This window comes from Eptesicus fuscus, chromosome 3 (assembly GCF_027574615.1).
Source record: "Eptesicus fuscus isolate TK198812 chromosome 3, DD_ASM_mEF_20220401, whole genome shotgun sequence".
NCBI lineage: Eukaryota > Metazoa > Chordata > Mammalia > Chiroptera > Vespertilionidae > Eptesicus > Eptesicus fuscus.
The window spans coordinates 42,139,513-42,210,326 of NC_072475.1; the positions used below are offsets into that span (position 1 = coordinate 42,139,513).

General features: G+C 45.7%; 3 protein-coding genes across 5 annotated transcripts in view; all 3 read right to left on the reverse strand.

The window, feature by feature from the left end:
• Nucleotides 1–858: 858 nt before the first annotated feature.
• Nucleotides 859–9,832, reverse strand: MAP6D1 (MAP6 domain containing 1). Its single transcript, XM_008142388.3, has 4 exons — nucleotides 9,437–9,832; nucleotides 4,038–4,155; nucleotides 3,389–3,505; nucleotides 859–1,501 (listed from the first exon to the last, which is right to left on the reverse strand). Exons 1-3 carry the CDS (start codon nucleotides 9,814–9,816, stop codon nucleotides 3,425–3,427), a joined length of 579 nt encoding a protein of 192 aa, XP_008140610.2. The 5' UTR covers nucleotides 9,817–9,832; the 3' UTR covers nucleotides 859–1,501; nucleotides 3,389–3,424.
• A 2,935-nt stretch (nucleotides 9,833–12,767) lies between these two features.
• On the reverse strand, nucleotides 12,768–40,247 carry PARL (presenilin associated rhomboid like). Of its 2 annotated transcripts, XM_008142353.3 has the most exons (10): nucleotides 40,123–40,247; nucleotides 32,229–32,424; nucleotides 31,623–31,763; nucleotides 29,268–29,316; nucleotides 22,124–22,219; nucleotides 20,619–20,768; nucleotides 18,857–18,927; nucleotides 16,865–16,966; nucleotides 16,628–16,725; nucleotides 12,768–13,092 (listed from the first exon to the last, which is right to left on the reverse strand). In XM_008142353.3, the coding sequence occupies exons 1-10, from the start codon at nucleotides 40,245–40,247 to the stop codon at nucleotides 12,981–12,983; spliced, it is 1,140 nt and encodes a 379-aa protein (XP_008140575.2). In that variant the 3' UTR covers nucleotides 12,768–12,980. The 2 variants fall into 2 exon arrangements, with proteins under 2 accessions (XP_008140575.2, XP_054569757.1); XM_054713782.1 differs by lacking the exon at nucleotides 12,768–13,092 and having other exon boundaries at nucleotides 16,722–16,787.
• A 26,030-nt stretch (nucleotides 40,248–66,277) lies between these two features.
• The window catches only part of LOC129148560 (ATP-binding cassette sub-family C member 5-like), a 157,716-nt gene continuing 153,179 nt past the window's right edge, over nucleotides 66,278–70,814 (reverse strand). For both annotated transcript variants that reach the window (XM_054713784.1, XM_054713787.1), the window contains 2 exons: nucleotides 69,339–69,503; nucleotides 66,278–67,422 (listed from right to left, as the gene is read on the reverse strand). In XM_054713784.1, coding sequence (XP_054569759.1) covers nucleotides 67,321–67,422; nucleotides 69,339–69,503 — 267 coding nt within the window. In that variant the 3' untranslated portion in view covers nucleotides 66,278–67,320. The remainder of the gene's footprint in view (nucleotides 67,423–69,338; nucleotides 69,504–70,814) is intronic.

Genomic DNA, 70,814 nt, shown 5'->3' on the forward strand with positions numbered 1-70,814 from the left:
CACCACAGAGCGGGACTTGCTCTGAATGACCAGCTGAAAGGACAACGGGGCTTCCCTCCGCGGGGCCCCTGGGCCGCCTCCCAGCTGCTGGAGGCGCTGGGGGCAGGGCTGACCTTGCTTATGGAATCAGGAATACTGAACTCTTCCTTCTGGCTGACGTTAGCTCACAGATTGAACTGTCTTTTATTTTTAAAAACCTTTCTCTTTACAGAATTAATACAAAAGTGCTTATTACATAGAAACTTTAGTAAATATAATGAGTAAAAAATTTAAAATTACCCGTAAATCTGCATCTTAAGGATAACAACCATTAATATTCCAATGCATTTTTCTTTGTCAGTGTATATATTACATATGTGATTTGGGACCACATGGTTGAGACTGTTGTCTCAATTGCCTTTTATTTACTTATTTTTTAACTTTTTAAAAAGTATATTTTTATTGATTTCTGAAAGGGAGGGGGGGAGAGAAACATCAGTGATGAGAGAGAATCGATGATCACCCGCCTCTTGCATGCCCCCTACTGGGGACTGAGCCTGCAACCTGGGCATGTGCCCTGACTGGGAGCTGAACCCTAACCTGGTTCATAGGTAGACACTCAACCACTGAACCACACCAGCCGGGCTCAGTGGCTTCTTAAGTCCACTCCAGTAACAAGGTTAGGCCTGACTAAGACCTAGAGCCAGTGGGAGGAAGTTCCTTCAGAAGCCAGATGTCCTTCTAATTAATGAAGTCTGGTTAGGAAGGTTGTCAGGTTGGGGTGTTTGAAAAGCCCTGTTCTAGTGCAATCCAAAAAGGTCTTTGGGCGTGCATGCATGCCAGCTCGAGGCAGGCTCGGGGAGGGAAGGGCACGGAAGGACAGGTCTCAGTGGGAGGGACTGTCGGCATCGGGGGAGGTGGAGCAAAGCTGCAGGAGAATAGAGCTGCTCCCTGAGAAACGGGGAGGGTGCTGGGGTAGGAAAGAATTGTTACAACGCTGCACTCTGCTTACTGTCCTAAGTCCCCTGCACATAAGCCCAGACTCTTAGCCAGGTCGGGGGGATTAGCCTCATTTTGCAGATGAGGAAACGGGAGCTTAGACTGCTCACAGCTAGTGAAGGGAGAAGTCAAGATCTGAGTCCAAGACTAGCTTCAAAGACAGTTGTTTACCTAGGCTCCTGGGAGTGGGGGCACGTCGGGGAACTAAATGTGGCGGCAGGTTGGTGGGTTTTGTGAGAGGCTGCATGTATCACGGCGTGGACTGCAGCCAAAGCGAGGGTTCTCGGGCTCGGGGTATCAGCTGCAGCCGGGAGACATTCAGGGGCTTACCATCAAGAGGAGGATGAAGGAAACTAGGAGAAGGTGCTCATTTATAATTTAAAAAATAAACAAAAAATTGAAATACCTTATTTTTGCGTTTTAGTAAAATCTGAAACTGTTCCATTAATCTGGTCATTTCCCACCGAATGCCCAGCAGGCAGTCTCTTCTTTTAGAAACATCTAATGTGCAAACCAATGAAGTCTGAAATAATAGAACCCTTTGTGTCAGCATATGGCTTGGTTTTCCCTTTAGAATGATTCTCGGAGCATTTCCGTTGCTGGGATGAGGGGAAGGGCTATCCTACCAGAGCTGCACCTCTGAGGGGTCACTCCCTTTGCAGCCTGAGCTAAAACAGCCCCACCTCCACCCTGAGGGGCTTCTAAGACCGGAACATCACCTCTTGTGGCTTAAATAGGTGCTCCAGACTAGAGTCCCCCTCGGGCCGGAGAGAGAAATCCAAAGGGAATCCTTGTGCCTCCTTACCAAGCTGACCTGGGCTGTGCCTCCAACCAGAGATGGGACAGGAGCTTCTTCAAGGGCTTGAAAGGGCTGCTGTGCAAAGGGGACCAGGCTTGTTCTCCACAGCCGCACGGGCTGGGATTTTAAAGGAAAGCGAGTTCCAAAGACAAAATGAGCTGCCGCCTCAACAGGCAGTGAGCTCCCTGTCCCTGTAGCAGGGCAGGCTTGAGAATAAAGGCGGGTGTAGATGACACTTGAAGGACTTTCAGGGAATGAAGCTAATACTGCTGTCTTTAAAAAAAAAAAAAAAAAAGGCTAAAGGCTCCCTGCCCGTGTGGTTCAGTGATTGAGCATCTACCTAGGAACAAGGAGGTCACAGTTCGATTCCCAGTCAGGGCACATGCCCGGGTTTCGGGCTCGATCCCCAGTAGGGGGCATGCAGGAGGCAGCCAATCAATGTGCTCATCAATGTTACTCTCTCCCTCTCTCTCTGAAATCAGTACAAATACATATCTTAAAAATAATAACATTAAATTTAAAAAATTTTTTAAAAGCTCCCAACCATGGCTGGGTAGCTCACTTGGTTAGAGCATCATCCCAATACGCCGAAGTTGTAGGTTCGATCCCTTGTCAGGGCACATACAAGAAACAGCCAGTGAGTGCATGAATGGGGTAGAACAGCAAGTTGATGTTTCTCCCTTCCTCTCTCTAAAATCAATAAATTTAAAAATTTAAAAAGAAAGCTCTTAATTCTTAGCCAGTGTGATGGTAGTTCCCTTCTGGTTATCAATATGTTAAGGGGTAAACTGGAAGTAGTAGTAAAATGTGGGGCTCAGCAACCTTCCACAAGGTAAATGGCATTCGTTCATTCAATACTTCAAGCACTCATCCCAAGAAATTCTTTGTTAAAAACGTAAGGGTCGCCCTAGCCGGTTTGGCTCAATGGATAGAGCCTTGGCCTGCGGACTAAAGGGTCCCAGGTTCAATTCTGTCAAGGGCACATGCCTGGGTTTCGGGCTCAATCCTCAGTAGGGGGCGTGCAGGAGGAAGCCAATCAATGTTCTCTCATCTTTGGTGTTTCTATCTCTCCCTCTCCCTTCCTCTCTGAAATCAATTTAAAAAAAAACAAAACGTAAGGGTAATCTTGGCCATAAAGAAACTATGTCTTTAAAATTGAAACCCTGTGATTGATACTGTTTCTTTTGGCAGCTTCTTCCTGGTAATTCTGAATGACATGCAGGTGATAACCTAAGGTTTCTTGTACAGCTTGATCATGTGGGACCGTTTGTAGGAACATCCAAGAACGTTACCTTGGGTTACCGCAGGTTGTAAGTTACCATGCAGCCGGGAAAACAGCGGGCATGACTGGCTCTTTCAGGGACCTGCTGTCCATATGCCTCAGCGCCCCTGGGCCAGTTCAGTTCACAACAGAATTGATCCTCGAGTTCTCCGGTTTAAAAATAAGGGTGGCAATTAAAAGATCAGAAGCCTTCCGCACCCTTCCCGAGGACGGCCGAGGTCCAGAGCTGGGCTGAGTGGTGCCATGTCCCTCTGCGCCAGGCCTGCAGCCCGGTGGCAGCTGGGGGAGTGCGCCCCAGGGTGAGAAGGCGGGAGCCGTCCCAGACTCACCCCGTTTACAGCCGCTGGCACTCTGCTCGGTGGGAGTCACACATTGAGGATCCGGGGAGCCGGAGCCTGGAAGATGGCTGAGGGGTTAGGAGAGACCGTCTTCCTCACCTCAGGGACCTGAAACACGAGACGTGGCACCGATCAGTGGGCCTCTCCCTCCACCTCCCCTCCCCCAGCTCCGGAAAAGTTCCCTCCTCTCGGCCGCCCTTTGTCCTCTGCGAGTTGAAGCTATTAACCTGAAGGGTCCGAGGAGAACCTCCACAGTGGGCGGGGTCCCTGCTAGGTCAGATGTGACATACGACCTTCCCTTCTGCTCCCTGAAGCCCCTGGGTGGAAGCGTCCCCCACCTCCCTCCCATTTCCACACGAATGCCTGTCACTACTGCCGAGCGGTCAAAGGTAAGACGGACTCAGGCGGGAGAGACACCTGCTCACCAGAGAAGCCAACACTGGGGGGGACCACCTGGCCAGTGCAAAGGACCTTGGGTTTCTGTTTATTGAGAGACCACTAGGTGCTCAGGCACTGCTGCCCCAGCCGTAACACCATTTACACCCTGCGACCTGACCCCTAGTCCCTAATCTGGGGTTGAGGGGGTGGGTGGGGAGAAAGGCCTGTTCCCACAGGCCCTGCAGCGCTGGCTCAGGCTGACCTGGAAGGCGGCCCCAGGGCAGCCGTCCCATCCCGAGCTGTGGGTTGTGATCACCGTGGTCGGTTTCGCCTTTGTGGATCGTGACGGCTTGACTCCAGTCCAGGGCTGGAATTCCTGTCTGGAACAGAGACGGGGTCACAACCTCACAGGGTCAGCCACCACTTCCCACGCTCCTGCAGGGGCGCTGCCCGTGCCCGTGCTCGGTGGAGAATTCCCGGCCATGCCCCCTGCTGAAATGCTGCTCCGGCTCCGGGGCTCCTCCCTCACAAAAGCTAGTTGCAGAGGAAATGCGCTGCTCAGGCACCGCCACTTCCTGGAGGAAGCGCGTCTGGCTGACCCGCCCTTCACTTCTGAGTGCTCCACCTCCACCTCGAAGTGGCTCACCTGACCCCCAAGGAAGTAGCAGCAGAAACTTAAACTCTCAGGTTGCAGGTGAGCAACTGGCTGCGGCTGCGCGGAGTTAGGAAAGAACTTAGCGCTTGCATCTTATTCGTCCCAGACCGCCCACAGCTGGTGTGCTGGGCCCAGGAGACATACCAGCCCCAGCCCTCCCCACCGGTGCTCCCGGTGTTGTCTCCGGGACGCCTCCGAGGGCCCTAGGGGCCCAGCGCCAGGGAAGGATGCTCCCTCCCCGCACAGCACTGAGGCCCTGAGTCAGGAGGTGCCGGCCTGGAGAGCCCAGCACAGCAAGTCTCCGCACCTGGTGGCCAGTGAGAAGGAAAATAAGGCTCAATGTCACTTTTAGTTAACAGTTTGTCTTAACTCCTGCAAAAGAGAATAATCATAGTGACCATCGCAAAACCTACAAGATGGTCTGGCTCTTTTGCAAGGCTCTGCACTCAAGCGTGGGTGTGGGGGGCGGGGGGGGGGGGCATGCAACAGGGAAAGCCAGCTCCCTGGAGGGAGGTGAGGAGTGACCACCACCCCTCCATGTCCTTGGGGTAGCATTTTCTAGATGAAGACTTTATTCCTCTGAACAGAAAAAGCCTCTTAATTACATCAGCACTACCAGACGGTGAGCTCCGGAAGCAGAGACCTGCCGTGTCCACAGGAGCACCTGGCCTGGTGGAGGCCATGTTCGGTGGAAAGTGTCCAGCTGGCTGGGCAGCACGTGTGGGCTGGATCCACTCCTGTCTCATCCCACCCACAGCCCTGGCCCGGTTTCAGGCCCTGCAGTCAACAAAGCTGCCTTTTCTTGGCAGCGGCACAGCTGGGCCGCGGGTGCAGGGAGCAGCCTTGCCTGTCCGGGGTCAGCACTCGGATGCCAGGAGGCGAGCGGGACCAGGGCCCTGTCAGATCCGTTTTGCCTCTGGAGCTGCAGGGTCCCCGAGGCCGGCTGCCTGAGCCATCTGCTGCTCCGTTTCTCCTGGGGCAGCAGGTCCTCTCCTGGGCAAGCCCTTCTGTCCCCAAACTGAGCTGGGCCCTGGGCTTGGTTCCCAAGCTGCTGCCCCAGGTGGCTGCAGGGGTCCCAGAGCAGGAAGCAGCCAGCGGCAGGGGCTAGAGCAGTGCCTGGGGCTGCTCCTCAGGCGGGGCTGGTGCTGGAGCCCAGGTTGGGGCGGGGGAGGGAGGAGAAGGGGGGAGGGAATCAGGGAATAGAAGGGACCAAAGATGGGATCCCCAGGACCTGGTGACTGCTCCGGAGAGGAAGGCAGACTACGGGATCTGACCAAGAAGATGATAAAAACGTAGGACTAGCCAAGGCCACCGTGCTTCTCCTAACCAAGCAGGCTCTACTGCCACCTCATGCTGGACCCTGGGGGCTGCTCACCCTCCCACTGAGGGGCAGGGCTCTGCCCAGGGCCACTCGGAGAGCCCAGGACCGAGGGTCCGGAGGCCTGGTTCTCAGCCCAGTGCGGCTTCAAACAAATCCCTTCACTGCTCAGGGCCTTCATTTCCTCTGCTGAAAAGTGCAGCTTCTGCTCCATGTGCACACAATTATGAGCCTTCATGTCCAGCAGCTGGAAAAGTGGGAGTCAGTCTCGCACTTTAATTGCCGGCCCTTCAGCTGTCGGGCCCAGGAAGGAAAGAGGGAGGAGCCAGGAAGGAGCCCTTCTGGAAGTGGATGGAGCTGGAACCTAGGCCACCGGTGCTGACCCGCAGGCACAGAATTCTGGAGGGGAGGCTCTGGGAGGAGCTGCTCAGGAGGAGGGAGCCTGGCGGCAATGAGGCCGGTCAGTGGTCAGTTCACACGTGGAGACCAGGGCCAGGCCGGGCAGGACCTGCTGGGTGAAGCGGTCCATCTGAGGAGGAAGCTGGTCTTGCAAGGCGTGTCAGGCCATAAAAACTGAACAATGCACTGCCTTGGGGGTTGGGGGGGTCATCGCTGGCCCCAGGACAGGTCATCTGATATGTCCTGGGGACCCCCAACACCTGGGGGCCTTCCTGTAAGCCCACGAAAGGGGGCGGAACCATATCTGCAAGACAAAGACCTCAGAAGGTTATAAAAAGTGAAGCCCTCGGCGTGTTTCTTCACTCTGATTTGGAAATGATTCCCGGAGTCCACTAGTGTTAATAAACGGGGTCCCTCCCTTTCTCTAGGAAGCGTGCTTGGTATTTCCTTGGTCTTCTGTAACACATCTTTGGGGAACAATTCACTTAGGTGCATCTTTCAAGAAGGCAGGCAGGAAGGCTTGTTCATGCCCGGCTCTAGAGCTGGGCGGGGAGGGTCCCGGGGCCTGCTGGCCAGGTTCCGGGGTTTGCAGTGGTCCTGTCTCCGGGGTTCGGGGACCAGGCAGCCACACTCCCGCTCTTTCTGTTCCAGATGAGGGAGGGGCAGAGAGGCCAAGTGACCCACAGGCTGCACAGCAGGAAGTGGGCCACCGCTCCAGGACTCAGGAGGCGGCGTCCTAGGGAACAGCCTGTGAGGACACATTTGGTCTCTGAGGAGAGACACACGGGGTCCCACTGCCTGCGCCCTGGGCCTGGTGCCAGCCGCTCAGGCTCCTCTGTAGAATGGGGACGACAAGACCGGAACTGATTCCAGAGGGTTCCTGTGAGGTCCTGGGGAGACAACCCGAGGAAGTCCTGAGCCTGGTGCCCAGTGCGTGCTACGCGGAGTGAGAGCTAGTGCCTCCCGGGTCACTGGAGCGGGGAGGACCCAGCAGGGCGTTCGGACCCGCCATCTGCTCACCATGGAGGAGGGACCGCTTCTAAAAGCCCAGGCTCCCAGCACCCAGCGAGGAGGAGCCAGCACCGCACGAGGCAGCTGCTCCCTGCCAGTCGGTTCTGACTCAGAAAGTGCGCCTTGCCCCAGCCGAAGCTGCTCCCGCCAGCACCCCCCTGTCCTGCTCCTGGCCCCCCGAACATCAGCCCCGCGAAGGCGCTGCACACGCAGGACCGCTGCCCTTCCAGACCTCCACCAGGCTCCGGGCCGAGTGCAGCAGTCAGAACCGACCACCCCCTTCCCTGCCCGACGTTCCCACACGCGAGAACAGTGTCGGTGAACACAGGCCACCCTCTAACAATCATCCCCATCAAGTTCTTAAAAACTACAGGCCGTGGAGGAGGGGGAGCGTTCTTCCTGTCTCGATAATACGGTGGTGCCCAGGCTTCTACCAAAGTTTTACTCTGTGGAAATTGTGCCTCAGTTGATTCGAACCCGAGCCAGTTTGGCTCAGTAGACAGAGCATCGGCCTGCGGACCGAAAGGTCCCCGGTTTGAGTCCAGTCAAGGGCACGTACCTCGGCTGCAGGCTCCTCCCCGGCCTGGGCCCTGGTCAGGGCTCCTGCAGGAGGCAACCAGTCAGTAGGTTTCTCTCACATCGATATTTCTCTCTGTCTTTCCCTCTCTCTTCCACTCTCTCTAAAAATAATCAATGAAAAAATATCCTCGGGTGAGGATTATAGAAAAAAAAAAATACAGTTGATTTGAAAATAAAACTGATGTGGAAAGTTTATACCCCTTTGCTCCTTTAATTCCACAAGTAGGAATTTATACTAAAAATAATTATCAAAGGAGCAAAGATTTAGCTATAAGGATGCTTATAAGTGTTTTTTTCCCTCTAAAATTTTATTTACTTAGTTATGGTTACTCCTCACCAGAGGGTATTTTTTCCATTTTTTTTTTTTTTTTTTTTTTTTTTAGAGAGAGGGGGAAGGAGAAGGGTAGGTGGGGAGCGTCTGAAACATCCATGTGAGAGAGACAGGTGGATTGGTTGCATCCCCCACCGCCCGGACTGAGGTCAAGGATCGAATCTGCATCGGGGGTATGTGCCCTAGACCTGGCATCAAACCCTCGGTCTTTCGGTGCGCGGCGGGCCGACCGGCCACGGCCAAATATTGTTTACTTTTAAAAGGTCACACCTGGCCCTAACCGGTTTGGCTCAGTGGATAGAGCCTCGGCCTGAGGACTCAAGGGTCCCAGGTTCGATCCTGATCAAAGGCATGTACCTTGGTTGCGGGCACATCCCCAGTAGGGGGCGTGCAAGAGGCAACTGATCGATGTTTCTAACTCTATCCCTCTCCCCTCCTCTCTGTAAAAAAAAAAAAAACCTCAATAAAATATATTCTAAAAAAATAAATAAATAAAAGGTCACACCTGGGCGTTTTTTTCTTTTTAAAGCAAGTGTGCGACGGAGTCTAGTGAAAAGTCGGCCTCCTTCCTCCCCAGCAGCATCCTCCCGCCTCCCCCACAGGTTACCACCCATCAGAGACATCCTGTGCTCATCTGGGTCCGTCAACACCCCTGTGGAACACAGAGCAGCGGGCGTGCTGTTTTGCCTCTTGCTGGTGTGACAGGGGCCTATCGAGGAGCTTCCGTCACCAGGACCTTCTCGGCTTCCCGGTGGCCCAGCCCTTGGTGGAGCGGCGACTAAGCAGCCGCTCGGCGGGACCGCGGGTGGCTTCCAGCTTCGGCCGCACCAGGTGCCGCGGGCCTCACGTTCCTTAGCTCCACCCCGCACGGGGCAATTCCTGGAAGCGAAGGAACTGGATCCCAGGGACCGTTCCCAACAGCCCAGCTGCCGAGGCCTCACCCCCAGCCCCCCGGAGGGCGGGGCCCGCGGCGGCTCCGGCCGTCCGCCCGCGCGCACGCCTCCGAAGGCCGGGCCCACCTGGTGCAAGTTCCAGGGAAGCAGAGGTACCGCCAAGGCGGGCTTCCTGACGGGGCAGCCCGGGGCGGGCGCGGGGCTGGAAGTGAGGAGGTGAGCTCCCCGTCAGCGGGGGTGTTCGCTCATTCACTCTGAGGCCGGTCAGGGGGCACAAGGGCACCGCCGCCGTGCCCGGGGGCCTTTCAAAGGGAATGCTCTCCGAGGCCGCCCGCCGCTCTCGAAGCCCTGTGGGGTGGGGGTTCCAGGCGCCCCCTCGCCCCCACCCACCGTGTCCTCCTGGCTCCCGGCCTCGGGGCGGGTTCCTCCGCCCCCCGGGTCTGGACGCGATGCGCTCCCTCCCCCCAGCCCCTACCTGTACGACGAGGTGGCTGCTGCAGCCGCGTCCGCATCCCCGAGGGGGAGCACGTAGACGCCCTGGCCAGCGGGTGCGGGAGAGGCGCCCCTCCGGCCGCCGGCCCCCGGCCTGCGCCCCGGCGTCGCATCTCTGGGCCTCGCGGGCGCGGGCCACGCGCAGAAGTCCCGCTGGTACTGAGTGAGGGGCACGTCCCGGCCGGGGTCCCGGGCGCCTGCGGGGGACGCGCCCGTGCGCGAGGCGGCGCCGCCGGGGCCCGGCTCCTCGCTCTCCAGGTCCGAGTAGTTGTGCAGGGTCAGCGGCACCGCCACGTCCGAGCGGTCCAGCTGGTTCCAGCGCCGCGCCAGGCAGCAGAGGCGGCTGATGCAGGGCCACGCCATGCCGCCCCGCGCCCGCCCGCCCGGCGACCGGCTCCCCGCGCTCCGGCAGGCCGCCCCCGCCCGGCGTCCCCGCCCCTGCGGCCCTCCCCACGCCGCCGCAGCGCCGCCGCTCGGCCGGGGGTGGCCTTGTGCGAGCGGGGAGGGCCGGGTGAGAGCCCGGGAGGTGGGGCTGGGACCCGGTGTGCACCGCCGGAGCGGAAGGACGCCGCAGCGGGGATCAGGGGGTGAGGTACGAACCTGCCTCGCGGCATTGACAAAGGTCCAACTTTTAGAATGTTTCCTAATTTATGTGCTCGCTTCGGCAGCACATATACTAAAACTAGGATGTTTCATAATTGAATCCAAAGCTCCCTAAACGCCATCTTATAAACCAGGCCTGGCTTTGGGGGTCGCCCTCCTCAGCGCGGGTGTTTGTCGTGGGGACCGCGTGTCCGTGGCGAGGCTGCCGCATTGAGCCAGGCTGCACCTCAGGGACTCGCAGTCATGAGAGGGACCCAGGGAAAACTTGGGGCCCTGCTTCCCAGAGAAAACGCGTGAATCAGCCTGTGAGTCACAGCTGTTTGCCTTCACAGTACTAAATTTGTGACAACCAATCCACTTTTCATCGAGAATTGGTTGGCATTCGCCCTCAGCTGGCCTTTCCCACGTTCTGATTTGAAAGCATGGTGGCAGGCTTTACCTAGTTTATAAAACTGCCACAAATCTTTGGCCACTATGCTACATAGTGGAAGAACATCTAGCACCGTGGTTGGCAAACTGCGGCTCGTGAGCCACATGCGGCTCTTTGGCCCCTTGAGTGTGGCTCTTCCACAAAATACCACAGCCTGGGCGAGTCTATTTTGAAGAAGTGGCGTTAGAAGAAGTTTAAAAAATTAGGCTCTCAAAAGAAATTTCAGTCGTTGTACTGTTGATATTTGGCTCTGTTGACTAATGCGTTGGCCGACCACTGATCTAGTAACATAGATAGGCATTTACAATGTGTACAGTAAGAAGCTAACCCTGTAAATAATTATGATTGTAAATTATGGTAATCTATACTAATAAAAGGGTAATATGCTAATTAGACCAGACATCCTTCCAAACGTCCTTCTGGACAAAGCTATGGTGGTGGAGGCCGAGGCAGAGGCGGTTAGGGGTGATCAGGCAGGCAGGGGTCCCAGATTGGAGAGGGTGCAGGCCGGGCTGAGGGACACCCCCCCCCCCCCAGTGCATGAATTTCGTGCACCAGGCCTCTAGTCATTATAATAATTATAAATTCCCTTCCCTCTTGGGCCTACATTCTTGTTTTATTGCAAAGCTAAATTTGGCTAATCCTCCAGGCTAAAAGTCATCTGCATTCAAGTATCAGAAACAACCCCCTGGCCACAATCAAAGATTCCCTGAATATGTTTTTAAATATATTTTTATTTATTTCAGAGAGGAAAGGAGAGGAAGAGATAGAAACATCAATGTTGAGAGGGAATCATTGATTGGCTGCCCCCTGCATGTTGGATGAAGCCCGCCCGCAACCCCGGAATCAAATCTAGGACTCTCTGGTCCACAGGCCAAACCAGCTAGAGCAAAGGTCTCCTGAATATCTGACACCTGGCCTCAGTGCACACCGCAGAGTAATTATACCAGCAACACTACAGCAGCAGCACTGGTTATCCCGAGCTGCATTCCAAGCACATTCTTGGATGGTATCCAAGGTGTCGCACCTCGGAGAGACGTGCAGTACAGCCCTCACAGTAGGGTTCCTCTTCCAAACCACTGCCTGTCTTAGCTTGGAGTCACAGCAAAGGGATGTAAGGGCTGCCCTGGCCGGGCCATGGCCCAGGAGGCTCCAGGAGAGGGGCACACTGTGACCACCAGTGGAGCAGCTGCCTTTGTGTGACCTCCATGGACCAGGAATTAGCCACCTGGATTTGGTGACTGAAATATTTAGTCCTGCCCGGCTGGTGTGGTCAGTAGTTGAGCATCGACCTATGAACCAGGAGGTCACAGTTTAATTCCCAGGCAAGGCACACGCCCAGGTTGCAGGCTCGAACCCCAATGTGCAGGAAGCAGCTGATCAACGATTCTCTCATCATTGATGTTTCTCTCTCTCTCTCCCTTTCCTCTCTGAAATCAATAAAAATATATTTTAAAAAAACAAACTCTTCTGTAAATCTACTCAAGAAAAACTTAAATTCTCAAATTGCATTTCCTAGAGATAACTCTCAATCATGAGGGCAAGTTAGTTCCACAAAAGTGAAGCTACTATGATGACCACTGCTGGTATTTCAGGAACATGCTTAAATTCAAATGTACCTTTTTAAATGTAAGATGCAATTAGGCCAGTGATGGGCAACCTTTTGAGCTTGGTGTGTCAAACTTCGCCAAAAAACTGAGCATAACTCGGGTGGTGTGTCACTTTGAGGAAAAAATTAACTCCAAAACTCTAGTCGCAAATGTTTCATCCTCAGGAGCAGCAAATGTTTCATCCTCAGCATGCAGCCACATGTCATCAGAAATGGCTACGCGTGTCATAGGTTCGCCATCACTGAATTAGGCTCAGGCTCTAGTCTGAATTTATCCAAGATACTTCCTTTAAGTCTCATTAAGTTTCAATGTTAACCAAGAAAGCAAAAGACTAAAAATAGCTTTTTGTGTATGCCACTAACTGCCAGGAAACATTAACTCTTGGGAAACTTTATAAAATAAGCAGCTGTTGTTTCAGACCATGTCAGAGAGAAGACACTCTTAACTTGTACCTATTCATCAACCCAGGAAAGGGGCAGGCAGGTAAGAGTAAATGCTTAGCAGAGATGTGCAAAGGCCAATGTGCAAAAATGGGAGCCATTCTAGGTTCCCCTCCAAGTTTCCATCGGGGCTTTCCCTGTGCACCCTGCGGGGTTCACAGCTCACCCTACATCCGATGGAACAGGATTCCAGGGCAACATTACTGCTCTTCCAAAGAGACACACACCCTCTGTTTACAAACTAGAGTATAAACCTTTATTTCATAACATTGTCATAGTTCACTTTCTAGTAAGACATGTACTGAGGACACAGCTTAAAATTCTGGGAAAGCAGAAGCCGGGTGTCTTCCAGGCAGGAGCAAAGACGTGGTCACTCCAGGGCCAATGCGTTCCTGGGGCTTCCAGGCAGCAAGGACCAGATGCACCAGTGTTGTCCAATCCGTTTTACTTAGAGCCACCTCCCTTTTTGGGGCCATTAGTCCTCATTTCATGCCAAATTTTCACTAGAGGCTCCCTGTTCTTCCAAATGAGTTCATGACCATAAGTAATATACCACCTGGGAAAAAAAAAAACAAAGCAGGCCCACACTCAAACAGTATGACACACACATGGTAAGTACCATGATGACATTTAAAAAATTAATGCTGCCGCAATTTACTATCTAGCTTAAGATAGCTAATTAATTTATCTGATATACATCCATAATTTACCTTTAACCCTTTGCACTCGCTTGCTTTTTTCTCGAGCTGCTACCGATGCTAACCGTGTCGAGTCACACTCGACATCCGAGTGCAAAAGGTTAATATCTGGAGTATGTAAAGGGGCGAAGTAGGGTGGGACCACATGAGACTGAACTGAAAAGTGTAAGTACTTCACAAACACTACTCTGGATTCACCACAGCCCTGCAAGTTAAGCATCTCTTCTGTTACAGACACGAGGAAGCCAAGTCTGCGATAAGGTAATCTGCTCAAGGTGCTAACAGCTTCTAAATGGCCCATCAAGGACTCACCAACAGGTCAGACCAATTCTAATCCTGGTAAGAAAATTCAGAAGTAGAGTTTACTTACTAATGATGGCTAGTTTAAATGCTTCTCGTCATTTTCCACCCAGCCAAGCCAGTGTTCAGCAAACTGCGGCTCGCGAGCCACATGCGGCTCTTTGACCCCTTGAGTGTGGCTCTTCCACAAAATACCACGTGCGGGCGCGCACGTACAATGCGATTGAAACTTCATGGCCCATGCGCAGAAGTTGGTTTTCGGCTCTCAAAAGAAATTTCAATCGTTGTACTGCTGATATTTGGCTCTGTTGACTAATGAGTTTGCCGACCACTGGGCTAAGCAAAGGGTCGTTTGCTGATCCAAATTCTATCCATCTTTTAAAGTACAGTTCTAATCCCCATTCTCCTGTTAAAAACTGCCTAAAAGCAGCCTGAGCTAAGGAAGATGAAACACTGAGAAGTTTAGTGACTTAACTAGCTCAGTTTGCACAACTAGGGATCACCAGAACTGAGACCAGAACCCAAATCTGACGCTGAAACCTGTGCTCTAACCACTGCACACCTAGGGAGCAACTACTATCAGCTGAGGAGCACAGAGTGAGGGGCAAATGACAAGGGCCTGCTTTTGAGAAGCTGAGAGGTCCAGGTGCTCAACCCAGGGCAGTGCCAAGTTGTAAGTGTGACTCCGGGGCATCTGCCTCTCCGGCTGGGGGAGGCTGGGAGGGTTCCTGGAGGTGGGACTGATTTGAAATGGCTGTTAATGGAAATGTTTATTACTGAAACCGTTATTTTTGCCCTGGTTTCCCCAGATTTCTTGTCCCCCGAGGGAAAGACCAGATTTTGTTGATTTTTGCATCTCTCAGACACCTGACTGAAAAAAATGCACTATTTGCTTTACATGTGTATCAGAATAGCAGTTTAAGGTTTTAACATTTTTAAGTGTTCTGAGTATTTTTTTAAAATTGTTAAGTGCTTGGCTTTGTACCTAAATCTTAATATTCAATAACAATAATTAAAATCTGATAAAAATACAGTCACCATTAAAATTTTGAAAAATTAAGAAAACCAGTAAACTGACAGAAAGAAATTTATAAAAACATGCAGCCCTGGACCAGTGTGGCCTGATGTGCAATCTGAAACTCTAGCTCTGCAAGGACTTTGTGACCTTGAATGAGTGCCCTTCTTTAAGCAGCTTCCTTCCTGTAAAAAGGAATACCTCACAGGATTTTAAGAGTATTGTACACATCAGTCCTTAGCTTAGGCGTACCACACACACTCAATCTGCCAGCTATTACTATTGCAGCATTACAAGGCGAAGACCATAAAATTTGGTGAGGGACATAAAGTCAAGGAAATGTGCAGGATACTAATGGGACCTTTACTATTAGCAAAGACTTTTAAATCTAAAGATGTTCTGGATATGACTGAGATCGAGTAAATAAAAGGTTGAAATTAGAAACAGCAAAGAAAACCGATTCCTCTGCCTTTCAGATCCTGGACTTAAAATGTATTTGATCCAATTATTTTCAGAATGGAAAAAGGTCACCTAATTATAGTTCAGGAGAATAAAACCTGCTGGGGATAAGATCCTTTAAGTACACCTGGAAGGATTCAGATAAATTTAGAGTTCATAAAACAGAACCCTTCTTCATAAGTCTTCGTTTCTCATGCTGTAATATCAGGTCAGTTTCTACTATTTATAATGTGCTGATGTTAAAGCTAGAACTCACATATGCTATTCTTTAATCATCACTAAAATTAAAAATGGCATAATGGCATTTAATTCTACCGCCTACTGGGCAAAACTGCTCCACTGAGAATAGATTCTTTTCTTTTTCTTTTTCTAATTAAAAAAACTCAGTTTTCCCATTGTCATCAAACAAAGTAAAAACCAAGTATGGGCAAAAGGCAACATTTATACAGGAAAAGATAGGCCATCAGGGGATCCAGCACATCAGACAGACGATAACTCTGCTAAAGGGACTCTCATGGTCAGATGGGCTCCAGGAGTCCTGAGGAAGTTCTGTGACGAAGACGCCATATGTAGAAAGTCCACTGTCTGAAGCACAAGTGGAAGATCTGTGACCACAATGCAATTATACTCAAGTATGACAGGGCGGGAAGGGCTCTGGAACTGGGTTGAAATCTCTGCTCGGCTACTTAAGAGCAGTCTGACATTTCTAATTTAAGGGCAAGAATTCAGTCAATATAAAAATACCACCACTGCCCTGACCGGTTTGGTTCAATGAATAGAGCGTCAGCCTGTGGACTGAAGGGTCCCAGGTTCGATTCCAGTCAAGGGCATGTACCTTGGTGGCAGGCACATCCCCAATAAGAGGTGTGCAGGAGGCAGCTGATCGATGTTTCTCTCTCATCAATGTTTCTAACTCTCTATCCCTCTCCCTTCCTCTCTGTAAAAAATAAAAATAAATAAATAAAAAGACACCTCTTAAAAAAAAATACCACCACTGTCCCCACACCTCACTTCATGAAAATACTTACTGCTCCAAGTGATGGTCCATATCTTCCTGTAGCAACTGAGCCCATTCATATAAGATAAGGTAATAGTAGTGTAATGTAAGGTGGCTAGCACAGTGCTGCCATGTAACAGATGCCCAGTAGTGGTCACCAATGGCCTGTCACGCAGCATGCACGCACACACACACTCACTGCAGACAAAGCAATGGCTCTGCCCACTCTGTGTCTGCCTAGCACCTGTGAGATGGAGGTCAGGGTGGGGTTTGGGCAGGGGAGAGGAAGCCTGAGTGTGGGAAAGGAGGTGACAGCCCAGATTGGGGGCTGGGGAACAGTCTCCAAAGAGGCTGGGAATCATGACAGATCAGGAGTTGGGGTGGCCTGAGGTTAAGGGTAGGGTAAAGGCACAGCCAGTCTCTCTACAAGTGACTGAGGCAGGGGCAGGGCTGATATTCTCATGTCCCACCTCGCATGTGAAACCGGGCAAGGCCAAAGCAAACCATGTTGAGGATTCCTCGCCCCCCCCAACCCCACCTGCCCCCGCCTTACTCTGTCTTCTTTAAGAGAAGAAAAGGACCTGAAAAAGCAGTGTAGCAACCAATTACACTCAAAACTTACATTCCAAAGAGAGCTCCCCCAAGATGTGCTGCATGATCAAAAAATTTCCATCCCAGGATCATTCCTGCTGTATCCATGGCAATAATGGCTTTTAGGGCCTGCAAGCCAGCAAAAAAAGAACATAACTGGTACAACTTTGCTTCCTTCAGCATTGGCATTGCTAATTTAAGGACAAGAATTTAGTCAATATTAAAATACCACCACTGTCCCCACACCTCCCTTCATGAAAATACTCACGTTCCCTGCGGTGAACGTGAACATTGGAAGAAAGATAATGGCGAGCCTCCCCTCTGGAATCTTAGTGCAGACAGCTGCAAGGACCGTCATGATTGCACCCGACTGCAAATGAACAACTGGTGAAACTCTCAGCATGCAACTGCTTAGTGACCTCAACATCTAAAGTAGAAATACTTTTCCAGAAAGTTAACAAGCCACAGTTTCTAGGTGAGCACAAAGCTTAAAAGCTTTCAGTTACTGCCCTGGTTGTTGGCTCAGTAGGTTGTAGTATTGTCCCATATACCAAAAGGTTGTGGGTTCATTCAAGCCTGTGGGAGGCAACTAACTGATGTTTCTCTCTCACACTGATGTTTCTGTTTCTCTCTCCCCCGTCCCCACCCCCCAAAAAAATCAATAAAGCAGCCCTGGCCAGTTTGGCTCAGTGGATGGAGCATTGGCCTGCGGACTGAAGGGTTCCAGGTTCAATTCCAGTCAAGGGCACATGCCTAGGTTGCAGGTTCGATTCCCAGTGGGGCGCAGCCAATCTGTGATTTTTTCATCATTGATGTTTCCATCTCTCTCTCCCTTCCTCTCTAAAATCAATAAAAATATATATTTTTTAAAATCAATAAAACATATCCTTGGGTGAGGATAAAAAAAAACCTTTCAGTTACTACTGTACAAAATATTGGGCAAAGGGGTTAAAAAATGGGTGAATAATCTGAATAGACCTTTTCCCAAAGAAGACATACAAATGACCAACAGGTACATGAAAAGGTGCTCAACATCATGAATCATCAAAACCAAAATCAGGTATCACCTCACATCTGTTAGAATCTACACTAATAAAAGAGAAACATGCAAATTGACCATCACTCTGCTATGCCCACCAGCCAATCAGGAGGGAATATGCAAATTAGAAGGACAAAGCTGGCGTCCACCCAGGTGCTCCAGGTGTGGAGTGGCCGGGCGGGGCAGGACACCTGCTATGGGGGGGGAGCGTGGGGGGGTGAAGGGATCTACAGGAGCGGCACTCCCACCGCAGCAAAAACAAAGATTCGTGACTGCAGACTCCCGAGTCTGCAGCGAAGAGTCCAGCAGGAGTCTGCAGCGAAGATAAAGAGAGCAGATTCCGGCCAGAGTCTGTAGCGAAGACAAAGGTGGCAGACTCTGGCTGGAGCCTGCAGCAAAGATGAAGACGGTAGACTCCGGCCTGAGTCTGCAGCTAAGACGAAGAAGGCAGACTCTGGCCGAAGTCTGCAGCAAAGAGGAAGAAGGCAGACTCTGGCCGGAGTCTGCAGCAAAGGCGGCAGACTCCAGACAAAGCGAAGGACTGGGTCCTGGGTGCCAGAGGAAAACTGGTGCTGGAAGCTAAGGGAAGGAAGGCCTATTGCACGAATCTCTTCGTGCAACGGGCCTCTAGTGCCTATCATAAAAGGTCATGAAATAATAGGTGTTGGCAAGAATGTGGAGAAAAGGGAACCCTTGTGCACTGTTGATGGGAATGTAAATTGGTGCAGCCAATTTATTTCACTTAGCATAATATTCTCTAGGTCCATCCATGTTGCTGTAAATGGCAAGATTTCATTGTTTCTAATGGTTAATACTCCATTGTGTATGTGTGTATATATATGCTACATCTTTATTCATTCATCTCCTGATGGCCACCAAGTTGATTTCCTATCTTGTTGGCTACTCTTGATATGTACTCTATTCCAGTAAGCATATATAAGTGATCAATAGTTAAAATTTATAGCCTCAAATTTACAAGGTTTTAGAAATGTATAAATTCTAAATTAGATATAGATTAGTTAACAGTTAATAGAAATAATTGTTTCAATGTTAATTTCCTGGCTTTGATAACTGTGTGGTCCTTCTGTAGTTAACAGTAGGGTGAAGGGCATATAGGAACTCTCTGTACTAATTGTGCCACTTTTTGTAATTCTAAAATTATTTCAAAATGCAGTTTAAAACTTCTGTAAAATTAAAATATTTTAAATTAGAAATACTTACTGCTCCAAGTGATGGTCCAAATCTTCCTGTAGCAACTTTACACACATAACTGACAAAATTGGAAATAACACCTGAGAAATAAGTCACGTTTCAGTCATTTTAGTGAGGTATCACAATGGTTCCCATTTCTGATCTCCACCCACAGAGACGAACAGTGCCTGGGACCCAGCTGGGTCACTACAAGGTGCAGGCATGGACACTTATCCGGTCTCACTCCAGGTATTTTACAGGGAACAAAAAGCCAGACTGATAGCACAGCTTTCTGAGTAAGAGTCATTCACTTGACCTCTCAGTCACCTTATTCTTCATCTATATCGTGAAGAAAAGAGACTAATTCCAAACTCACCAACTGTCTGGGAATCCTCTGGGCTGCATTCCAAACACTAAATCAGAACCCTGCCGTGGGACCGGGAGTCCTTATTTACCCAGCTCAGCCACTGATTCTGCTGCAGATTTAGATTAGATGGTCCTTTACAAATCCCTTTGCCTCCAACATCATCTGAGCTGAGTGTATCTCATTTATAAAAACAACTTCCTACAGAGCAGGTATTAATGGCATTTAAAACACTCTTTGACCTCCAATACAACTAATGCTTGGGGAAAAACTACATCCTTATCTTACCCAGAGAAACCACTCAGCTTCTAGTTCTGAGGGACTAGATGAACATGAGTATTTAATAACTCATTGATTAAGTACTCATTCTGGGCCTTGTGGTAGATGCTTCTATTTAATCCTTTCTACATATCATTATCCTCAGAGAGGTATATAGTCTTTTCTGTAACATCACACAGCTGGTGGCAGAAAAAGTATCTAAATCTAGGTCTTCCATCTCTAAGCTCACTAAAGAATAACTACCAGATATCCTGCTTTAAATGAAGGGATTTAAAAAATGAATTTTTATATTTTATGGCTTTAATTAAGTACATTTTACAAAGAGAGATAAACAAAATTTAACGAATCAATTGCCAAGTTAGCAACATCTAGGAACCTGGAATCCTACACCACCACTTCCTGGCTGAAATAAGGAAATGATGCTACCGCCAGGACCACAACTAGAGTGGGTCCCTGCTAACATGTACGCTTGCAAGAATAAACTAATTCTTGACAATCTTACTGAAAAGCTCTGGAAAAAGCGTTCTGGAAGCTGAACACACTGTGGGAAATGAGCTTATGGTTACTGAATAAAGATTCAGATGACTGCGACAGCCGGGAAGTCTGGGAACTACTTATCTGTAAAATAAAGAAACCAAGCCCAGCCGGAGTGGCTCAGTGGTTGAGCATCGACCTATGAACCAGGAGGTCCCAGTCACAGCACATACTTGGGTTGTGGGCTCGATCCCCAGTGTGGGGCATGCAGGAGACAGCCAATCAATGACTTTCTCTCTCATCATTGATGTTTCTATCTCTCTCTCTCCCTCTTCCCTTCCTCTCTGAAATCAATAAAAATATGTTTTTAATAAAATAAAATAAACCAAGACCTAGTGACATAGAGACATGTTGGACATGTTTAAGTTCAACACGAAACTTTACTGTCTGAGTAATTTAAAACTAAACAGTAGCTAAATAATTCACATTAAGAGAAAATCTGCAAAAGTGAAGCAGCAGCCACACCAGTCTGTGGTCTTCTGTGCGTACAATCTGTGAAACAAACGCATACTGAGCACTTCCTGTACGTAGAACACGGCTCTAATCATTTCCGTCGTCCCTTCTCCAGGTGATGAGTGTTTGCACTCCGAAAAGCCCAAGAATAAAGCTTGTTACCTGCAGATAAGTACACCGCCATGAACTGCTCCTGGCCCAGGATGTTCACGATGCTGGAGGAGAAGCTCCACAGCACATACATATTTGCCGCCATGTGAAACAAGGAGAAATGGCTGAATGTGGACAGCAACATTGGAGAACAAAGGACCTCTAGGAGAGAAAGAAAAACAGATTGGTAATCGGGGAACATACCACCAGCAAAAATAGTCTATTTTAGATTTTTTCATTATTATTGTGAAACCAAACATGGGAAACAAAAACAGAGCCAGTTAAAAGATTCAATAAGCCCTAGCCGGTTTGGCTCAGTGGATGGAGCGTCAGCCCAAGGACTGAAGGGTCCCAGGTTTGATTCTGATCATCCCCAGCCCTGGTCGGGGTGTGTGTGGGAGGCAACCAATCGATGTGTTTCTCTCACATCAATGTCTCTCTCTCTCTCTCTTCCCCCCCACCCCCCACCCCATCTCTAAAAAAAAATCAATGGAAAAGTATTCTCAGGTGAGGATTAACAAAAAGGTTAAATAAATTGCCCTGGCTGGTGTAATTCAGTTGGTTGACCATCGTCCCATTCACCAAAAGTTAATTGGTTTGATTCCCAGTCCGGGCACATGCCCGGGGTGCAGGCTCGATCCCTGATAAGGGGTGTGAAGGAGGCAGCTAATCCATGTTCTGTTCTCATATTGATGTATCTCTTTCTCCCTCTCCCTTCTTCTCTTGAAAATTAATTAAAATAGAAGGAGAGATAGAAACATCAATGATAGATTGGCTGCCTCCTGCATGCCCCTACTGGGGATCGAGTCCCAACCTGGGCCTCAACCTGGAATTGAACTGTGACCTCCTGGTTCATACGTTGACTTGAATTAAGGCAACCTAGTCAAGTGATCCTTTGGGGAAAAAAGGAATGCTTCCCCAGGCTTCCCCCTAATTTCTCTTCTTGATTAATAAGACAGTACTATTGAGTTCTGATGAGACTGACCTTCCACCCAACAGTAGAGGGGAAATGATTTATGAGCCAGAGTCTCACACTGAGCCACACAGGCCGAGCTAAATCTCTTTTCTACTTATTAAGCAACCAATAACAATTCTCAATTCAATGAAAGTAACTTGTCACTATGGTGAAAGTTGGTTAGAAGAAAGAATTAGTAAATAACACTCTCTCAAAGAGTAGTAAACAATGATGATTCTCTCTCATCACTGATGTTTCTCTCTCTCACTCCCTCTCCCTTCCTCTCTGAAATCAATAAAAATATATTTAAAAAGAGTAAACATGTAGTGATCATGAATTTTAAGTTACTAAGTAATATATCTATTATGTGCAAAGCACATTGTAGGTACCCAGGACATAGCAGTAAGAAAGTGGGGTCCCTGTTCTCAAAGAGCTTACAGGCTATCCTCTGATTTTGCTTATAACTGTTAATAAGAACTCATACCTTTTATAGCATTAACATAAAGCATATTTCTTTCATATTACCTCTACCTCAAAATAAAATCACACAAGTCAGACTTACTGGAGGCTGGATTGGATGTGAAATATCTGATCATTCCCCGCTGTAGAGAAGGTACTCTCCATAAACAGAATACAAAAACATTTGCAGCTATGATACCTACAAAATAAATATTTATAACTTAGGATAGTTAAAAATAAAAACAAAGAAAGTCTGATTAAAAGTCCACCTGAATAAGATTTTCTACCACAATTATATAAAAGTCATACACACTTGGGGAGAAAAAGTGAGCTAAGGATTTTAAGTATCAAAACTGTCACATGTTGGTAAAGTCAGAGAATTCCTGAAAAATCGCAAATGCTCTAGGAGCTAACTTCTCTCACTCAGATCCATAGTTTGCTTCTTCTAAACAGTCTACTCAACTAGATCTATAATTACTGTTTGGTAATGGCTAACCCAAAAACAGAAATAATGTAGACTAGGTCCTTTGGCCAAAAGGAGAAAAGCTATATAACATCACTTCTTTTTCTACAGGGAATGGTATGCTCCTTAAACTTAGGGATAGCTTATGAAACATCTATGTATTATCTATATAGATGAAGATCCACATGTTTGAGAAAAATACATTGGCTAAGAATTCAGGAATAATGTGGAAGATTTATGCAATTGCTTTAAAAAATGTTTATATTTGGGAGTTGGGTGATTTTCATATTCCTGCAAGAACTGATGTTACCAGAACTACCACTCAACTGAGTTGGTTTATTTAATGACAGAATTAACTATTTAGTCACAAAATTATTATTGCGGCTGGATTGGATGTGAAAACTACAAACTTTGCCTGGCTGGGTTGCTCAGTGGTTGAGAATCAACCTATAAACCAGGAAGTCATTCATGGCACATGCCCAGATGGCAGGCTTGATCCTTAGTGTGGGGCATGCAGGAGGCAGCCAATCGATGATTCTCTCTTATCACTGATGTTTCTATCTCTCTCTCCCTCTCCCTTCCTCTATAAAATCAATAAAAAATATTTTTAAAAAACTACAAACTTTAAAACTACATTAATTTTCTGTACCACAGCTCTTTGCACATAGTAGTCAGTCATCTAATTGAATTAAATAAATTGAAACATTTATTCATTCCTAGCCTCTTTCGGCAACAGGCAACTAGCCCTTTCAACATCTACAATCATAATTAGGACTAATTCCAACATTCTGGTAAGAGGATTTCTTTTAGAAGATATTCATTGTACAGACCCTGCTAGCTGCTACATCTTGGAGTTACCGCTGGCTTCCGTATTTGCTCACTCTGTAAAGCTCTCAGCTACCCCCTGGCATTCCTAGTCTCTCCAGTGTTTGCTCTCCTACTTGAGAATTAGGTATAGAAGGAAACTTGCACTTTCATAGATTCTAAAATATTTTCCATTTAATATCTGAAATCAGGATGTATCTTACAATTGGTGGAATGTCCTGGTGAACTGGAAGCATTTGTCCTTTCTCCAAAGTAAATTAAATGGTGTTTACTGGTATTGCATCTAACTGACTTTATTCCATCAATTTTATCAGATTCTTATTAGTGGGGACTGTCACAGCTGTTATACCATTTTTGGAAACTAACTGGAACTTTTTCAAAGATGGTGAGAGGGACAGTATTTACAAAAGGTTAAGAAAAAGGACTCATAGCAAGTTAAGTATGAGCACTGTGTACTAGTATATACACAGTGTACTAGTTAAGTATGAGCACTGTGTACTAGTATGTACACAGCAAGTTAAGTATGAGCACTGTGTACTAGTATGTACTAGCATCTCCTAATGAGGCGCCTGGAACTCTGGGCAAGGCAGGTGAGCAGAACCTCCTCAGATGGGAGGAAAGACCTCAGGGGGCTATCCTAAAGGAAGTGAGCAGTGATTACTGTGGTACCTGGGGTTCTTTAGTTTCTCTGGGGTGAGGTAAATACCTTGCCTTCCCAGAGAATTCTCTTAGGTCTAGGTCATTGTACACAGTGATTGGGTAGCTCAGGGAAAAGAAGACCGAGAATAGTTTTGCCTAGGTTTCCACGATCAGAAAGATAATCAGTCAGAGCTTTGCAGTTTGCTCCAATTGTGATTCAATGCAAAGAGAGCAAGATTGGGCCCCTGAACCTGCCTGCCTACTCTGCCAGTTCCACAAGCTGCTTCAGGTTCCTTCCAGAAACCAGTGACAGCATACATGTTTGGAAATCACAATCACCAAACACTGTAGGGAAGTAGAGAGCATCTCTGGCTATAGAGACTACAACTGGGGAAGAGACTTGAAAAAGGCAAAAATAACCACATATATCAAGATCAACAACTGTCAAAGAATTAACATTGCCAAGTTTTCAACCCAAATACTAGAAACCTTTCTGGTAAATTATGACAGAACTAGAGTGCATGACATTCGTGCGGGGGCGGGGTGGAGGTGCGGGGGTCGTCCCTCAGCTCGGCCTGCACCCTTTTGCAGTCCTGGAGCCCTTGGGGGATGTCCGACTGATGGCTTAGGCCCGCTCCCCACCTAATCTGCAGTTGGACATCCTTAGCACTGCCGCAGAGGCAAGCCACTGTGCTCGCCAGCCTGGCTTGTGGCTGATGGTGCTCCCCCTGTGGGAGCACACTAACCACTAGGGTGCAGCTCCTGTGTTGAGCATCTGCCCCCGGTGGTCAGTGCATGTCATAGCGACCAGTCATTCCGCAGTTGGTCGATTTGCATATTACCCTTTATTATATAGGATATGGCCCTAGAACACACTGTAGTCCAAACCCCTCACACTTCATAGACCAGAGGTCTATGGTTAGACACCCCACCAGTAAACTACTGAACAAACATACCCAAATCATGTATATGAGCCACTATTATTCATTACACACACACTAACAAATTAAAAAGAAATGAGAAAAGTAGCAGGTATTTTCTTCCTTGCATATCCCATTTTGAAGGCCAATTATAGCTGAGAAAACTGTGGCTCTAAGAGGTATAAGCTTTCAGAGAGCCAAATTTAGTGGCCAAACCAGAATTTCTAATCCAGAGCTCTTTCTAGTAGAGACATGGGTAGCCAAGAGGATTTCTTCTGACCTTGGTCACTCTAAAGCTTCGGACACCAGACAAAGGTCTCCTTACCAGGGAAACAGCATAGGCTGTTCCCAGCAGCAGGTGAACAGAAAAAGATGTGTGGTAATCCTTGGCCTATGAAGCAGCGCAAAGGTATAGGTGAAGGAGTCCAGTAGAACTGACTCTGTGCTAATTACACTAACCTGGGCAAGAGGTCTAACCTCTCAGCCTGTTTCCTCTTTTGTAAAATGGGGGTAATAAAATCTACCATAAAGAATTGAATGATGACTAAATGAAAAAGTATGATTTTTTTGTTACTTTATTGATTAAGGTATCACATATTTGTCATCGACCCACCCCAACCTCCCCGAAAAAGTATGATTAAATATAGCAGTCACACAGTGACAGCCCAATAAATCAGCGGTCGCCAACCTTTTGGACCTCACAGACTACCGTGGTCCATGGACCACCGGCTGGCGACTTTTGCAATAAATGAAAATATGGTAGTAAGGAAATGGCCTTTACAGGTCTGAATCCTAGGTATGTCACTTAATAGCTTTGTGGCCTGTAGCATTTCACCCACTTCACTTCAGTTTCCTCATTTATAAAATGAGGATAATACTCCTTCATACACCTTGTGAAGGTTGTAGTGAAGCTTAAATAAGACAGTACATGCACCTAGTATGCAAATGCTCAAAGAAGTACAATTTCTTCCAGAAGAAGAAGAAAGAACATAGGAATATAGTTAAAAGAATAAAATGTCGCCGAAACCGGTTTGGCTCAGTGGATAGAGCGTCGGTCTGCGGACTGAAGGGTCCCAGGTTCGATTCCGGTCAAGGGCATGTACATTGGTTGCGGGCACATCCCCGGTGGGGGGGTGTGCAGGAGGCAGCTGATCGATGTTTCTCTCTCATCGATGTTTCTGGCTCTCTGTCCCTCTCCCTTCCTCTCTGTAAAAAATCAATAGAATATATTAAAAAAAAAAAAGAATAAAATGTCAATAAATAAGTACCTATCAATAATCACTTCAAATGTAAATGGCTTAAAAGCTCCAATCAAAAGACAAGAATTGCTCAAGGTTTCTGCTTATATCTCCACTTAGAAGGAGTGTTACCTACCTCCACTTGACTCAGTAACTTCATGGATAAGCTCAGTGCTATTGATTTGGGAAGGTTTCTGCTGCCTCAGTGCCTACCTTTACCAAAAGTGATGGGCTGGCCCTACTGGTTTGGCTGAGTGGATAGAGCATTGGCCTGTGGACTGAAGGGTCCCAGGTTCAATTCTGGTCAAGGGCACACAACGAGTTGTGGGCTCAATTCCCAGTAGGGGGTGTGCAGGAGGCAGCCAATCAATGATTCTCTCTCATCACTAATGTTTCTATCTCTCTCTCCCTCTCCCTTCCTCTCTGAAATCTATAAAAAAATATTTTTTAAAAAGTGAAGCACTGGATTACATCAGCGAGAATAATGAAGGACCTGCAAAGAAATCTCTCCTTCATAAAAATTGGCAAAAACTGGCAGAATCTACTTTTTCAGAACTCTGCAAACTAGCCAAAGACTTGCAACAGCCCAGTATTTAAGAAAAATGGCAGAATTCTGCTAAGAACAATGAGCTTGAAGCATTGTAACTTGCCTCGTCCCATCCCCCACTTTCTAGCTATAAGTTATCCTTGAAAACAATCCACTTTCCTAGTGCAGCCTGGCAACCAACAGACATAACAGAGTGGACCTAGAACTCTTTCAAAGCCTCATTCGTAAACAACTGTTATCATCTGACTGTCTGATAATAGTTCTCTGGCAGACCCCACTCACTTGCAAGGCAACTGTCAATATTTGACCTGCCTGGGAGCTCAAGTACAAAACCCCTTTTCCAAGAGGGCGTTTGTCAAATACAATTACAGGCAAATGTTTTAAGTTTGAGGCTGCCTCGGGTGAGAAGAATATTTGGGGCAAACAAGAGATTAAACAAAGCCACAATCTCTTCCTATCCTGTGTAACACTCAAGAGAACATCTACAAATCCAAGGAAAAAGAGCGGCACAAGTGAATCTGTCACCCCATAAATCTATCCTCAATTAAAACCAGGGGCTGAGCTCACCTCACTTAGGATCAGAATAAGGAAAGCAATCAGAAGAGCTAAGCAAGGTTAAGAACTGGTACCTCTGAAAAGAGACAAGACGTAACTAAAGCACTAGTTTGTAAACCATGAGAACCTTAGTATGTAGTTAATTTATTATTAAGCTTCACTAACAAATGTTGTAAAATTAGAATCACTACTACCAGAATAATTACTTCACACAAGAGAAGGCTGAGGTCACACTGAACCTTTTATCAGTCTTTAAAAGTCACTTAATCTGACAAAAAGGATTCAAGATCATTAGATTCGAAGCACTTTACCCTCAACATTTGTCTCTCTACTGCTATGTTCTTCATGCCAAAGAACTGATTTGACTAAAGAAAAAGCAGGCTAGGCAAAAGAATTCGGATTTTTAATTATATACCGACTTTTTTGAATAAATTATTTATTGACATGAGAAAGTTTTTAAATCCTGATCCCAGGTTTCCTCAAAATTAAATGGCATAAAAATCTTCATCATCTTCAAAGAATACAAGGAATCAACTAATTTTAAGATACTCTGAAAATATCAAAGAAATCAAAACTTTGCTATCCTAAGGGAGTTAATTTTGGATACTTTCAGAAAACAAGCACACCCACCCACACACACACACACACAAAAAAACCCCAAAACCCATTAATTCCATTGGAAACAAATGTGCTATTACAGTTATCTTGAAGTCATTTTTATTAAGACTTCACTGACTACTTTATGACGATATATCTTTAAAAGTCTCAACCCTTTGACTCAAGATCCCACTCAACATTCATTCAACTAAGCAGATTTTAACTGAGTGTCTTTGTGCAAGTTATGTGCTAGGTGCTATAACCAAATGAAAAACTCATTGATGTCCTCGAGGATGTTACATGTAAATTATGTAAGGCAGGTTCTGTTATAAGTTATTAAAAGGTGCAATGAGTTCAGAAAATATATGCACTTCCTGTAGGAAGCAATGTCTGAACCATAAGCTTGAAGACTAGATCAGGTACCAATGAGGACACAGAAAAACTGAAAGTTAAACACCTTTTCTCCACTTAGGTACAGAATATTTAAGAGTATCATTTGGTCTAATCATATTTGAGAAAAAGCAATATTTTGCTATTTCCCTAGGAAGTTATTTTTTTCCTATGTGCACAATTGTTCAAGTACTTTCAAATCTGGCCCCGGCCAAGTAGCTCAGTTGGTTAGAGCATTGACCCAATGCACCAAGTTTGCAGGTTCGATCCCCAGTCAGGGCACATCAAGAATCATCCAATGAATGCATAAGTAAGTGGAACAACAAATGGATGTTTTTCTCTCTCTTCTTACCCCTCTCTCTAAAAATTAATGAAAAAATTTTTAAAAAAGGACTTTCAAATCCATTTCCCCAAATTTCTCAATAATTAAGTTCCTATAACAAGTCTCAAATAACAAGCGTTATCCTGAAGAGTCAGAATTGTCTTTCTATAAAAATTTACAAAGAATAAAAATTATCATGGTGATATGCATGGCATGCTTACATTTAAAGAGGATTTTGTAAATAGCATGGCACAGTAAAGAGAAAATCGCTTTAGAATCAGACAGACCCAGGTTTTGAACCTCGGTTCTACTACTTACTAGCAGTGTCGAAAAGTTCCTTCTCTGAAAGCCAGTTTCCTTATCTGTAAAAAGGGAAATAACTAACCTGTAAGCAACCTTGTGAGGTAGGGAGAGAAAGTGTATAAAGCATTCTGCATAAAGAAAGTACTTAATCAATGTCCCCTTTTGTTTCTTTAATAGCGGAAGTAATAATTATTCATAGCCTATTTCATAAGCCAGGATTCTACAACAAAGATAGATCAAAATTAAAAATAATTGACCCAGAGCATCATGTATACCTTTTTGTCACACTATTCTTTACACTGCGATATTAGCCTAAAGGTACAGAGACTCTCTATGTCTTCTAAACCATTGGTGAGCATGGTACAAAAGCCATTGACTGTGACATACTGTACCTTTTGGTTTGATTTCTCTTTCCTTGAATGGCTAAAACGTGTAAGCTAACACAAACCTGTCACAGTCCGCTGGCCATCACTTAGGTTATTCCACCACTTGTTAATCTAAAACAGAAAGAAAAATGCATAACCACCATATGGTAAATCCTTTCAGGGTAGGCAAATGAAAAGCTAGAAAGAAAGTGCTTTGTGCATATGAAAATCACTGGTGAACAACAAACATAATACATGTGATAGAGTGGAAAGCACAAGTGCTTTATAAGAGACGGTCTGTATCCTCTACCCAGAGCCACTAATTAGCTCTGTGGTCTATTAGTAGATTACTTCTAAACTTCAGTTTCCTGATTATAAAATAGAGATAGTAACAGATATGTAACAGCATTCTTGTGAGAAATAGCAACAAAGTAAAGCACTTACCACACTATCAGATATAGATAAGTATCAGTGATTATTCACCAAGGTCCAATCTAGTTTTAAAATTCTGAGAATATTTTCTACTAAAATTACCCTTTTTTAGGTATAATAATCGTACTGAGGTTTAGAAAAAGAGAAACAGAGAATCCTAATCTTTCAGGGACACCCACTGAAATTTTTATGGATGAAATATGCCTAGGATTTGCTTTATAGTAATCAGTGCTGGGGAGGGAAGGGAAAGAAAGGGGACTAGATGAAAACAAAGCTGCCTGGCCAGTGTGGCTCAGTGGCTGAGCATCAACCCATGAACTAAGGGGTCAGGGTTCAATTCCTGGTCAGGATACGTGCCAGGGTTTCAGGCTCGATCCCCAGTAGGGGGCGTGCAGGATGATGATTTTTCTCATCATTGATGTTTCTATCTCTCTCCCCCTCTCCCTTCCTCTCTGAAATCAGTAAAAATATATTTAAAAAACAAAACAAAAATCTATTATGCAGACGTGTTGGAAACCTGTAACTTTCTAAGGGACCTGGGATTATGGAATAAGTTAGTTTTACTATTTCTCAAACATATTGTATTGGATAAATATCACTGCTACTGCCCGACTGACATGGTTCAGTGGTTGAGTATCGATTTATGAACCAGGAGGTCACGGTTCAATTCCTGGACAGGGCATATGCCCAGGTTTTGGGCTTGATTCCCAGTGTGGGGCATGGAAGAGGCAGCCAATCAATGATTCTCTCTCATCATTGATGTTTCTTTCTCCCTTCCTCTCTGAAATCAATAAAAATATATATTTTAAAAAATCAGTGCTGCATTGCAGTTTTCACCTATATATATATTCTATCCATTGTTCTGCTGACATAAAGCCTCTCTGAAACAAGTCGGACTCATGCTTCTTGTATGTGTCTATAGGCAAGCAAAGTGAAATGAATCCTTCTCCCTACTTTGAGAAACCTTTCTTAGGAAAAGAGAACCCAAGGCTGCCCTCTCAGACTCTTGCTGGCCAGGATTAAGTTCCTTGGAAGGAGAAAATTGAATGGGACATTGACCCTCTCTCCAAATTGGAGGGGCAATGTGTCTTAAAATAATGAAGGTGCTTAAAAACCACATGGACCTGGATCTGCATAATAGCTTCTGGCCTCAGTGCTCAATAATATTGTCAAGTGAAATAAAACATATGTTTTTTCTAAAAGGCAATAATTTTTAAAAATCAATTAAGAGAAAAGAGGGCCATCAACTTGCATATGAAGTAATGAAAGCTCTAAAAGCTATGTATTTGTACCTTCTTGCATCCATCTCAACAATGGATATTTACCAGAGGCATATAAACATCATGTCACTGAGAAGTTTTCTAAATCTACATAGTATCTCTACCCCCAAGGCATAAATATTTTGAAAAATACTCTGTAACTCTAATATGGAATATAGAATCAAAATAGTCCAGGAAGGTGATGCAAGTAAAACTGGCCCTTAAACTTTAGTAGGCCTGGAAGAGGCCCCAAAAACATTAACAACTAGCCCTAGTGATTCCTTTTTTTTAGAATAAGGATTTTTAAAAAATGTATTTTTTTTATTGATTTCAGAGAGGAAGGAAGAGGGAGAGAAAGAGATAGAAACATCAATGATGAGAGAGAATCATGGATTGGCTGCTTCCTGCATACCTCCTATGAGGATCAAACCCACAACCTGAGCATGTGCCCTTGACCAGAATCAAACCTGGGACCCTTCAGTCGCAGGTTGACGCTCTATCCACTGAGCCAAGCCAGCTAGGGCTCCCTAGTGGTTCTTGATACACATGGGTAGAGGGACAAACCGCCAGGAACACTGTCAAGTACAACACTGCCTGATATACAAACTATTAATAAATACTTGACTCCAAAGAATATTAAGTGTACTGATTTCACATCTATTGATTCAATGTTGTCATTAACTTCATAAATAACCAGACTTCAAGAATTGTGACCAATAGAATAAAGAAAGCCATGTTTATGTTTACCTCCTTTCTGAAGTCTCCTTCCTTTTGTGGTCTTATGCTATCCAACCAATCAGCTTTTATACCATCAAAATAACTCTGGACCCTAGATTTCAGTGATTCATATTGCCAAATAGCAGCTGATCCAAATGCAAAGCCTGTAAACTATAAAAAATATATTACAAAATAAACTTAATAGAGAAATAAATCTATACACAGTTCTAAGAACCATACTTCATTCTCAGGGCTTTATACAAACCAATAGAAGGAACATCTGACACAGTGAAACCTATTAGGTGAAAATAACACTTGTTTCCCATTTTTTAACTTCACAGTACCCTATTAACAGCTAGCAATTTTTTAAGAAAATTAAAAACATTAATTTAATATCACTTGAAATGTTATATCAAATAAGAGGCCCATAAGTTTTTCTGGAATTACATAAGTGAACCAGATTCTAACAGCAATTATTAAATTCATGCTCTCTTGTAATTATGTATGACCCGAAGATACCCAGATCCTTTTGGCCCCTCCCCTCCACTTGTCTTTAAGGGAACCCAAATAGGACAAATGGTACTTTAACACTGAACCTGCAGCAAAGTACTAACTCCTGGTAATATGAGCTCTTACCCCAACAGTAAAAAAAAAAGGCTTTACAAGAGTCCTTATAGGATAGGGAGAAGGGTAAAAGACTGTTTCTTCTACAGGAGGAATCAAAGCACTTCTCTTGTACGCTTCACCACTTGTTCCTGTGTCTGATTTTCGAGGTTCAACCTTCCTGGGTGCTTTTCGGAATCCACATTTTTGCTGAATAAAAAAATTAAACCTATAGAGGAAAATAACAGATTAGAAACAGAACTGCATCTTCCAAACATCAAAACCTCTATGAACCTCCCCACTTGGCCTGCATCATCACCACCTCAATTTATTCACACTCAATAGCCCAAAAGAAACCAAAACGCCTACTCCCAGGTAGGATTTAAAGTCAAATCATTGAACTGTGGAGGGAACTTGTTTGGGCTGTTCTGTGTATCAATCAACAAAATAATTTTTATCCATCCTCCACAAAGAGTTTGCAGTCCTGTAAAAAGCGGAAGAACTCTAGGGGAATAGGGAAATGGAGAAAAAGATGAAGAGGATTAAGATGTACAAACCGCCAGTTATAAAATTAGTCACAAGCCCTAAGCTGGTTTGGCTCAGTGGATGGAGCGTTGGCCTGTGAACTGAAGGGTCCCGGGTTTGGTTTCCTTTTATGAATATTGACCTTTATAAATTGATGGATTTTCCCCATCTCCCTCCCTTCTATTTATTTCACTACCAGTTTTGGGGACACCCATCAAATGTTTTATAAAGGGTTTTTTAAAAATATATTTTTATTGATTTCAGAGAAGAAGGGAGAGGGAGAGATAGGAACATCAACGATGAGAGAAAACCACTGATCGGCTGCCTCCTGCAGGCCCCCTACTGGGTACCGAGCCCACAACCTGGGCATGTGCCCTTGACCAGAATCGAACCCAGAACCCTTCAGTCCACAGGCCAATGCTCTATCCCCTGAGCCAAACCAGCCAGGGCTACAACGGGTTTTGTTGTTTGAGTCCCTTTAGCTTGACCTCCCAAAACATGACACACCTAGCCAATAATGGGTAGAGCATCAGCCTGGGCCCTGGTCCGGGCTTGTGCAGGAGGCAACCAATTGGTGTGTTTCTCTCATATCGATATTTCTCTCTGTCTTTCCCTCTCTCTTCCACTCTCTCTAAAAATCAATGGAAAAATATCCTCGGTTGAGGGTTAGAAAACACACCAAAACAAACCTGACACTACCGATGACGCTTGCCAGCCCTTGCTCCTGTAAGAGTGTACTCCCTGCTCTTCAGTTTCCCTTTCCTGATGGCTTCCTCTTTCCTCCTACCCCTTAATGACATATGCTTTAGGCTCCAACTGTTCCTTTATACACTCTCCATTCAAACTCAACCCACATAAACTTGTGAAGCATTTTTGTTTCTTTTGTAAAACTCTAACTTCTTCCAGGTAGACAATGTTATACAAGGTGGCCCCATCAAGTTCAGCTGCACAATACATATATTAAGAGTATATATATGGGAATTACAGTTTTTACACGGACAACTTATTTTTCTCTTGTAATGTCTTTTGTCAGTCTAATTTAAAGGACCCCAGCCAATGAACCTAGGATTGGTAGAGGCAAAACACCCTTTTCTCCCCTATACTACACATTAGAATTGCCTGGTGAGCTTTTAAAAATACAAGCATACCTCATTTTATTGTGTTTCACTTTACTGCACTTCAGATACTGTGTTTATCAATTTAAGGCAAGACCCTTCACCAGTGAAATGATTACAACTAGCTTTTTTACAACTCCCTTTTTTACGAGCCGCTTAATTTCAGCGGTCTGGAACCGAAATTGTAACATCTCTGAGTCATACCATCCTTTAAAATACCAGAGCTCCACTTCTTACCAATTAAATAGTCTCTCCAGGGATGGGACTGGGGCATCAATATATTTTAGGAGCTCCCAGGGGATTCTCATGTGCAGCAAGGGTTTCAATCTACCATAGATATGGGAAAACTTTAGTGAACATCGAAATCACCTGAGGATCTTGTGAACGTCAGATTCTAATTCTATAGGGCTGCTATATTTCTAAAGCAGCTCCTAAATTATGGGTTGACAAACTATGGCCTTAAGGGTGGATTTGGCCCACCAGCTAAGAATGACTGTTACATTTTAAAAGAGTTGTTTAAGTAAAAGATGCCGAGACCGGTTTGGCTCAGTGGATGGAGCGTCGGCCTGCGGACTGAAGGGTCCCGGGTTCGGTTCCAGTCAAGGGCATGTACCTTGGTTGCGGGCATAGCCCCAGTGGGGAGTGTGCAGGAGGCAGCTGTTCGATGTTTCTCTCTCATCGATGTTTCTAACTCTCTATCCCTCTCTCTTCCTCTCTGTAAAAAATCAATAAAATATTTTTTAAAAAAGTAAAAGAATATGTGACAGTTGACCATGTGAGTGTCACTATTTTCTTTTTTTAAATTTCTTTATTGATTAAGGTGTCACATATTTGTCCTCATCCCCCCATTCCCATCCCCCACCCCTCCCCACGGATGCCCCCACACCCCTGTTGTCCTTAACCATTGGTTAGGCTCGTATGCATGCACACAAGTCCCTTGGTTGATCTCTCCCCCCGACCCCCACCCTCTCCTACCCTCCCTCTGAGGCCCAACATGAGCGAGATCATGTGTCACTAGAAATACACTTATAAGAACCGAATGTGAGACGAGCAATAATAGTTGTGCTGACAGACAAAGGAATCAGTCTGTAGTAAGTTTCTTTCTGGACCAACAGTTCTTTTGAGACCCAATTTCAATGTCCACCAGTTCCTTATGTGTACATATCGGCACTGACTTTTCAGCTCTGGATGGTGGACAAATGGTGGTAATGCAGGTCCGACTCCCTCTGGTTTGGTCTCGCCCGGACGCAGGGGCGCGGCTTCACCCGGACCTGGGACCCAGCATCACCCAGGCCCCGGGGCGCGTGGCCTCACCCAGACCCAGGTGTGTTTGGCCTCACCCGGACCCAGGGGCGCGTGGCCTCTCCCGGACCTAGGGGCGGAGTGTCACTATTTTCATATGGCCTTTTGCAAAATAAGTTTGCCAACCCTGTCCTAGATGCCTAAACTGCTGGTTTGTGAACCACTTAGAATAGCTAGGAACCAGGGCCTGATCCCCACACTTCCAACAGTCTTTCTACTTAAATTAGAATGGTTATCTGCAGGTTAGTACTATCGGACTAGGATTAACAAAAATTAGAATTTGTAACAAAACAAAGAATTTCAATACAAAAATTTCACTAGGGCTGACAGTAGTAGCATTTGGGGCTGCCTGCCAGCATCCATGCCCTCTTTCCCTCCCTAACAGTACCTGGAATTTCCAGCCATTTGGTGTGAGGAGGCTCATGTAGCTCCTGACTGGCTTGAGCCAACCTATACTAGGTGATAGGAATTTTCAGCTCCATAAATGGCAAAAGTAAACTTATTCTGCTGGATTTGAACCCAGAAGTATATAGCCCCAAGAGTTGCTGGCAGCCATTTTACAAGGAGATAGCATGCTGAGAGAATAAAGCCAACATTTAGGAAACAGCCAAGCCATGCAGAAAAATGGAATCCTGTTGACAATCTGAAACATTGGATCTCGCCTCTGGACTTTTTAACTGCATAAAAAATAATTACCCTTGCTTAGGTGGTTACAATTGGGTTTCTGTTGGTACATGGATGCTTTTAGGTGTGGTATTTCATCACATGTTTCATGGCAAGGTACATTCTCTGTCCTTAGAGAGTTTTTGTTTTAAATATCTTAAAATATAAAACCAACCAGAAAAAGCATAATTTTCTCTAATTATGAATGCCTGAGATCATATTTACAGGCTTGGGTTCTTTAGCTCTACCCATTCAGGTGGGTATATAAGATGGAAAAATAAACGACAGTAAATGACTTGCCTGAAATAAGTTCTGAAAACAAATGAAACAACACAATATAAGAAGCGGGTCACTAATGGGATATAACAAGTCATGAAGACAGGCTTTTTAGCTTTGCTACTTTGGCCCTTCTGCCAATAACTAGTGATTTGTGAAAGTAATCTAACATGCTTAAAGTGGGACAATCTTATGAATACTTGAATTATCACTAGTCACACAACTGTTATGGTTCAGTGTTTTTTAAATATGATTCCCATAACTTTTAAATAGGTCATTCTATATAATAAGAGTAATATGGAAATTGACCATTACTCCAACACACAAATGGCCGCCCCCATGTGGACACAAGATGGCCGGCAGGGGAGGGCAGTTGGGAGGGAGCAGGCCTACAAGGGAGGGCAGTTGGAGGGGGGCCAGGCCTGCAGAGGAGGGCAGTTGGGGGCAAACAGGCCTGCAGGGGAGGGCAATTGGGGGGGACCCAGGCCTGCAGGGGAGGGCAGTTGGGGGCAACCAGGCCTGCAGGGGAGAGCAGTTAGGGGTGACCGGCCCGGCAGGGTAGGGCAGTTGTGGGGGGACCAGGCCTGCAGGGGAGAGCAGTTGGGGGCAACCAGGCCCGCAGAGGAGGGCAGTTGGGGGTGACCAGGCCTGCAGGGGAGGGCAGTCAGGGGTGACCAGGCCGTCAGGGGAGGACAGTTAGGGGAAATCGGGCCAGCAGGGGAACAGTTAGGCGTCGATCAGGCTGGCAGGGGAGTGGTTAGGGGGTGATCAGGCTGGCAGGCAGAAGCGGTTAGGGGCAATCAGGCAAGCAGGAAGACAAGCTGTTGGGAGCCAGCAGTCCTGGATTGTAAGAGGGATGTCCGACTGCCCCCGAGGGGTCCCAGATTGGAAAGGGTGCAGGCTGGGCTGAGGGACACTACCCCTAACCCCCTGGCATGACTTTCGTGCACTGGGCCTCTAGTATCTATATAATTGTTAGCTTGATGGTGAGATAACAGTCTCATGATGTTTTTCACAGTGTGTGGATTTAGGATAAACATGATGTAACTTAGATATACGTACGAGTCAGCACTAATGTCTATTACTAAATATTTGCGTGAATAAATTGAGTAGAAATGGCCTAATGTAAATGGAGACAAGATGTGACCAAGTATACAGACAACCAATTCATTCCACTTAAAAGAAAATAGATGTTTTTAGGGGAGGGGGAAATTCTACATAAAGTCTTGCATGCCAAAATTACCCATCTTGAGTTAATAGATGGTAAATTAAGCAGGGAAAATAATTGAATATACCTGATTTACTAATTTGTCATGTTTTTTTTACCTAAATATATCTTAAGACTGATGTCCCAATCTAAAAAATTTAAGCGCCAGATAACTGCTACAATTTTCTTCTCTTTGCATAATTGACAAATAATGCAGACTTATTTCTAGCCTTAACCATTTTTCAGAAGTGCTGACAGAAGTTTGATAATGGTAAAGTTTCTGAAGCATCTAAGTGAGATTTTTCTCCTTTTTCTGTAAAGGGCCAAATGGCAAATAGTTTAGTCTTTGTTGTGAACAACTTAAATCTCTGTTGCATCTTGTTTTGTAAAAACTATTCTTGCCTGGTGGGCTGCCTTGAACCCGCTGTAGTTTGCACAATTCTTGTATCACCACGTGCAGCGCTTGTAAAAAATGCAAATTCTCAGCCACACGTCAGACCTATTACATCAGAATTATGAGAAATGGGTCCAGAACTCTGCTTTTTAACTGTATCCCTGATTTCATCCTTCTGCATACTAATTTCAGAAGCACAGGAAGTCACAGCAGACCTAATACATTATATGTGGTAATCCATCCTCCCTATTAACTTTAAAGGCTTATTTCGAGGCAAGTAGGCATATACTCTATTTCAACTTTACCTATATTTTCCTGTAACGCACATTTTTCTATGCAACCAAATAAATGTAATATTCAAACTCTGCATATAAATGGCAAAAAAAATTAGATACTAACCTTTAATATCATTTCTTCATTTGCTTTTCTCAAATGGCCTCCAATTTTTACTGAAGACTCATTAATAATTTTTTTTTTTCCTTCCGAATGCATAGCTTTAACACTTAATACACCTGTTGCTTCCTAATAGCCATATTCATTTTCCTCCCCCATCAAACCTACCCAGGAGTTTAAGATTAGTGCCTCATGCTCCATGTTAAGTGTATCATGAAGGTACAACGTATGCGTGGTTTTCACCAACCCCTGCTCCGATTCACTTGGAGTACTTATTAGAAGTACAGGTTTTTCCACTCTTCTTCCCCTGTCCCCTCCTTTTGAGTTGACAGGACAAGGGTGGGCCTAGGAAATGTTATATTCTACTCTATGAACGTTCCAGGTAATCCTTAAGATTAGGCAATGACTCCACTATATTAAAGCCTCAATTATTTACCACTAGCTGGTCCCCAGTGCTGATAAACACTTCATGTTCTTTGCCACCATCTATCAGGTGGATTCCAAGGCATCAATCTAACCAAGTCAGAAACTGGGAAGGTTGAAACTATAAAGAACAGGAACAAGTTCTAGAGTCAAATACATATCAGAATTTTGGATAGTCGAGTGATTTCTATATTCTCAACTTAGAACTAAATTATTCTAACGCAAAAGCAGCAAATAATGATAAACATACTCTTTACATAGCTTCTACTTGGGAAGACTCCAGTAGTTTCTTTCCAAATCATCTGGAATCCAAATATTCCACTATCTCAGTTCTTCAACAGAAAGGCCTCTCCTAGGACTATGCAAGAGGCAAAATGATGCTCTCCTCTGATTCCATCTTCCCTTACTTCTCTAGACGCTAAATAAGGTAATTTGTAGAACACAGGCTTGAAAAAGACAAAGAAAATAATATCCCGGTACTACCATCCTGCCAGCTATGTAACTGCTTCACTTAAAAAATGAGTCCAGCCCAGTCCTGGTGGCTCAGTTACTTGGAGCATTGTCCCTTGCACCAAAAGGTCGCAGGTTTGATCCTGGTCAATGGGAGCGCATACAGAAGGCAACTGATCAATGTTTCTCTCTCTCTCAAATCAATAAAAACATATCCTTGAGTGAGGTTTAAGAAAGAGTCCAGAAATGGGTGAAAAAGGTGAAGAGATATAAGAGGTACAGACTTCCAATTACAAAACAAATAAATTCCAAGGATAAATACAATACAGGACACGGAATATAATCAATCTCTATATATAAAAGCCTAAGAAACCATTACGACCAAAAAACCGGAATGGGAACAACCAGTCAACCAGGTGCTATGATGCACACTGACTACCAGGGGGCAGACGCTTAACACAGGAGCTGCCCCCTGGTGGTCAGTGGGCTCCCACAGCCAACCTCCCACAGCCAGGCAACCTCCACACAGTAGGTCCCAGTAGGTCCCTCCCCCTGTCCCGCAGGCCCCTTACAGGCCCAGGCTGGCAGTCGGCAGGCCCGGGCTGGCAGCTGGCCCAGCCTCCATCAGGGCTGGGCGAGACAGCCCCAATAGGCTCTAACTGCCAGCCAGGCCTTGGGACCCCACCCATGCACAGATTTCGTGCACCAGGTCTCTAGTATCTTAATAACTTTGTATGGTTACTAGACATATTGGAGACTCACTCTTGGACACTTGAAAATATTATATTATATGTCAACTATACTTTTTTTAAAGAATGCTTGACGATTAAAATCTAAAAAAAGGGGGGGACGGGGCGGGTGTCTAATATCTTCCTCGCGGGATCATGAGGCCGGCACGCCTGCAGCCCTGAGATTACTTCCCCTCCGGCCCCTCCCGATGGGAAAGGGGCGGCACGGCTCGCGGAGCTGGACGGGCGGGCACTGCGCACCCGGCCGGGGGCAGGGTGTCGGCGAGAAGCGAGAACTGGGCGGAGGCGAGAGAAGGGGATGGAGAGAAGAAGGGACCGGGAGGAGAGGGGATGAGCCGGAGCAGCAAGAGGAACGGCAGGGCCTCTGCCCCTGAGGATGCGCGGCCGGAGCTACCGGCCCAGAGGCGAGACGCCGAGCGGCGGTCTTTACCTGCGTCCGAGCAGCCGCGGCCGGGCCAGGGCCGCGGGGAGCTCCGAGCAGCTGCGGGCGGCCCCCGGCGCAGCCCACGCCTGACCGCAGCACCAGCCTCTCTGCGCCCAGCCTCGCCACGCCATCTTCCCAACCTCTGCCCCACCATGGCCCGACCTTACCAACCCCTGCCCGGAACCACTTCCGGGGCGGAGGGGAAAAACCATAGAGCGCCGCGGAACAGCCTAGAGCGCCCCCGCGCAACAGCCTAGAGCGCCCCCGCGCGGCTGAGCTGAGGCTGGACCATCCCGAGGAACCAGAGACCCGCCCGCTGGCCGCTCTCGCCCTCCACCGCCTTTGCAGATGAAACCCGGAGAAAAAAGAGGAGGGAAAACTAGCATTTACTGAGTAATGCCATGTGCCGGGCACTTGCCCTCATTGATTGTATTAATCCTCCCCAAACTCTTGAGGTGGTATTATTACTATTTGCAGTGGCTCAGAGGTTCAAAGAGGAGTAAGTTTTCTTAAATTACTATTTTTTTCTGCATCTCACCATTTCATGTTATGACTTACTTAAGAGAATGTGTCTCATATCTTTACTAAAAAGTCTAAGCCTGAATTGAAAATATGGATTCTAGATAAAATTCAAACTTCAGGATTCAGCTCTTGCTACCTGTCAATCAGTTTTATTTCCTGCCACTCGGTTACCCCCTCCGACCTTAGCTGCAGCCATACTGAATCATTTGCAGTTTCTAAAAGGCACCTACTTCTTCCAAGTTCACATACCATTGTCACTGTACGAGATCCTTTTCCTGTCTCTCCCTTCTCAACCTACCTAACCAACTTGTCCTTCAGACCAACCCCAATCATCACATCTCCCAGGAGACTATACGGGAGGAAAAAGTTTTCCTTGATACTTAGGGTCCCTAGCAGGGTCTGAAAATGAGCTGACAATGACATAGTAACAGAAGAAAAGCACACAAATCTTACTGAATTTTTACAGTGTACATGGGAGTCTTTATGAAATGAAATGAAGTGACCAGAGAAGAAAGCTTTTATATCTTTTAGACAAAGTGTGGTAGGCAGTTAGACAGACACGAGCATATCAAGGACAATGGGCCAGGTACAGGAGGTCACCAGGGTGGAAAGCCCCAGGTGCCTAGCAACAGACAATCACCTGTTGGTGACTTTTCCTCCCCTAGCATATAGCTGGTCACAGTGGTTTGGACCCCCTGACCTTTCCTCCCGAGAGATAACATCTATGCCTCAGTTGTATGTATTTCAGCTCCAGGCCCAGATAAGCAACAAAACCAACCACAGCTGACCCCAGGGCCAGCTGCATTGAATAATGCCCCCTGCCCTAGTGCCAGACAATCCATCAGTGGAGACCACAATCCAGAAAGGACGCACCTGGAAAACTGCTGAATATTCTATTGAGATCTTCCCCTGAGACCTCCCCTAAACTCTCCACCCTGAAAACCCTTAGGATGGAAGACCCAGTGCGCTCTCTCTCCTGGGAGCTCACCTGTGCCTTTCCCTTTCCCCTCCCTGCCCCAGGCACCTTACCATTAGCTTCCTCACTCCCAAACTCCAAGGGCCCTTTTTTTGCCTCCATAACTTGTTTCCTAAGCCCATTTCTTCTAGGAATTACTTTTTCTCCCTCGGTGATTTACCAAATAAATGTTCTCTTACAGTCTGGGTCTTGGCTCTGAATTCTTTCCTAGCCAGAACCCAAGTACCGAGGTTGCTGAACCCAGGTTTGGCCTGACCCTCACCTGGTGCCTTCCATCTGTCTACAACAAAAGAAACAATAACTTGTGAGTAACTGGCAAGACAGTGGGGTTTGGGCTAACAGAAGTCCACCTCGGGCTAGGAAGTCCTTCTCTTCCTTAACTAGGTAGGTAAGACTTAGTTTAACAAGGTTTGCTTGCATATTACCCTGGTACAGGTCTCTGATCTCTGGGCTCATAAGAGTCTGCCTTAAAAAAAAAAAAAAAAAAAAGAGTCTGCCTTGCCCTAGGCCAGTGATGGCGAACCTATGACACGCGTGTCAGCACTGACACGCGTAGCCATTTCTGATGACACGCGGCTGCTGAGGCGGCCGCATGCCGAGGATGAAACATTTGCTGCTCCTGAGGATGAAACATTTGCGAAATAATGTTTTTTCCTCAAAGTGACACACTACCCGAGTTATGCTCAGTTTTTGGCGAAGTTTGACACACCAAGCTCAAAAGGTTGCCCATCACTGCCCTAGGCGGTTTGGCTCAGTGGATAGAGCACCGGCCTGTGGACCAAAGGGTCCCCGGTTTGATTCCAGTTAAGGGCACGTACCTCGGTTGCAGGTTCCTCCCCAACCTGGGCTCTGGACCTGGGCCCTGGTCCAGGCTCGTGCAGGAGGCAACCAATTGGTGTGTTTCTCTCATATCGATATTTCTGTCTTTCCCTGTCTCGTCTACTCTAAAAATCAATGGGGAAATATCCTCAGGTGAGGTTTAAAAATAAAAATAAAAATAAAGCCTGTCTCCAGGAAAGGAGACATTTATTTCTTGCCTTTAAAAAATATATATTTATTTTTATTTTTTTCTTTTTATTTTCTTTTTTAAATTACTTTATTGATTAAGGTATCACATATTTGTCATCAACCGCCCTATTTCTTGCCTTTAGGCAGGAAAGTGGAAACATTTTCTCCATTTACTGCTTCTTAATTGCCTTTAGCCCAAAATAACTTTTATGTCAAAGAGGCATATATTGTGGTGACATATTCTGGTTTCCCTTAAGGCTCTTCCTAGACCTTCACTTTAATTTAGATGACCTTTATTTGTGCTTTAATACTGCTCTATGCATACTAGTAAAATAGCACTGCATTCATTCCATAAGTACTTACTAAGCATCCCTACAATGTGGCAGGCGATGTACTAATTCTGGAATGTATTTTAGAAAACACTGTCTCTGACATCACAGAGATCCTACTCTGTTGGGAGAAAAGGGACCAAGTAAATAAACAGGCAATTGCAAGACCCTGGGGGAAAGTGCTACAATTAGAGAAGACGGCTCCGTGGGAGTTCAGAGGAGGGGAAATAACACAGTGGAGAGATGGGGGATAGGAACCAGGAGAGAAGACTCCCCAGAGAAACTGAGGAAGGTCACCAGGAGAAGTGAAAGGCCAAAATGTTCTAGATATAAAGAGTAGCATTTGTGATGTCTTCCAGGGCATGACTGGGAGAAACTAAAATAAATTCGCTTTGCTTTTGTCATAGGTATCAAGTCTGGGATTTGGATTTTAGTCTCTTTGCAAGCTAATAAGTTTGGGTGCTGAGGGAAGCCCAAGATGTAAGAGTAAAGTCCGAGATATGAGATGATTGCCCACAGCTCAGCAAGCGGTGTGAGCATTCTGTCTCATGGGCATCCCTTGTTCTCTAAGCCCCACAGCAGCAATGCCACGGGCCAGATGGATACTGAACATGCAGTAGATTTGCATCTCAACTGAACTTGGGGTATCTACCATTTTAATAGTAAGTGGTGAGCAAGCAAACAACCTTGGAATGTTTTTCTCCAGAGCAAAGGGGCAGGTGTGTTTATCGCCTCGTGTCTTAGTCTACTGGGGCTTCCGTAAGAAAATACCATAGGCCAGTGGCTCACACAACAGACATTTGTTTCTCACAGTTCTGGAGGGCGGAAGTCTGAGGTCAAGGTGCTAGCATGGTCAAGTTCTGCTGTGAGCTCCTGGCTGACGCCTTGCTGTGTCCTCACATGGCAAAGAGAGACAGCAAGCTCTCTGGTGTCTCTCCTTCAAGGAGCACTAATCCCATCAAGAGGGCCCCACCCTCATGATCTCATCTACACCTGATTATCTTCCAAAGGCCCATCTCCAAATACCATCACATTGAGGACTAGGGCTTCAACATATAAATTTTAAAATTAAGGGGGACATGCTCGGCTGGCATGGCTCAGTGGTTGAGCATCAACCTAAGAACCTGGAGGTCTCAGTTTGATTCCGGGTCAGGGCACATGCATGGGTTGCAGGCTCGATCCCCCAAGTGGGGTGTGCAGGAGGCAGCCAATCAATGATTCTCTCTCATCATTGATGTTTCTATCTCCCTCTCCCGCTCCCTTACTCTCCGAAATCAATAAAAATATATTAAAAACAAAACAAAGTGTTATGGACTGAATTATGTTCGCCTTATTTTTTTTTAAATATATATTTTTATTGATTTCAGAGAGGAAGGGAGAGAGAGAAACATTAATGATGAGAGAGAGAATCATGGATCAGCTGCCTCCTGCACGCCCCCTACTGGGGATCGAGCCCAAAACCTGGGCATGTGCCTTGAGTGGGAATTGAACCTGGAACCCTTGACTCCGCAGGCTGACGCTCTGTCCACTGAGCCAAACCGGCTAGGGCAAGTCCATAACACTTTGGAAGAAAAAGATACTGTTGCCTTACAGAGCAAAGGCACACTTACTGCCTATTATAAAAGATTTCGATTCCCTGAACTCAGCATTCCTCTCCTATAATGCAACCCCACCCACCGAGTGTGCAGGTGTCCTTCAGCCCTCTTGGAGTTGCCCCATGGCAATTGGAACTCAGAGACCCAACACAGAAATGCTGACACTCTAGCTAATGCTATTGCTCTGAGCAATAATTTGTCCTTCATCTCTGACTCAAAATTCTCGTGTTTTCTACCAGCATCCATAAAACTGTCAGGCTAACATGTTAGCTTTCAAATAGGGTAAAATACCAGGGCACTCACAGCTCTTAAGTGGGACCTATTGTCAACATAGTAAAGTCCAAAGCTGTAGGTAATTTTTTTTTTTGACTTTTTTTAATGAGGTATTATATGTGTACATATCTTACCATTGCCACCCCCCACCCCACACCCATACATGCCCTCACCCCCCAGAGTTTTGCGTCCATTGTTTATGCTTATATGCATGCATACAAGTCCTTCGTTTGATTTCTTATCTCCCCCACCTCTCCCTAAATTCCCCCCTGTAATTTGAAAGTCTGTTTGATGCTTTACTGTCTCTGTATCTATCTTTTTGTTCATCAGTTTATAATGTTCTTTATTATCGATAAATCAGTGAGATCATGTGGCATTTTTCTTTCATTGACTGGCTTATTTCACTTAGCAAAACGTTCCCCAACACCATCCAGGTTGCTGCAAATGATGAGAATTCCCTCTTTTTTATGGCAGCATAGCATTCCATTGTGTAGATGTACCACAGTTTTCTGATCCAGTCATCTGCTGACGGGCACCTAGGCTGTTTCCAAATCTTAGCTATTGTAAATTGTGCTGCTATGAAAATAGTGGTGCATATATCCTTTCTGATAGGTGTTTCTAGTTTCTTTGGATATATTCCCAGGAGTGGGATTACTGGGTCAAATGGGAGTTCCATTTTCAGTTTTTTGAGGAAACTCCATACTGTTCTCCACAGTGGCTGCACCAGTCTGCATTCCCACCAGCAGTGCACGAGGGTTCTTTTTTCTCCGCATCCTCGCCAACACTTGTCGTTTGTTGATTTGTTGATGATAGCCATTCTGACAGGTGTGAGATGGTACCTCATTGTTGTTTTGATTTGCATCTCTCCGATAATAAGTGACTTTGAGCATGTTTTCATGTGTCTCTTGGCCTTCCTTCTGTCTTCTTTTGAAAATATTCTGTTTAGGTCTGTTGCCCATTTTTTTATTGGATCATTTATCTTCCTTTATTAAGTTGCATAAGCTGCCTGTAGATGTTGGAGATTAAACCTTTATCAGTGATAGCATTTGCAAATATGTTCTCCCATGCAGTGGGCTTTCTTGTTGTTTTGTTGATGGTTTCTTTTGCTGTAAAAAAGCTTTTTATTTTGATGTAGTCCCATTTGTTAATTTTCTCTTTAGCTCCCATTGCCCTAGGGGCAGTGTCAGTGAAGAAGTTCTTTTGGCATATGTCTGAGATTTTGTTGCCTGTGGATTCCTCTAGTATTTTTATGGTTTCCCGTCTTATGTTTAAGTTCTGTATCCATTTTGAGTTTATTTTTGTGTATGGTGTAAGTTGGTGATCTAGTTTCATTTTTTGCATGTACCTGTCCAATTTTCCCAGCACCATTTATTGAAGAGACTGTCTTGACTCCATTGTATGTTCATGCCTCCTTTGTCAAATATTAATTGAGCATAGTGTTTGGGTCGATATCTGGATTCTCTATTCTGTTCCATTGATCTATATGTCTGTTCTTGTGCCAGTACCAGGCTGTTTTGAGAACAGTGGCTTTGTAATACAGCTTGAAATCTGGTATTGAGATCCCTCCTACTTTATTCTTCTTTCTCAGGATTGCTGTGGCTATTCGGGGTCTTTTTTTATTCCAGATGAATTTTTGGAGAGTTCTTTCTAGGTCTGTGAAATATGCTGTTGGTATTTTGATGGGAAGTGCATTGAATCTGTAGATTGCTTTGGGTAGTATGGACATTTTAATGATGTTGATTCTACCAATCCATGAACATGGTATGTTCTTCCATCTGTTTACGTCTTCCTCTATCTCTTTTTTCAGTGTCCTGTAGTTTTCCGCGTATAGGTCTTTTACCTCCTTAGTTAAGTTTATTCCTAGGTATCTTAATTTTTTTGGTGCGATGGTAAATGGGATTGCTTTTTTAGTCTCTCTTTCTGTAAGTTCACTATTGGTGTATAGAAATGCCATAGATTTCTTGGCGTTAATTTTGTATCCCGCTACATTGCCGAATTCATTTATTAAGTCTATTAGTTTTTTGATGGAATCTTTTGGGTTTTTTATGTACAATATCATGTCATCTGCAAATAAGGACAGCTTCACTTCTTCTTTTCCAATTTGGATGCCTCTTATTTCTTCTTCTTGCCTAATTGTTTTTTTTTAAATATTTTATTGATTTTTTTACAGACAGGAAGAGAGAGAGGGATAGAGAGTTAGAAACATCGATGAGAGAGAAACATCGATCAGCTGCCTCTTGCACACCCCCTACTGGGGATGTGCCCACAACCAAGGTACATGCCCTTGACCGGAATCGAACCTGGGACCCTTGAGTCCGCAGGCCGACGCTCTATCCACGGAGCCAAACTGGTTTCGGCTGCCTAATTGTGATAGCTAATACTTCCAGTACTATGTCAAACAGGAGTGGTGAGAGTGGGCATCCCTGTCTTGTTCCTGTTCTTAGGGGAAATGGTTTTAGTTTTTGCCCATTGAGTATGATGTTTGCTGTGGGTTTATCATATATAGCTTTTATTATGTTGAGGTATGATCCTTCTATTCCCACCTTGTTGAGAGTTTTTATCAAGAAAGGGTGTTGGATTTTGTCAAATGCTTTTTCTGCATCTATTGATATGACTATGTGATTTTTATCTCTCAATTTGTTTATGTGATGTATCACGTTTATTGATTTGCAGATATTGTACCATCCTTGCATTCCTGGGATAAATCCTACTTGGTCATGATGTATGATCTTTCTGATGTATTGCTGGAGCCGATTTGCTAGGATTTTGTTGAGGATTTTGGCATCTATGTTCATGAGGGATATTGGTTTGTAATTCTCTTTCATTGTGTTGTCTTTATCTGGTTTTGGTATTAGGGTGATGCTGGCTTCATAGAAGGAGCCTGGAAGTGTTCCTTCCTCTTGAATTTTTTGGAATAGTCTGAGGAGGATAGGTTTTAGTTCTTCCTTGAAGGTTTGGTAAAACTCTCCTGTGAAGCCGTCTGGCCCCGGGCTTTTGTTTGCCGGAAGCTTTTTGATGACTGCTTTAATTTCTTCCATAGTTACTGGCCTGTTGAGCTGTTTAGATTCTTCCTAATTGAGTTTTGGAAGGTTATATTTGTCTAGGAATATGTCCATTTCCTCCAGGTTGTCCAGTTTGTTGGAATAGAGTTGTTCGTAGTATTTTGTAACAATCCTTTGTATTTCGTCGGGGTCTGTTGTTATTTCACCTCTTTCATTTCTGATTTTGTTTATTTGGGTCCTCTCTCTTTGCTTCTTGGTGAGCCTGGCTAGAGGTTCATCAATCTTGTTTATCCTTTCAATGAACCAGCTCTTGGTTTTGTTGACCTTTTGTATTGTTTCTTTGGTCTCTATGTCGTTTATCTCTGCTCTGATCTTTATTATTTCTTTCCTTCTGCTTACACTGGGCTTTTCTTGTTGCTTTCTCTCTAACTCTTTGAGTTGTTGGGTTAGGTAATTTATTACCATTGTTTCTTGTTTTTTTGCAGTAGGCTTGTAGAGCTATGAACTTCCCTCTCAGGACAGCTTTCACTGTGTCCCATAGATTTTGGATTGTTGTGTTTGCATTGTCATTTGTTGTCATCATGTTTTTTATTTCTTCCTTGATGTCTTTGGTAACCCAGTCATGGTTTAATAGCATGCTGTTTAGTCTCCATGTATTTGATTTCTTTGGGTTGTTTTTATTGTAGTTGATTTCCAGTTTTATGCCACTGTGATCTGAGAAGATACTTGATATGATTTCTATCTTCTTGAATTTGGAGAGACTTTGCCTATGTCCTAACATATGGTCTATCTTTGAAAATGACCCATGTGCACTTGAGAAGAATGTATATTCTGTGGCTTTGGGGTGAAATGTTCTGAAGATGTCGATTAATTCCATCTGGTCTAGTGAGTCATTTAGGATTGATGTTTCTTTGCTGATTTTTTGTTTAGAGGATTTGTCCAATGGTGATAGTGGGGTATTGAAGTCTCCTACTATGATTGTATTGCTGTCAATCTCTCCTTTGATATCTTCCAGGAGTTTTTTAATGTATCTTGGTGCTCCTGTATTGGGTGCATATATGTTTACCAGAGTTATTTCTTCTTGTTGGATTTCTCCTTTTAGTATTATGAAGTGGCCTTCATTATCTCTTGTTATGTCCTTCACTTTGAGATCTAATTTGTCAGATATAAGTATTGCTACCCCAGCTTTTTTTTTCATTTCCATTCGCCTGGAAAACCTTTTTCCAGCCCTTTACTCTCAGTCTGTATGCGTCCTTTTTTTTGAGGTGGGTTTCCTGTAGACAGCAGATATATGGGTTTTGTTTTCTTATCCAATCTGTTACCCTGTGTCTTTTGATTGGGGCATTCAATCCATTTACATTTAAAGTTATTATTGATAGGTACTTATTTGTCGCCATTTTTATTCTATACCCCTGTGTTCCTTCTTTGCTTCCTATTTCTTTCTTTTATTTATTTATTTATTTTTTTTACAGCAGACCCTTTAGCATTTCTTTCATTGCTGATTTGGTGGTGATAAACTCCCTTAGTCCTTTATTGTCTGTGAAGCTCCTGATTTCACCTTCAATTTTGATTGATGGCCTTGCTGGGTACAGTATTCTTGGATTGAGACCCTTCCTTTGCATGACTTTGTATATTTCATTCCATTCCCTTCTGGCCTGATGAGTTTCTGTTGAGAAATCAGTTGCTAGTCTGATGGGGGTTCCTTTGTATGTAACTGTCTGTCTCTCTCTGGCCACTTTTAAGATTCTTACTTTGTTGTTGGTGTTTTCCAACTTAATTATAATGTGCCTTGGCGTCGGTCTTTTGGGGTTCATTTTGCTTGGAACTCTGTGAGCTTCTTGGATTTGTGTGGGTTTTTTCTTCCCTATATCAGGGAAGTTTTCTGTTATTATTTCTTCAAACAGGTTTTCTATTCCTTGCTCAGTTTCCTTTCCTTCTGGTATCCCTATTATCCTGATGTTGTTTTGTTTTGTGTTGTCCCGAAGTTCCCTTAGGCTCTCCTCATGCTTTCTAATTTTTGTTTCTAGAAGCTGTTGTAATTGGGTATTTTTTTCCATCTTGTCTTCTAGCTCACTTATGCGGTCCTCTGCTTCTTCTACTCTACTCTTGATGCTTTCTATTGAGTTCTTTACAGTAGCGATGTCATTTTTCATTTCTTCTTGGTTCTTCTTCATTTCCTCTTGGTTCTTACTCATATTGTCGAATTTGTCTTCCATTCTTTTCAGCCACCTTATGACCATTTCTCTGAATTCTTTCTCTGATAGGTTGTTTGCCTCTAATTCGTTTACTTCCTTTTCTGGTGATGCCTGCTTTTCTTTCCTATGGGGGCTATTTCTTTGTCTCCCCATCGTCTCTCTTCTCCGGATGTCTGGTTATATAGTTCTCTCTCTCCAGCGTTGATTTAAAGGTACAAAATACAACACAACCAGGCACAACACACAAGACACTGAACAGAATTGTATTCACGATATTAATAACCTCCAATAAAGGTAACCACCAGAGAAAGACAAATTAGGGAATAGGAGTGGAAGAGGGAGAGTAAAAAGAAAGAACAACAACAACAACAAAAAAAAGAGTGTGAATCTGAACTTGGGAAAAGAGCAGAAAAAAAAAGAAAAGAAAAAAAAAAGTAAGAGAGACAAGAACGATACTTGTAGGTAATTTTTATGGGTTTCTTTGAGCTACACTGATGACAATTTCCAGGAAGCAAGATTAAAAACTGCTCCAGAGAATGACAGTTTTACAATTTCTTTTATGGGTTTGTAGTTAAGGAAGATTACTTGAAGGTAGAAGAAAGCAAGGTTGGAATTGAATTACAGGATAGTTAACAAGCATATATGCTCCTGGAGAGTGGTTTTGCCTCCAAGGGAGTCTTAAAAAGATGATTACTCTGGCATTTCAAAGGTGTATTAACCTAGATGCACAAGAACAATGAACAGGGTTTGCTTAAGGCAAAGATAAACATTTTACTAAAGAATTATATGCCTGAGGTGTGCTACCACCATGATCTACCCAGTTAGGAATTTATGATCCAATCACCCTGTGAGGTTATTTTCTATAGAGCCCCTTTGTTGTCCACACTGAAATTTTCATTTCAGAGGGAGAGCTTCTGCAGGTGCTGACAAGAACTTGGGGTGGCCATAGGCTGATGGCTGAAGAGGAATGAAGCTGGAAATTACTAAAGATGAGGAAGCTCAGAAAGTGAGAGTCCGGATGTTGACTGGGCTGTTTACATTAACTTGGGGTCACTAGGATGACAGCAGGACCTGGAGTGGAATCCTGAGATGTCAATGAAAGAGAGGCAGTGAGCAGGTGATTGACAGTGCTGGAGAAGTGCTAGAGATACAGGGCAGAGCACAAAGAGAGGAGAAATACATGCCCAAGGAGATCTGTGGACAGATGATCTGTGGACAAAGAATCATTAGGCCACCCTGGCCGGTGTGCCTCAGTTGGTTGAGCATCATCTCATGTACCAAGAGGTCACCAGTTCAATGCCCCATCAGGGCACATGCCCGGGTTGCAGGTTTGATCCCCAGTGTGGGGCATGCGGGAGGCGGCAGATCAATGTGTCTTTGTTCTTCTCCTTTCCTCTCTCACTAAAAAAAATCAATAAAAACTTGCTTCCTAAGCCCCGTGGTCGGCAAACTGCGGCTCTTTGGCTCCTTGAGTGTGGCTCTTCCACAAAATATCACGGCCTGGGCAAGTCTATTTTGAAGAAGTGGCGTTAGAAGTTTAAGTTTAAAAAATTTGGCTCTCAAAAGAAATTTCAATCATTGTACTATTGATATTTGGCTCTGTTGACTGAGTTTGCCGACCACTGCCTAAGCCCAATTCTTCTAGGAAGTACTTTTTCTATCTCTGTGATTTTATCAGTAAATGTTCTCTTACATTTTGAGTCTTGGCTCTGAATTCTTTCCTAGCCAGAACCCAAGTACCGAGGTTGCTGAGCCTAGGTTTGCTCTGACCCCACTGGTCAGCCACCTGGTGCGTTCCCACGACCTACAACAAAAGTACAGGCAGCGCCCTGCAAACACCACACATCCCCTCATTGTTATTGAGTTAATTGTTGACTGTTAACTATCCTATACCCAACTATGTAAAAGAAGTACACATGTGTCTATCACTTTACTGTTTATCCAATCCCAGAGGTCTTCCCACTTTGCTTTCTCCCACCTCCCTGATGACCAATGGATTTCATGTAACCCACATAGAGCTCCTCTTTTGATTGCAATGTATAAGATAAGGTGCAAAACTGCCATTCTCTGTAGCATTATCTCAATCTGTGGAGATTTTGCTTCCCAGCAATTGTCATCAGTTTGGCTCAAATAAACTCACAAAAATTCTTCACAGGTTTGAATGTTTCTTACATTGACACTCTAAAAAAAAATCCATTAAAAACCTTACAAAGTAAATAAATGAGAGGTATTATAAAGGATCCAGATGAATTGCCATATAAAGAAGTTCACAGAGCAAAATCCAGAAGGCCCCAGCACAGGCGCCCTGTCGCCACAGAACTGGAGTGCACCACCCTCCCAGCACATGGATGTATTCGCCAACCGGAAAACTCATCCAGCTGTTTGTTCCAGTCTTTACAGAACTTAACTTTCAGTCTCTCCCCACCCCTTTCCTGTGTGGGGCTGAACGTTCCAACCCTCTGTTGTAGGCCGCAGAAGGGCACGAGGCGGGGTCAGATTGGACCCGAATTCAGCAACCTCAGTACTTGGGTTCTGGCTAGGAAAGAATTCAGAGCCAAGACTCAAACTATAAGAGAACATTTATTGACAAAATCACGGAGAAGAAGTAATTCCTAGAAGAAATGGGTTGAGGAAGCAAGTTATAGAGGCAGGGGAACTTGGAGCTTGGGAGTGAGGAAGGTAATGGTAACACCTGGGGAATGGAAATGGAGTGGGGGTGGGAGGGAAAGGTGCTGGGCCTGCGTGCCAAATGCTGGGTCCTCCATCCTAAGGGTTTCAAGGGTGGAGAGTTTAGGGGAGGTCTCTGGGGGGAAGATCTCAATGGAATAGTCAGCAGTTTTCCAGGGGTTTCCTTTCAGGGTTGTGGTCTCCACTGATTGTCTGGCACCAGGGCAGGGGGTCATTAGTCAATGCAGCTGGCCCTGAGGTCCGCTGTAGCTGGTTTTGTTGTTCTTCTGGGCCTGGAGCTGAAATAAAACTCAGGTCTAGATATTATATCCAGGGAGGAAAGGTCACCCTGGGGACTAGGTCCCACCCTACATTTGTCCTTTGTTAGACACCCAGGCCTTCTACCCCAGTGACCTTCCGTCCCTAGCCCATCATCCTTGCTCTGCTCCTGACTAACTGCCTGGCACAGATTGACCTTCGTTAGGGACAAAAACTGCCTTAGGACATGACTACCCACCATGGACCGCCTTTAGTTAAAAAGTGTTGATTTCAGAGCACCCTATGTGGTTACTTCAAATCTCCCAGTTTGTAAGGCCACGGCACAGGCCTCCCCTGAGCTTGTCAGGTTTAGTATGTGGCCCCTTTTCATCCGCACAGTAATGATTGATTGATATCCTGCTAATGAGAAACATTGGTTTACGCATATGTACGTCTTTTAGATAACTCAACGGAGAACGATGAGACTTCTCAGGACCCTGCAGCTTCACCTAAGCCATTGGTCGGCAAACTCATTAGTCAACATAGCCAAATATCAACAGGACAACGATTGAAATTGCTTTTGAGAACCAAATTTTTTAAACTTAAACTTCTTCAGCCCTGGCCGGTTTGGCTCGGTGGATAGAGCGTCGGCCTGTGGACTAAGGGGTCCCAGGTTCGGTTCCAGTCGGGGGCATGTGCCTTGGTTGCGGGCACATACCCAGTAGGGAGTGTGCAGGAGGCAGCTGATTGATGTTTCTCTCTCATTGATGTTTCTGACTCTCTATCCCTCTCCCTTCCTCTCTGTAAAAAATCAATAAAATATATTTAAAAACAAAACAAAAATAACTTAAACTTCTTCTAACTCCACTTCTTCAAAATAGACTCGCCCAGGCCGTGGTATTTTGTGGAAGAGCCACACTCAAGGGGCCAAAGAGCCGCATGTGGCTCGCGAGCCGCAGTTTGCCGACCACTGACCTAAGCAATGCTGCCATGTGGACTCAGGGAGGGCACTCGGTCTTTCACCCACATGGGGCAGAGCCAAGTCTCTATCAGGCTTCTCGCCCAGCCAGCACCCAGCGCCCCCCGCCCAACCAGTAACTGTGGGCAGGGCCTGAGAGCAGGCAGAGTAGCCAAAGAAGACCTCTGGCTGTACCATTTTGCATTCTCACCAGCAGTGTATGGGAGTTCCAGTACCTTGGGATTGTCAGGGTTTTGTTTTTAGCAATTCTAATAGGTGTGTATTGGCATCTTATTTGTATTGACTGATTTGAGAGAGAAGGGAGAGAGAGAAACATTGATTTGCTATTCCACTTATTTATGCATTCATTGAGTGATTCCTGTATGCGCCCCGACAGGGGATCGAATCCGCAACTGTGGGTTATCAGGAGGATGCTCTAACCAACTGAGCTACCAGGCCAGGTGGCATCTTATTTGTATTTCCTTTTTTAAAAAAATATATTTTATTGATTTTTTACAGAGAGGAAGAGAGAGGGATAGAGAGTTAGAAACATCGATGAGAGAGAAACATCGATCAGCTGCCTCCTGCACACCCCCTACTGGGGATGTGCCCGCAACCAAGGTACATGCCCTTGACCGGAATCGAACCTGGGACCCTTGAGTCCGCAGGTCGACGCTCTATCCACTGAGCCAAACTGGTTTCGGCTTATTTGTATTTCTTTAATACAAGTTATTCTTTTTAAATAAACAAGACGTGTCTGGACACACAATGTTTCAAAACTTGGCAATCCTTGGGAGGAAGTACGGAGTTCTTGGTGGAGAACTTGTTGGATGGAAGCAGTTGCACTGGCTGCGGGCTTTATCTGATAGGGAGAATAGAGATGTTTTTTCATCCTAGGTCTGCAGGGACCTGCACGTCTTCCCTCTGGTCAGCAGAGGGCAGGAGAGGGCAGAAAATAAGCTGCCCCGTTTGGGGCTTATCAGGCATCCCCATTGATTGTATTTGGACACATGGTTATATTTACAGTTTTGCTCAAATGCCATTCCCACTGAACCTACTTAGCTGCTACCTTATGAGGCTTGACAAATTAACCTCGTGTAATGATTCAATGCCAAACCTTAACTAACCTTGTAACATCCTCTGTGCCAAAGCATAACTAACCTAACCTAACTGAACTTCCAAAACTGAGCTACTTTTGTGGAATCCTTAATAAGTCTACTCTCTAATGACACTCTGAAGAGCTTGTGTTAGGGGAACTCATGAGCAGCTGAGCTAGGTGCTCCTGTTCTTTATCACCTCCAACTTTGCAGGAGCCAAGAGACACCAAAAAGACTGAGGGGGATAGGTCTCCCACCCGCCAGCTAGCTATAAGCGCTCTCCCTAGGGCCCGGGATGGGAAACTCAGATGGTGCTGCACAGATCTTCTGGGGCTGGGGCTGGGGCTGGGGCTGGGGCTGCAGAGTGCCCCCGGCGATGTACTCCAGTCTGAGCTCCTGGCTCCCGTCTGGCAGTGGAACCGAAAGGTCCTAAGAAGGGTGGCAAACATCAGGAAGAACTCCATCCTAGCCAGCTGGTCCCCTGAGCACACCCCATGCCCTGGAAGCAGAGGGAAAGGTCAGAAGGTGGCCGCTGTCCCTGTCCTACCACACCCCCTACTCACCACCCATGACACAGTGTTGTGCCCAGTACCAGCAGAGGATGGCAGAAAGGCCTCACTGACCACGAAGTTTCCACCCTTGTCTAGGAAGTGACTGGGGTTGAACTGTTGGGGTGTCTCCCAATACTCAGGGTCATAGAGCACAGAGGCCAGGTTAGGCAAGAGGATGGTGCCCTGCTCAGAGGAGCTGGTGTAGCCCAGGGGCCTCAGCTGGCCCAGCACCCAGCCCTGACACTGGGCTGCAGTGAGCTTAGCGAGCACCCCATGTGCTGGTGAGAGTTGCCCAGGGGCCAGGGGGCCTCATGGAGATTACCCTCTGGGTTCCCTCCCGCCAGACTCACGTCAGTGAAGTGGCTGAGCATCTGCTCTTCCGGCTAAGGGCCACACACCTCTACCCTAAAAGCTCCCAACCTGGGCCAGAGATGGCCACTGCCTCCTATGGAGAAGCTGTAGGCATGGCTGGAGGGGACCAAGTTCTGTACAGGGCAACAAACACTATGTGTGCGTGTGCGTGTGCATGTGCGTGTGCATGTGCGTGTGCATGTGCGTGTGCTTGTGCGTGTGCGTGTGTGCGCGCGCGCGTGTGTGTGTGTGTGTGTGTGTGTGTGTGTGTAAGAGAGCGAGAAGAGATGACATGGCAGACAGACTAAGAGAAAGAAAGACTGAGTAATGAGAAGGAGAGGAGACAGAAAGCTTCACTCTAGGATTGGGGAGAGGAGAGGTAAACCCTAACCCTAGCCCTCACTGTACCTCAAAGGAGAAGTGGGTGATTGGAAAGAGAATCTGACTGATCCGATGGGAGCCGAAAGGAGCCAAAGGCACTTTCTGTCGGGGATTTCTGCTCCTTACCACATGTGCCCTGGGCTGACCAGGAGGCCAAAGTGGAGCCAGCCAGGATGGGGTTGGTTATGGAACCGGGACCTGGGACACTCAGGGGTTCTGAGGAAGGCTCATTTAACAACCACCAGAGAATGAAATCAATCACCTCTGTGGGGGCCAGAGGACTAGCCACAGGATTCTTGGTTTTGACAAAGGTATCTTGAAATTAAAAACAAAACTAGCCCTAGCTGGGTCATCAGTGGTTAGAGCACCAGCCCGCAGACTGAAGGGTCCAGGTTTGATTCCAGTCAAGGGCACGTTACCTCTGTTGCAGGGGCATGCAGGAGGCAACCAATCGATGTGTCTCTCTCACATTGATGTCTCGCTCTCTCTGTCTCTCCCCCTACCTTCCACTCTCCTAAAAATCAATGGAAAAAAATATCCTTGGGTGAGGATTAGCAAAACAAAACAAACAAACAAACAAAAAAAAAACACCAACAACTCAACAGAGTTTGAAGCCTGCATCCCAAATAGGAGTCAGTAAGGAATGCAGAAATTCAGACAATGTAAATGCTTTTTGAAGGCACTTTTTTCTCTGTTTTAGTTGCATTACTGCAGCTTACAGGAGGGGCCTGGTCCTGGTAATCCAGACCTACAGAGGCCCAGACCTGGTCCCTCTATGGTTTTAAGCAGAGGGCTTGGGAGGCAGATTATTATGCTGAGTGGCCAGATTATTATGCATTCAGAGATCATAATAATCTGGCCACTCAGTGTAAATTAAAAAATAAAAAAAAATATATATATAGTGACATATTTATGCATTTCAGTTCTCTATATATGTTTTGAAACTTTATTTGCTATTTTTTCATATCACTTCATATTATTATTTTAAAACAATTTCTTAGTGATATCTTCCTCAGTAATTCAACTGTCCCTTTGTTCTTTTATTTTTCTCTTTCATGGATGCCATGTTCTTTGGAAGCTTGTTTAGACCAAGTTAATAGCCTTTTAGGCTTCCTCCAGGTGAATAGTTCACTTTTTGAATAATAAGAATTATATGTCACAGTGCGGGGACGCATCAGGAATTTAGAGATGCTTTGCTGGAGGCAAAGACCAACAAGAAGTTAGCATAATAAATGCGAGAGGTCTCGTCAGAAGACTGATGGACCTTGGGCTTTAGCAAGGGCTAAAACTATGCACCGATTGTTCTGTGGAGACAATGGTGGCTGAAGGCAATCTCCTAACCTGATAATCTTTTACTGTTTACCAAACCTTACCTTTGATATGTCTGTTTGGTTCGCTAAAGGGCAAATGTGTATTCTATTAAATAAAAAACCATGGGTCCAGAGATTCTGGGAACCACTCCACTAGAGGGTGAGGCCTCCGCCTGGCTTTCCCCCATGCCTTCTAAATTTATATTTCTTATCTGGTATATCCATTTGCATGTAGCCCCTTCTCCAGATTCTGAATCCTTGCTGCAAAAGGTTGCAGCAATGCTTAGGTGAGGCATGGCCAAAAAAGATTGGGAACCACTGCTCTAAACAATAAGGAACTTTACAAATTATCCCCCAGTGAGGATAGTCTTTTATAATCATAGCCCTCTGTCCCAAATGCCATAGATTGGGTTGGATGAATGGATGGATGGCTAGCCAATTGGTTGGGAGCCCATAGCAGGAAGTCAGAAGCTGTAGCAGGTGGCTCTGCTGGGCAGAAAGGCCAGGGAAGGGTGGTTTCTGCAGATACTGGATTGGGCATGGGGCCACACCTGGGCCACTTCCCTTGGGCACAGAGTAGCTAAGTCCATGGGTGGAGGTCACAAACTGATGCTCACACCCACGTGGGTTCCTTCCTTCCAGTGTCCTTGGACTGAGAGCGATGGAGGCTTCATCTGCTCACCCCTTCAGGGACTTGAGGACAGAATTCCTACCTGGAGGAGTATCTCCGGGTGCAGCTGAAAGCTGAGTTGCCATAGGTTTCCAAGGGTGGAGAAGGGAAGGGACTAGGAGGAAGGTGACTCCTGTCCCAGTAGAAGGCGCCAAGTTTCAGGACAGGAAGCAGGCAGTCAATAAAACCAGCCCACTGTGCAGGGAAAACATCTTGGACCTGTGCCTCCCCTCACCCCTTTGCTTCTGGTGCACTCCAGCCTTCCTTCCCTACAGCCCTCTCTGGCCACCCTCCTCTCCCACCCTACCTGAGCTCTGCTTTTATGCCAGCGCTCTTGGGCAGCGTCGTGAAGGCTGGCAAGTCCCAGGAGTCTTTTCCCAATGGAGGAAATCCATTTGGTTATACCAGTCACACCCAGGCCTCTACTCTGCAGGGCCACAGGGCTCTGGTCTGGGACAGGTTGGCACACCTTCACTCCCAGAACAGCCTCCCCTCTGGCCCATGGAACTCAACGCATCAGGCTCCTTTCAGCCTCTGACTGGCAGTCTCCCTGGTTGCATGGGGCAGCTCAGGGAGAGGCAGGGAACAACCACTGAAGGTGGCATCATGTCCCCTTGAGATACACTATTGCATCTCAGCGTGATGGAAACTGGGTTCCCGCTCTCCTCTGGCCAGGCACTAAGCACTGTCTCCAGAGACCTCATCAGCCTTCCAGTCACCTCCCCCTCACCCCACTCGCACCCCAGCTCCAATCTCTGGTTAGTGTGAACTCTGACCCTGTGTTTGTCAGTAGTCAAACTAGTGTGGACTTTGTTTTAGTTTCTTTTTTTTTTTTTTTTTAATTTCTTTATTGATTAAGGTGTCACATATTTGTCCTTTGTTTTAGTTTCAACTGTCCTGGGGACAGACTGCTGGGGTCTAGAGCCTCATTCTAGCTCACACTAGGATGACCTTGGGTAAGTTATCTAGCCTCCCCTTGCCTCAGCTTCCTCATTTGTACAATGGAAATCATAATTTTGGCCAACTGCCTCATACAGCTGTACCAGGAGATACACAGTACACTCGAGTTGGATAAACTGAGGATTGATTAGTGAAGAGATTGTTTACAAAGGTACATGGGCAGGAGTTAGGAAAAATGCAGGCATAGAACTAGCCATGATGGGGTCTCCTTTATGCTCAAGTCTTAAAGACTCAGGAGACAATGTTAATGGTTTTAATGTGGAAAACTCAACACCAACCTCTCCATTAACACAGTCACTGCTTTCCCATTTCTACGCCTTTGCCCATGCAGTTCCCTCCACCTGAAGTACCTTCCCCTGTGTCTCCACTCTAGTGGGAGACTTGATGCTCTGTTCCCAAATATATTGAACTTTGACAAATTTCCTCATTGAAAAGTGGATAATTTCCTGATATCACATTCTGAAAGGGCTTTTAAAAAATTATTATTATTATTGATTTGAGAGGGAGGGAGGGAGGGAGAGAGAGAAAGAGACAGAGACAGAGACAGAGAGAGAGAGAGAGAGAGAGAGAAAGAGAAAGAGAGAGAAACATCAATTTGTTGTTCCACTTATTTATGCATTAATTGGTTACTTGTAAGTGTCCCAACCAGGGATTGAGTCCACAACTTTGGCGTAGTGGGACAACACTCTAAGCAATTGAGCTACCCGGCCAGGGCCCCTGAAAAGGATTATTGTGTGGACTATTATCTGGTAGACAATGTTGTCAACAGAGATTTTTCTGGAAGATGTAGCAGCAGCTTTCCTCATGCGCCTGTTTCTGAGGGTGACTCCAGTACTGGCCAAAGTATTGAAACCAGAGTGGATGGTGGTCTTTCTGTGAGTCTAACATGGGGTGACTGGGGTGGGTGATTATGGGCATAACCCTATCACATCTAGGAATGGGTGGGTGACATTTACCTTTCCAAACACTGTTTTTGTTTGGAATGTGAATGTGAGTGGTTGTGTCACATGGTACATGGCCCATCTTGACCAGCTGCTGGCTCCCAAAGGAAATGTACATGGAGGTTGCTTTGGGCAAAACCTTCCCATTGACTTCAAGGCTTTGGCTATGTCTCTGTGAAGCAGTTTGGTGAGTTAGTTCGGACAGTCTGTTGCCTGAGGACTCCTATAGCTGTTCTGGGGGAGATCCAAGGCCTTGAGATCTTCTTAGCAGCAGCCCCTGGGCCTACATGCTGATATTAAACCTTTATTTTTTACTAGAGGCCCAGTGCACGAAATTCGTGCACTCCGAGGGGGCAGGGTCCCTCAGCCCAGACTGCATCCTCTCGCAGTCTGGGAGCCATCAGTCGGACATCCTTTGCGCTGCCACAGAGGTGGGAGAGGCTCCCACCACTGCTGCTGTGCTAGCCACCCATGAGCCCGGCTTCTGGCTGAGCAGCGCTCCTGCATTGAGCATCTGCTAACTGGTGGTCAGTGAGTGTCATAGTGACCAGTCGTTCTGCTTTGGTAGATTTGCATATTAGCCTTTTATTATATAGGATTACTATTTTTTTTTTTAATTGTATTGATTTTCTACAGAGAGGAAGAGAGAGGGATAGAGAGTTAGAAACATCAATCAGCTGCCTCCTGCACACTCCCTACTGGGGATGTGCCCGCAACCAAGGTACATGCCCTTGACCGGAATCGAACCTGGGACCCTTGAGTCCGCAGGCCGACGCTCTATCCACTGAGCCAAACCGGTTTTGGCTAGGATTACTATTTTTAATGTTTTTATTGATTTTAGAGAGAGAGGGAGAGGGGAAAGAAACATTGATGAGACAGAAACATCAATGGGCTGCCTCATGCACATCCCCTACTGGGAATCGAATCGGTGACCTCTCAGTGCATGGGTCAACACTCAACCAACTGAGCCACACCAGCCAGGGCTTTATATAATTTTATTTAAAAAAAAAATATATACACACACACACACACACACACACACACACACACACACACATATGCATACGCACATATACATATATATATATATATAAACATATATATATATTAGTGATTAGAAAAAGCTAGAAAGGATACACCAATATAACTTTGACTATTTGGGGGTGATGGGTACCTTAGTAGTGTTGTATAACTATCCCCAAATGTACTGTAGTGGCTTTAAAAAACATTTTATGTTGCTCAGGAATTTGGGAAGGGCTCAGCTGGTGGTTCATCTGATTTATGTGACATCAGCTGGGGTGGCTGAGGCTGGAGGTTCCACTTCCAAAATGGAAAATGCACCTGCCACAATAGGGTACATGCAGTTTTTGGTTTCTTCACTGTGCCTTTCTGCATGCATTACTTTTTTTTTTTTTTTTGCATGCATTACTTTTATTATCAGGAAAAAATTATTAACAGGAATACGGTGCACAACAATCAGTGCGAGTAAGGCTTCAGTTAGCTAAGCCTTTCAGTGTCCCCTTGACTTCCTTGCTTTCAATGCTAGGCCCTATTTCTAGGTGATCAATTAGAAAGAAGCTATCATGTCACGAAGCCATTCCCCAAGCACTGAGTATTCTTTTTTCTGGTTTTCCTGAAGTCATTCCTCATAAAGGTTTCTTTTCCTTGATGACACCTTTTTGTCTCTTTGAAGTGATCAAATTCAAGTGACCAAAATGGAAGTCTACAACACTTACTTCTTTTAACAAATATTCTTTAATACACCCATGTACAGGCACTATTCAAGAGTTAGTTGTGTAGTGTGATACTTCTTAGGCTCTTAATATTTAAGCCAGAAATGATAAGGTACACAAAAATAAGATGATTTACTGCCTTCAAGAAGTTTAAATTCATAGGCGGAAATATTTAAAAAATCAACTATAATATGCAAAGTAAAAGCAAATAAACCTTAAGTAGGTGTGTAAGCGAAGGGCTGTAGGAACACAGAGGAATTTGGTTGGAAGAGAAAGGCCTTATGGAGGGCACAGTATTTGAACTGAGTTTAAAAATAAAAATATGCCGTTGACAAGATGACCAGGGATTCCAAGCTGAGAAAATGACAAAGATTTAAAAGTGTGAAAATATTGGCCTACTTTTAGGAATACTGAGTAGAAAAGGGTTGGAACCAAATACTGGACACCCTGACTGCCAGGCTAAGGAATATATGGGCCACTCTATAAGCAACTGTCTGTGCCCTGGAGATTTCTTTTAAATGCTTAGTCTCTTTTTTTAAAAAATATTTTTTAAAATGGAATTTATTGGGGTGACAGTGGTTCACAAAACCATACAGGTTTCAAGTGTACAACTCAACACAACATCATCTGCACACTGCATCGTGCGCCCATCACCCAAAGCAAAGTCTCTTTCCTGTTGTGTCTGTGTGTTATCTATATGTTTTTTGGCTAATCCCTTTACTTTCTTTCATCCAGTCCTGCACACCCCCACCTCCTGCTCCAAACACCTGTCAGTCGGCTCCATGTACCCGTGCCTAGGGTTTCTAGTTTATTCATCAGTGTGTTTTGTTCATTAGATTCCACATATGAGATCATGTGATACTTGTCTTTCTCTGACTGGCTTACCTCACGTAGCATAATAACCTTCAGATCTGTTCATACTGTCACAAAAGACAAGCCTTTCTTCTCTTTTATGGCCAAGTAGTATTCCATTGTGTAAATGTGCCACAGCCTTTTTATACCAATGGGCACTTGGGTTATAAAGTATTTCACCAACTTGCATTTTGGGTTTCTATAGTGTCAGTAGTAAATACAATGGCTCAGAGAGGGACACCAAGGCAGGGAGACCATGAGGCTATAATTATATTGTGAACAGAGGGAGGGAGAAGGGGGTGGTGGTGATGCACAGGACCTGGAGTGACTGCATTTATTGGAAGGAGAGTAAATTAATTCAAGGCTTCTAGCCTGATAGACTCAAGAGGACCATGGTCCTACTGAAGAGGCACTGATTTTCAAGAAGCTGTTTGAGGCACCGGTGATGCCCAGCGGAGGCACTTAACAGGCAGCTGGAGGCTGGCACCAAGGAGAGGCCAGGCCCACAGTAGGTTTGTCACTACACCTGTGGGAGGGAAAGAAGCTGTGCACAGCGAGAAAAGGGAGTGGGCAGAGGCAGGAATGAGCCTTCCTTTAAGAGGGCAAAGCAGGTTAAGAGAGGTGGGAGGACACCCAAGAGATGAGAACAGAGCAGACAGGAGGGGAAGGGAGTCCCGGTGCAGCAGAGAGCTTGAACAGGACAAGGACCTGGAGGCTCTTCCCGCTGCCCGTTCCCCTCTGGAAGGTAAGTCCAGGCATCAACGGAAGTGCGTGTTTATGTCAGTGCCGTCCAACAGAACTGCCTGCCGCGATGGGCATGTTCTACATCTGTGTCCGACACAGTAGCCGCAGGCCACGTGTGGCTCCTGAGCACTCGAAATGTGGAAGGAAAATTTTAACTTTAGAGTCAAGCCTCTGTGTTTTCAGGACAGCAGTTTACAAAAAAGGCTGGGTTCAGGGGATGATCTCTGCTGATGGTCGGCAGAACCAGTACCAAGTAGTTTAAAAGCTTCTTGGCTGCACACAATACGCTCGATTGAGAAACTCCATTATGATTACCCTTTTGAATGGGTACTTAATTCTCAATGAGGTAAGCTGAATGAATTGGCCAAAAGGGCAGTTATATTGTTTGAATTGCTGAGAACCCTTAACCAACTGTTCATTTGAAATATATTTCACTGCAACCGCCCACCTCGCCCAAGCATTCACCCTGCCCACGCCCAACCCTCTCCTTGGCAGCGCGGGAGCTTTATTTGGTGACAGTCTTAGGGGCCAGGACCTACCAGGTGGTGTCAGGCATGCTGGGCCCCATGCCCCTGGCAACCAACCAGCTCTGCTCCTGGCCCTTCTCAGATGTAACTCCATCGCTGGATACTCAAGAGCCCGCCTCTGGGATTCCAGTCACTCAAAGACACCCTGCTCCCTTCCCAGAGAACTAGTTTATACACCAGAGTTTTATAAAATCCAAAATAATTTTATTTTCACTTTTTCAGGTTTTTGTTCCCACAAGGTGTTCAGCAAACATGCTAAGGCAACAGAACGTCTAGTTGGTCACGACATGCAACGCTGACCATTCAACTGATGACAGCAGCGACCACGCCCACCTGAGCTACTGGCCCCACGGCACAAAGGGGGTTTGCAGAAACACACCGAACCACACGGCAATCAGCAACCTGAGGTAGGTCTCTTTACAGTACAAAGACTTCCACACCAGTGCGAGACACTGAGTAGCAAGAGCTGCTTGAAGTCGCAGACTTTGGAGAGAGGAGGAGACTGTGCGACATCTGCAGAGAGAAAAGAAAACAGACCCACGAAATCCTGAACCCTGTCACTGAGCTGTGGAGGCGGAGACCAGGCAAATGAAAAAGTACCACCGGAAAAGCAGCGGTCGGCTCTGGGGCTGGGAGCCAACGTGTGTGGGAGCCAGAGCTCTGTGCAGTGGCCAGCGTGAGGAACCTGAGGCAGTGGGACCCTCTGTGGAGAGACTTGATTCTTGTTTAGAAACGACAGCAAGAAGAGGAAGGCAGGGAGGGAAAGGGGGTCGGGGGCTTTGCCCCACTGCTTTCCTGATGGAAACGGGGAGGTGACACCAGGACAGAAAGCAGGAGCCCTGAGAATTCATGACGCTCTGCACGGCTTCGAGCGGGGCCTCTGCGCCACCCCGTCCCCGAGTGGTTGTGGGAGGCGGCAGAGGGGGCCGCTGGAGGGCCTACCATGACCACACGGCTTCCTTTTTGACACCCAGAAAACCTGGCGCCATGAAAAACCAGCTAGCAAAGGACAATATGCTACCCTTTCTGTCGTCTAATAGCAAAAACAGATCTCCAGTGCAGCCAAATGTACAAAAACAATAGAAAGGAATCTGCACTGTTATTAGCACAGTGCTTATTTTAATCCTACCTAATAAAAGGGTAATATGCAAATAACCATCACTCCGCTACACCCACGATTGGGCTGGCGGGAGCCTGGGGGGGGCGGGAATCAGGATGGCCTATCTGGCCATTGAGAAGTTCAAGATGGTGGCACCCAGTCTGCTTAGTACCAGGGGGCGTGGCCGGACCCGCCCAACCGCTCCCGGGGGTCCCTGGGAAGATGGAAACCCAGGGGGCGTAGCCAGGCTGCCCAGCTGCTCCCGGGGGTCCCTGGGAACATTGCAGGCATGGGATTGCTGAGACCCAGACCAGGTCTCTGGCTACAGATTCATAGCTCCGAGGAGACCTAGGGCAGGGATCTGCCTCATCTGCAGAGAGAGAGAGGTTCTGCAGGGCCCCCAAGACGTGGGTGGGCCCAGCCAGGGATCAAGGGGCATGGAAGGACTCCTGGCAGAGGGGCAAGGACCCTCACCCCTTAGGCGGGGGTTGAGGTGTGGTGCCACCTTAGTGGAGGGATGCTGCACTGCAGGGTACTGGACTGACTGATGTGATTCAGAGAAGCTCCCGGTGCTAACGTGCCTCGCTCAGGCAGCCTTCACACTTCAGAGGCAGTGACTCCTGCTCCTGCCTTGACCCAAAAGCAAGCCTGCGGTGCCCTGCCCCATGGCAGAGCATGCCTAGGCAGTGAGTGTGAAGCCTTCCACCTGCTCCGGAAAAGTGTGGGCAGTAAAGAATGGGGGGCAGGGGACGGGGAGAGGAAAGAATGTGGAGCAATGGATGAAGCGTGTCCCAGTGCCTTCACTGAGCTTTGATGGCCAATTGAGATACTATATAAAGAAAATGAGGGAAGAAGTGAGAAAGAAAAGGAAGGACGAGCAACACAAAAGAAAGACTGAAAGGAACCTGTAAACCCATTGTCACTTAAATAGGGAATATAGTCAATAGTGTTGTCATGATGGTATGATGCCAGGTGGGTACTAGAAATATCGGGGAACACTTTGTAAAGTATATGATTGTCTAACCACTATTCTGTAACTAATATAGAACCTGAAACCAATACAAAATAATATTGAATGTAAAGAAAAGAAAATTGGAGTGAAATTTTTATAAATTTCAAATTTTAAATAAAAGCTGTAAAGGAAGGAAGGGGAGAATAAAAATAGTGTTTTTCATTTTACCACTTTATTAAAAAGACAGTTGTCTTTATATGGTGCTTTTATACTTTTCTAAGTCATTATCTCATTTTAATTTCCGGGCAACTTAAAGACAATTATTCCCTCCACTATTCAAAGAAAGGAAATCTTGGTGTCTGGTCCTAATGATTCAATTGTCAAGCCCTTATTATAAAGCAGGGCTACTAAAATTTTCTGTGCAGGGTCATATCTATACTAATAAAAGCCTTGGGGGTGATCAGGCCAGCAAGGGAGGGTATTTGGGGGCAATCAGGCCTGCAGAGGAGCAGTTAGGGGGCAATCAGGCCAGCAAGGGAGCAGTTAGGGGGCAATCAGGCAGGTAGGTGAACGGTTAGGAGCCAGTGGTCCCAGATTGTGAGAGGGATGTCCAACTGCAGGTTTAGGCCCGATTCCACAGGGATAGGGCATAAACCTGCAGTTGGACATCCCCCGAGGGGTCCCATATTAGAGAGGGTGCAAGCTGGGCTGAGGGACACCCTTCCCAGTACACAAATTTCGTGCACTGGGCCTCTAGTATAAAATAAACTGCTTACATTTTCACTGTAAATATAGGCTATGTACAGAATTATTTGTATATATATATATATATATATATATATATATATATACACATATACATATATATGTGTGTATATATATATACACACACATATATATATATAGATAGGTATAGCTACACGTATAAAGCTTCATTAACCCTTTGTACTCGCTTGCTTTTTTCTCCATTCCTTTATTCTAATGCTAACCGTGTCGAGTCACACTCGACATCCGAGTACAAAAGGTTATAGGCCCCTGATACATTGTACAGTGAAATTAAAAACAAAAACTAAATTTTGTTTACATGAATCTGGAGTCAATACAATAATCAAAATAGGACTCTCCCTAAAAGTGAAACACACAAGCCAATCCTGAACTGCTGTGTGAAAGACAAAGTCGGGAAAGGCAAGGTTTCGGCAGGACAGGAAGAGCGCGGCCCCAGGGAGGAAAGAGACTGAGGCGGCCGGGAGGAGTTAGCCCTTGACAGCGATCTTGTTCTCTGTCGCAGCAAACATGGCATAGAACCGGGAGCTGTCGTTGGACAGAAGGACCGATGGGGTGTCGAACTCTACCACCTGCAAAGGAAGGAGATGGCATCAGGATGTGATTCGAGGACCCACTTTCAGGAAGGGGGGCAAGCCCAAATGCCCCTTGAGGATGGAATCAGGGTGACAATCCGACTAGCCCTGCCATGCCCAAATGGGTTCCTTTTTATTTTTTAAAACTAACCAGGGTACCAGGGAAAGGTTGGAGAGAAACACCTCTAGACCTCCTTCACCTAATTCATTCAGCCGTAGGTAGGCAGGAATCGATTGACAAGGTATTACAGGGAACCCACTGCAGCACAAGTCAAAGGCTTAGCAGGCAAATGGCATCTAGTTATGCAAGCTGATCTAAACCTATAGATGGAAAAGGAACGGCTCAGGAGACTTACTTGGCAAAGAAAAAAAAAAAAAAAGGAAGTGAGAACCCTGTCCGAGTAGCTCCGTTGGTTAAAGTGGCGTCCTGATACAACAAGGTTGTGGATTCGATCTCTCTGGTCTGGGCACATACAAGGGTCAACCAATGAATGCATAGATAAGTGGAACAAATTGATGTTTCTCCCTTCCCTCTTCCTCTTTCTAAAAATCAATCAATAATTTTTTTTTTTTTTTAAAAAAGAGCCTAGCCAGTTTGGCTCAGTGGATAGAGCATCAGCCTGCGACTGAAGGGTCCTGGGTTCAATTCCAGTCAAGGGCACATGCCCAGGTTGCAGGCTTGATCCCCAGTAGGGGGCATGCAGGAGGCAGCCGATCAATGATTCTCTCTCATCATTGATGTTTCGATCTCTCTCTCCCTCTCCCTTCTTCTCTGAAATCAATCAATAAAAAATAAAAATAAAAAAGTGAGTAAAGGATAGACTCAGTCAATTATCCATTCCTTTGTTGTCACTGGAAACCATATTGCAATAGCTAACAGCACTTGCAAGGAAAGAAAGGGAAACGAAGAAGGCATGGCTGGGCCAGATTTTGGAGAAGCTTGGAACAGCAGGATACAAGTTTGGCACCCCTACATGATTGCAAAAAGTAAACACATATGGTGGCTGGTCTCAACATGCCTTGGGAAATTCTTATTTACTAGAGCCTGGTGCACAAAATTTGTGGACGGGGCGGGGGGTGGTGGTGGTTTGTGGTGTGTCCCTCAGCCCAGCCTGTACCCTCTCCAATCTGGGACATCCCTCTCACAATCCAGGACTGCTGGCTCCCAACGGCTCGCCTGCCTGCCTGCCTGATTGCCCCTTAACCACTCCCCTGCCAGCCTGATCAATGCCTAACTGCTCCCCTGATGGCCCAGTTGCCCCTAACTGCCATCCCCTGCAGGCCCGGTCCCCCGCAACTGCCCTCCCCTGCCGGCCCAATTGCCCCTAACTGCCCTCCCCTGCCAGCCTGGTCACCCCTAACTGCCCTCCCCTGCAGGCCTGGTTGCCCCTAACTATCCTCCCATGCAGGTCTGGTCACTCCCAACTGCCCTCCCCTGCTGGCCCAGTCGCCCCTAACTGCCCTCCCTTGCCAGCCTGGTCGCCCCCAAATGCCCTCCCCTGCAGGCCTGATCATCCACAACTGCCCTTCCCTCCTGGTCATCTTGTGGCGGCCATCTTGTGTCCACATGGGGGTGGCCATCTTTAACCACATGGGGGCAGCCATCTTGTTTGTTGGAGTGATGGTCAATTGGCATAGTACCTCTTTATTATATAGGATGTGAATTAATTACTAACTAAACTTGCTCGCTGACCTAAGTCAGTGTGTCCTATTTTCAAGTAACAAAATAACAAGTAGTAAAGCAAAACAAGAACCCAGGAATGCCTCAAATTCAGTGCCTTGTTGAGAGGGGGCTGTATCTCTCTCCAAACGGACGGGACTAAAGCTGTTATGGCTGCTTTTCTAAATGTTCAGAACCACCCTCAGATGCCAATCAGCTCAGTCCTCCCAGACAAGGCCACATGCCTCAGTACCTCTCCCTGGGACAGCACCATAATCCTATCAGAGCCTAGGACTGTATGCAGGCGATGGGCAATCGTCAGCATAGTGCAGTCGGCAAACGCTTCTCGGACGGTCTCTTGGATCAGTTGGTCTGTCTCTGTGTCCATGGCAGCTGTGGCTTCATCTAGAATCAGAATCTGCCAGGGAAGAGAGCAGAAAGAGGATCTAACCAGTTCCTTAAGCATTCTGGTTAATTTAGATTTTACTAATATGTATTTTAGCATTTGAATTTTATACCATATACTAGAGGCCCGGTACACAAAATTCATGCATGGGGGAGAGGAGACCCTCAGCCCAACCTGCACCGTCTCCGATCTGGGAGTTGGACATCCCTCTCGCAATCCGGGATCTCTGGCTCCTAACCACTCACCTGCCTGCCTGCCCTAAACACTCTGCCTGCCTGATCCCCCTAACTGCCCTCCCCTGCTGGCCTGGTCACCCCTAACTGCCCTCCCCTGCCGGCCTAGTCGCCCCTATTAACTTCTTTTTTCTCTCTCCTTTATGTAACACTTTTTCCTACTGACTCATCATTTATAAACTTTTCTTTCCTCCTTATTTCCTACTTCTGTTCCATCATCCTTCTTCCCATCTTTCTCCTACCCTCCCTCCCTACATTCCTTCTTTCCTTTATCTTTACCCCTGCCCTCCCTCCCCTTTTCCTTCCTTCCCACCTTAATTTTTTTCTTCACTTCCTCCCCCATTTCTTTCTTCTTCCCATTCTCCTTTTAAGCTCTACAGGCTCCCCTTTAAAACTTTTCTTCCCTCCCTCTTTCGCTCTCATCCTACCTTTCCCATACATTCTTCTCTACTTACTTCCACTGTTTTCATATCTATCTATCTACCTGCCTAATTACTCACTATCATTTATCTTTTTTCTTTTCTGACTCCTACTTTTAAAATCTGTCCCCAGTACACAACTATACTTGATTTTCATTATAGCTCCTACAGTTCACTCATACATCCTCTTTCCTTCTTTAACTCTGCTGTCTACTGACTTCTTTTTTTTTAAAAAAAATAAATCTTTATTGTTCAGATTATTACAATTGTTTCTCCTTTTTTTCCCCCATATCTACCCATTACCCGGTTCCCCCCACCCCCCCCCCCCGGTTGTCCTTATCCATAGGTGTATGATTTTTGTCCAGTCTCTTCCCATACCCCCCACACAGACACCCTTTTCCCCCTGAGAATTATTAATCCACTCCCATTCTATGCCTCTGATTCTATTATGTTCACCAGTTTATTCTGTTCCTCAGATTTTTAATTCACTTGATTTTTAGGATCATTTGTTGATAGATATGTATTTGTTGTTCATAATTTTTATCTTTACCTTTTTCTTCTTCTTCCTCTTCTTAAAGAATACCTTTCAGCATTTCATATAATACTGGTTTGGTGGTGATGAACTCCTTTAGCTTTTTCTTATCTGTGAAGCACTTTATCTGCTCTTCAAT

Excerpts from the sequence above, each read along its gene's own strand:
- MAP6D1 (XM_008142388.3), bottom strand. The coding sequence starts at position 9,816 with ATGGCGTGGCCCTGCATCAGCCGCCTCTGCTGCCTGGCGCGGCGCTGG. Across the intron at positions 4,156-9,436 it reads GCAGCCACCTCGTCGTACAG|ACAGGAATTCCAGCCCTGGA; the intron begins GTAGGGGCTGGG and ends TCTCTGTTCCAG. Across the intron at positions 3,506-4,037 it reads GCCCTGGGGCCGCCTTCCAG|GTCCCTGAGGTGAGGAAGAC; the intron begins GTCAGCCTGAGC and ends CTCGTGTTTCAG.
- PARL (XM_008142353.3), bottom strand. The coding sequence starts at position 40,247 with ATGGCGTGGCGAGGCTGGGCGCAGAGAGGCTGGTGCTGCGGTCAGGCG. Across the intron at positions 29,317-31,622 it reads AAGGAGACTTCAGAAAGGAG|ATTAACAAGTGGTGGAATAA; the intron begins GTAAACATAAAC and ends TTTCTGTTTTAG. Across the intron at positions 16,967-18,856 it reads TTGGACCATCACTTGGAGCA|TCGGGTGCAATCATGACGGT; the intron begins GTAAGTATTTCT and ends GTTCATTTGCAG.